The sequence below is a fragment of the Muscardinus avellanarius genome (assembly GCF_963383645.1).
Source record: "Muscardinus avellanarius genome assembly, chromosome: 8".
Taxonomy (NCBI): Eukaryota; Metazoa; Chordata; class Mammalia; order Rodentia; family Gliridae; genus Muscardinus; species Muscardinus avellanarius.
In genome coordinates this window covers 60,108,619-60,180,707 of record NC_137794.1, presented here as the reverse complement: position 1 = coordinate 60,180,707, position 72,089 = coordinate 60,108,619, and positions in this window count along the sequence as shown.

Below are 72,089 nucleotides of genomic sequence, written 5' to 3'. Positions count from 1 at the left end.
CGTCTAATTAAGAATTTAATTTAGAAGCCGGGAGTGGTGGTGCACACTTGTAATCCCAGTATTTGGGAGGCTGAGACTGGAGGATTGTGGTTCGCAGACAGCCTCGGCAACTTAGTGAGGCCCTCTGCAACTCAACGAGACCCTGTTTCAAAATAAAGAATAAAAAAAATTGGGCAGGGGGTATAGCTCAGAGGTCAAATGCCTCTGGGTTCCATTTCCAGACCTGCCCGTGGTTGGGGGGAGGGGTAGAGTTTAATTTAGTATGGAGTAAACTTAAAAAGAAAATTTTAGGACTAACTAATAGATTGATCATGATGTATGTCCTCCATATTTTTCCTATTTCTTAAAAATTAGTTTTCAAGGCAGTCAGAACTACTCAGTCGACTCTATACACACAAAAAGGACCCTGATTCCTTTTTTTTTTTTTTTTTTTTTTTTTTTTTTTTTTTTTTTGCAGTACTGGGGATGAAACCCCGGGGCATTCTACCTCAAGCTACACCCTATTTTTATTCTTTATTTTGAAACAGGGTCTCACTGAGTTGCAAAGCACCTCATACTCTGCGACATCTGATTCATAAATACTTGAGAATAAGCCAGGCATGGTGGCGCACACTTGTAATCCCAGCATTTAATCCAGCATTGGGAGGCTGAGACAAGAGGATCACAGTTCGAGGACGGCCTCAGCTACTTAGGCCCTTTGCAACTCAGTGAGACCCTATTTCAAAATAAAAAGTAAAAAGTAGGGCTGAGGGTATAGCTCGGAGGTAGAATGCCCCTGGGTTCCATCCCCAATACCTAAAAAAAAAAACAACAACAACAAAAAAAACCACCTGAGAATGAGGAGAAAACTTACCTTATGTCTGACATGTTAGCAATTCAGTTCATGCTTTTGTTTTAAAACATGGCTGCTCATTTCTCCATTGCTTGGGGTGGGGGCACAGCAGGAGACAATTATAGACCAGATATAGATTAAGACCAAGAAAACCCTACTCGATGTGAAACCAGCTTCAAATCACGCTAGTTGGGGCCGAGATGCGAAAGACTGGGAGTGCAAATACTTGCTGTACAAGGCAGCCTTTGAAAATCCAAGCACATTATTTCCCCCGGTGCTTTCTTGCCATTTGAAGAATGATCTGGAAAGGAGGTGTTGAGTTCGTTTACATTGACCTCCGCCTGACCTGGAGGTAGGGATTTTAAGAGCTGAGCAGCAGACGCGTCAGGAAGCCCCAGGAGAAACCTAAGGAAAGGACTGCATTTGTGGGGACCCAGAATCACCCCACCGTTCTCACTGCAGATGGAGGGCATCCCCTTCGCCCTTAATGGGAACAGAATCCATCCATCTTCATTTAGCCTTTTTTGGGGGGGGGGGGTTGCCATTTCCTTTGGCTCTTAAAAAACAGAAACCAGCAGCGATTATTCATTTCCCACCCATTGCCCCCCCACCACACCCTTCTACCAGAGAAGAATCAACATTCTCTGAGTCTCTGAGCACATTAACTGTTCTCCTGTTTGGAAACCAACTGCAGCAAGCTGAGCAGCAGCCAGCCAACACCTACCACGCAAAAAGGTGTGTGTGTGTGTGTGTGTGTGTGTGTGCGCGCGCGCGTGCGCGCATGTGTGTGTGTGTGTTGGGAGATGTCGTAAAAGAAGTCTGGGAAGTCATTCACTACTTTTTCCATACTGGATCAACTCCAGTTGGAGCAATTCTCTCTAAAGAACATTCCACTCTCAGAAAGGGTCAAGCGCAGCTCATGTGCTTTCTACACAGCCCGTCACAATTACTTAAGCGAGATCCCGATTTCTTTACTGTCATTGGCAGCTCGGGAAATGCATCTCGCCTTGTTCTGAGGCATAAATCAGTGGGAAGATCGGTTTCAAGATATGAATTTTCATGTGCTGTATTAGCCTCACCGAGGGGTTCTACATTTCCTTTCCTGATGAGAAAGAAAGTGAAGGTTCTCAGTTTTCTATGAAACACAGAAACAGAAATTTACCCCTGGCATTTAGATCTTAAGGAATAAAAAGAATACCACACACAACAGAGATGTGTTTGTATACATACAGTTCTAAGATTTTACAGAAAGTTCCATATTGGAAATGCTAAAAAATTGTAGCCCAAAGGAGTTATAAAAATAAGATGTATAGACGTTGGAGTGTGAGATTTTTAAAAAAACTTAAATAGATAGGTTCCACTTGCTCGCTAATCCTGATGAAGGTATTGGCAACCCCACTGATACCTGTTTTTTCTTTTTCTTTGCCTATTCTGGCATTTTCCATCTGTTTTAATTTTTGCCAATCTGATAAAATGGATGGGAAATGGTAGTTTTGGATTAGAAGAGATCCTCTCTAAACTGTATCTTGTAATTACGCTTCCAAGACTCTACTTCTGGGCTTCCTGGACCGGTCTAACTTAGAAGTTTATTCTCTAAAGTAGAAATTGGTCATGGATGGGTCAGAGCTGAATTTGCCTGGTGGATATCATTAACATCTCCCAGTGTTTCTGAAATCTACCAAGACCTCTGCCCCTAATTAGCTGAAAGCTTTAAGCCCATCACTCAATGTCTCTGAGCCTCAATGTCCTTAATAAGACCTTCAACTCAAAAAAAGAAATAGCAGGTCTTATACCAAAGCACTCATTGTTGAGTTATAAAGGCCAAACTTCTTTGGGAGAGAGGGAAAAGAGGAAGAAATAAATTAGAGGAAATCAGAATCTTACTTCATACTAAAAGTTATATATTTGGAATAACTATGGGCTATGAGACATAATTATCATGCCAAATGCAGATGAATTCAGCCGGAAGGAAAGAGAGGGACATCCTGGCTAGCATAGTAACTACTGAGCCAGGTGTTTAAAAGGAAAGAAGATTGGAAGGACATCCAGTTTAGGTTAGTAGAACCATTTACCTGCTCCGGAAAAAACCCATAGACATTTGGCTAAAAACCTGAAGGAGAGGCAGGCAGCTTGGCACCGGGGTTGGCGTTCTTCTTGTTTATGTGACTGCTTCAAGACCATTTCTTCAACTCCTGCACTAACCCCAAACCCCTTCTCCACCTCTACTTCCTCCTCCTCCAGACTGAACCTAAAGACATTCTACCTCCAAACTACACCCCCAGGCCTATTTTTTATTTTGAAATAGGGTCTTGCTAAGTTGCCGAGGGTCTTGCTAAACTGCCGAGGCTATCCTTGAACCTATAATCCTCCTGTCTCAGCCTCTCAAGAACTGGGATAACAAGTATGTACCACCACACCCGGCTACCCCAGTTCTCTTTAAAGCACATGGTATCAAGTGCTGGTTGTCATTATCCACAGATCATAGTCATCTCCCTTTTGGACTAAAGACTTTTACTCCTTGATGACTGTCTCCTTTTCCACTGGGACCTCTAGTTACCTCTGACATCACCTAACCTTTTCTTCCCTTCCACCCCACCCCAACCATCACTCTTGGTCCACTTAATTGCCATCAGGTCATGAAGTACCATGAAGCATCCTTCCTCCAAAGCCTTCCTCTCTAATCTCCTCCTCTTCAGTCTTCCCAGGATTGTTTACAATTCTTTTTTCTTTTTGTAGTATTGATGATTGAACCCAGGGCCATTCTACCACTGAGCTACACCCCTAGACTTATTTTATCATTTATTTTGAAACAAGGTTTCACTAAGTTGCTGAGAGTCTCACTAAATTGCTGCGGCTGGCTGCGAACCTGCGATCCTCTTGTCTCGGCCTCCCAAGTACTGGGACTACAAATGTGTGCTACCATGTCCAGCTTATTATTTTTATAATTTTGACACTAAAAATTTCTCAAATCATATGAGCTCTTACAACCCCATGACCAACTGCCCTTCTCTTTCATCCTCCAATATTTACCACATGTTCAACTTCTCTTATCACCAGTGTCAAGTCACTGATGCACCCTCCCTTGTATATCGGATCCTATGACACAGCCCCTTCTTTTTTTTTTTTTTTTTTAACCCAGGGACATTCTACCTTCAAGCTTATCCCCCATCCCTATTTTTTATTCTTCATTTTGAAACAGGGTCTCACTGGTTGCAAAGGGTCTCACTAAGTAGCTGGGGCTGTCTGCGAACCTCAATCCTTCTGTCTCAGCTTCCCAAATACTGGGATTACAAGTATGCACCACTATGCCTGCCTCTTCTCCTTTTTTATACTCATCCCAATCATCAGTACTCAAATGAGCTATCTGTGTCTACAGACGCCACTTCTTCTCATTCTTGTCACATCCCAACCATTGCAATCAACCTTTCATTCTCCCAGTTGCACTGAAATCACTCCACATGTTCACCGATGACGTCCACCTTGTCAGATGAACAGGTAATTCTCTGTTTTCAAATTGTTTATCTCTGAGCAGTGCTTGACACATTCCTGCTCTTCTTGGGAAAATTCATTTGATGTGTAACACTATATGCTCTTATTTTCCTCATAGTTCACTGGCCATTCTTCTAGTCTCCTTTACTGGATCTTCGGCTTCCTCCTTATAAAAGCAGAATGACCTGGAGCTCAACTGCTACATCTAATGCTAGAGTTTAAATGCTACTCTATATTTAACACATGCTGTCCACTTCCAATGACGATCTCCAGGGGGAACCTCCCCTGAGCACCAGGTTCCTATACACAGTTCCTTACTTGATATCTCTACTTAGACATTTTGAGCACATCTCAATCCTAACAATCTGAAACAACTGATTCTTCCTTTCCCAAACTGCTATCCTCCCTACCTCCCAATCTCACCAAATCCAAACTTAGGAATTATCAGTCTTTCATAATTCCACCATCTCTCTTTCCCCACCACCCACATCCAATCCATCAGCAAGTTTTACCGGCTTTACCTTCCAAATATAGTTTAAACCTCCCAGCAATATTTTACCACTACTATCATAGCTCAGGACACTATCCTTTGCATGAACTACTGGATCTACTGATTGGCCTTCCTCTTCCCTTCTTGCTCTGTCTGTTCTTCACTTGGCATGCAGAAACGTGAAACAAATCAGATCACATCATCTCAGTGATAAAACTTGCAAAGGGTTTTCCGTCATCCTCTGAATGAAATGAGAACTCCTTATGCACCAGAGTATACAAACGAGACCTTCTGTGTTCTACCTGTCCTTTGGATCCTCTCCTCTCCTCTCCTCTCCCTCTCCTGCTTGTTCTCCAAACTCCAGCCACACTGGTTTTTTGTTTTTTTCTGTTTTTGCAACAGGTAGAGTATTTTCTGCATTGGAATCTGTACCAATCTTCCACTAGATGTTATAGGGATGACTTATTTCATTTATACTTCTACTCAAATGCCATCTCCTCAACAGTCACCCTTGTCTTTCTTTATCTAAAAAAACACACCCAATCTCTTCTTTCTATATCCACCTACAATGTCTTAGTTCCACTATCATCGTCACTATCTTGCATTATTTCTAAAATTATATTAGTTATATTGTTTCTAAAATTATATTAATTAACATGTTTATTGATTTATGTATCACTCCTATTAAGATGTAGTTTCCATTGGTTACACAATACTGCGTGTGTCTAAGGCTATGTGTCTTCAGCATCTAGAGCAATGGTACATGTAGTACTCAAATGTGTGTTGGTGAAATAATTATTGAATGAGCAGATGGACACTTGGAAGACTTATGCATTTGAATTTGGTCCATGAGTGGTTGTTGTGCACAGGAATTTCTTGAACAAGATCTGACAGTTTGAACTTAAAGAAAAATGCTGGCTACATGTGTGAGAATGTCAGTGTCGAAGTGAACAGAGGCCAGACTCATTTACTCTGAACTGCAGTGGATTAAATGTTTATGTTCTCCCCAAATTCATATGTTGAAATCCTGATCCTCAAAGTGAAGATAGTGTGTGGGGAGGGGGACTTTGGGAGGCAATTAGTTAATGACAGTAGGATCTTCATGGATGGAATTAGTAAATTTTTAAAAAGGAACTCCAAACTGGGCATGGTGGCACACACCTGTAATCCCAGGACTTGAGAGGCTGAGACAAGAGGATCTTAGGTTTGAGGCTAGCCTCAGCAATTTAGAGAGATGCTTAGCAACTTAGAGAGACCCTGTTTCAAAATAGAAAAATAAAATAAAAAAAGAGCTGGAGGAGGCCGGGCATGGTGGCACACGCTTGTAATCCCTGCGCTTGGGAGGCGGAGACAGGAGTATGCGCAGGTTCAAAGCCAGCCTCGCTGGCTTAGGAGACCCTGTTTCCAAATAAAAATATAAAATAGGTCTGGGAGTGTAGCCCGGAAGTAGAAGGGCTTCCAGGAACCCCAGTACCACTAAAAACAACAACAACAACAACAACAACAACAACAACAACAAAAAGGAGCTGGAGGTGTAGCTCCGAGGTAGAAAGCCCCTGGGTTTAACATTCAATAACCCAAACAAACAAACAAACAAACAAACAAACAAGACTCCAGAGAACTTTCTCATCTTCTTTCCACCATGTGAGAATACAATAGGAAGGTAGTGATCTACAACCTGGAAGAGAGCCCTCACCAGAACTGGACCATGGTAGACCCTCAACTTGAGTTTCCCATACTGTAAGAAATATGTTTGAGAACTATAAAAAATATGTTTCCATTTATTTATTTATTTATTTATTTATTTATTTATTTATTTGTAATGGGGATGGAACACAGGGGCATTCTAACTCCAAGGTACACCCCCAGCCTTATTTATCATTATTATTATTATTATTATTATTATTATTATTATTATCATTATCATTTGGTGGTACTGGGGTTCCTGGAAGCCCTTCTACCTCCGGGCTACACTCCCAGACCTATTTTTACATTTTTTTAAAATTTGGAAACAGGGTCTCCTAAGCCAGCGCACGTGGCTGGCTTCGAACCTGCACGATCCTCCTGTCTCTGCCTCCCAAGCGCGGGGATTACAAGCGTGCGCCACCACGCCCGGCTTTTTTCTTTATTTTAAAACAGGGCCTCACTGAGTTGCAAAGGGCCTAAGTAACTGAGGCTGGCCGGGAACCGCGATCCTCCCATGCCAGCCTCCTAAATGCTGGGCTTACAAGCGTGAACCACCATGCCCGGCTTGTTTTCATTTATTTAAAAGCCAGGCAATCTATAATACTTTGTAATAGCAGCTCTAACTGACTTAGAAACTGTTTCAAGAATTATTGAGAGTAGAAAAGAACTTTTGCCAAATATTGGTGCAGGGTGGTATATAATGGAAGCAGAGACCAGGGAAGAAACAGTTACAAAAGCATATCAAGAATCTAAAGAACCAGAAAGTGGCCCAAATGGGTGAGTTAGGAGGAACTGGCACAAGAGCAAGAGGGGGAGACTATAGATTAATTTGCATCAAGTTCTACCTACTTTTAATAGCAAAAGTTGAATGATCACTTTCTGAATATACCTCTTCTTATTTTCTGTCTTACCAGTATTTGTATAATTAAGAAGAACAATGGATTTCTTTAAACCTTAAGATTTCAGGCATATTTTCTTAAAGTAAGACAGACACAAGAATAAAAACTGAATTTTATTGGGTTCACTACCCAGCACCCAAAACACCAACCATCCAACCAAACAAAAGAATCTGAGTTTTATATAGAGCAAGAACTGAGTGATTATTATATCCAGTTTCATTTTAGAAGATGATTTATGGTTCTGCTGGGAATCTTCTGTCACTGTAATTGATTTAAAGTGGCTCTTTGACGTGTTTTTCTTTGAAACAGTGAATTTGGCATTCTCTTCACTGACATAGGTAAAGGTGATTTATTAAAAAGAAAAAATCAATATTATGCAAGAAGCTAGTAATTTTTCCTCTAAGTTCAGAAGAAAAAATATATATACACATACACAATCCTCTCAATTTATACTCTATTCATATGTGTCTCAGCTCAAGAACTGTGATGAAAAATTAAGGACTACTGCCTCCTCTCAGGGTCTATAAGCAAAAGCTGCACTTGGCAGGTGTATGAAACAAAAGGCTTTTCTCCTTTCTGTACAAATATAACATGAACAACAGCACTTGAACATGCTTTTCTCTAAACCACTCATAAAAATTCTTGAGGTTCTTAACCTTACTGGAAAAGAAAACCTCAGATGACTATAAAGTAAATACACAGCATATTCTCAATATCATGGCCATCTTCAAGCAATTTCTCACACTTATAATGCATTTATTTTTATATAAAGCAGATGCATGTCTTTGGGGCAAACCATGCCTTTAATTCTTATGTTGTGAAAGTCCCTTCTAATTAAAACAGGAAATACAAATTTCCTTGTCTAGTTCTAAGGATAAATCCTACTTAGCACAAGCAGCTGTCTGCAATTTCTGACGAACACTTTCTGGCTATTCGAAACGTGCCCCGCTGAGTTCTTTCTGGAGCACTTTTGCGTCCACACTCGACGGCCTGCGTGGGAGCCCACCAGGGTACCTTGGCCACTTTCACAAGCTAAGCAACAAACGAAAGCAGTGTTGCCTCTTCAAAAACGTAAAATCAGGAACTGAGGAGGCTGGCTAGTTCTAGAGGAAGCACTAAGTAAAAAGTGTAAAAGAGTAAGTCCTCCAATGAATAGGTGCACGTACACACACACAAAGTCTAGGAGTTGAATGCAGGGGAGAACGTATGTGAATTTCTTTTGAAAGGTCATTCTTCTTTAAATGCTTTGTATTACAGCGCAAATTGCAATTAGAAAGAATCTGGTCCCACCCTTCTAATTAAAAAGCACAAGAAGTTCCTTTACTGACCACAACAAAGGGCAAGCAGATTCAAACCCACTTCCTTCGCAGGAGCTTCTCTCTCTGCTTCTGAGCTGGGTTGTATGCAGTTGATAAAATGGGCTTCTGGGGCTGAAGAAATGGAATCCCAAGGGAGTCGATACACATTGCAGAGTGGGGTGGTTTTTATTAATCGAGCCTCGATAAGCCTTATTGAGGCTCGATTAATATTCCTACTAATTCCATTTTCAGACTGGCCAATTGGTCAAATCGCTCGCATAGGAGGGCGGGTAAGAGGTGGGAAGGCCACCCTTCTCCTTTTCGGAATGGACCTCTGGGTCCCTGGCCACACTCCCAGCTCCTCCATCTCACAGCACGGGGCTCGCTCACTGTGCTCAGGAGCTGGGAGGCCAGAGCCCGGCGTCCTGCTGGGCTATGCAACAAATGCTGGTGGTGGAAGCCTGTGCTTCAATAATGAAATAAAACTGCTTTGTAGTTTCATCTGTAAGGAATTATGATATGGAAATTCTTAACTTGAAAGGATTTTCTTTTAACCTTAAATACCTCAATTTCTACTTTTATATCTGAAACAATGTGTTTTTTTTTTCCCCTTGAGTGAAAAAAGTTGTTTGTTCTTAAGAAAGGAGCCTCTCTCCCAATCCACTCCTATAGTCGACTCTAGTTTGTACTCTCAAGCAACAGTCTTATTACTTTAACCCAAATTTGCAAATTCAACACAGTGACTGACAGTGGTGCCTTGAAATAACAACGGGCACACTGGTTGGTGACTAAAGTCTCAATCCTGACTCCAAGCCCTTGAGAGTCAGGGCCAGGAGCTGTACCCAGGATTCTCCTTACACATGACAAGAAGGTTAATAAACACCAACTTTTTTCAACTGCAGCAATAAACTGTTGAGTTGGCGAAATGTCCACAAGTTCTGCTCAAAACACCATGTGAATTGTTTAATTAGCAAACTATTGCAACACTCAACAAATAGAAGTTGGCAAGTTACGGAGACACAAGGTCCCATAAGTATTAACCGTGCTGATAATCTAATCCGCAGGCTTTCCAAAGGGACACATAACCCATTCTTCTTTTCTTTTCCCTAAGGTGTCCGATACTCAAATGACATACAGTTTCCATTTAAAATGCTCTAACAAGTAAATACAGTAGAAGCATAGACAGCTAGTTATGATACTGAACGAGTGTGCTAATCATACACTAGGACCCAACCAGATTAATAATATGTTTTCTGTGTATAATAATGCAGGACATGTATATATCCTCCCAAGGTAATGATAGCATTTGGTTCATACAAATACAACTAAATCAAAGAAAAAAAATCTCTTAAAAGTCATTTATTTATATTTATTTATTTATTTATTTATTTATTTTTTGCTTTGTTTTGCTTTGCCAAGCTACAAAGTAGGGTATTATTGGATATACATTTAAAAGACCCCGGTCAAAAGAGAAAATTTAAATAATCAGTGATTTTTAGTCACTGAAAATCAATAGCTGAAGGATCTTCAACGTATTTTGAACCAAGAAGTTCTGCATAGGAAAGGGTCATCCCTCACGACTCTGTCTGAAGAGATGCCGGTGTTTAGTGGATAGGGAGCAGTTTGGGTGTGGTGAGCCAAGGTGAATCCCTGAATTGTGGGAAACCAGGAGGTAGAGCAAGGCTTTGGGAGATTCTTCCCTTCCTCAGCTCAGATAGCCCAGGACAGACCATATGGGATAGCGCTCCTTTGCAGGTGAAAACCGGGTCACAGATATGATAAAAGTATGGGTCATTTCAAGACATTCTGTTCCAAGAGTGATCATGATAGTGATGAAGAGAATGTATGGAATGTCAAAACCCTATTCGCACTATCACTCAAAATCTGCATCTGCTCCACCAAAGATCCATAGTATGTTTTTGCTAACATTATGTTCATGAAAGAATACACATACATGCTATTCCCCCAAAAGATCAAGGAAACGTATACCTTGCTTTGGCAAAGAAAACTTTGAAAAGCATTAAGTGAAGATCCTTCTTTCTCCTTAGAAAGTACAGCTGCTGTTCATTTCAGTCATCATAAAATCATTGATTAAGCTAAATAGAGCTATTCTTAGTTTTACCTGAAGTAAAATACCACAGTTCTTATCTTCTTAAACATTATACATTAATCTGACACTGATCTTCTTTGGCTGAAATGTTTATCTTTCACATATTAATTTGTGAAGCACCAAAGAAAACAGTATTGTTTTAGCTAAAGAGCTACGCTTTTTATCCATCAAATAGTCCTAAGTACTTGATGTATTCGTGAAAGAAAATCAAACAAGACTGAAGATACCTCCTGCCCTTCCCCCAGTTCTGAGTTAGTTTTAAGTGAGAGACAGATAGACAGACAGAAGGGGACAAGTAGTAATTTGATTTTTAGCTTTAAGCAGAAGTATATCAGGCATCTGCACAAAAGGCTTTAAAATGTTTTTAGAAAGGTCCATTTACTTCAAAGCCAAAAAACATCTCAAAACCCTTCCATAAAATATCTGAGTTTTGTAACTTCCTTCAGGTTTCTACATAACTCTAAACATTGTTAGATGATGTTTTGTGGTGCAACGCAATGGTGATGACCAGCCCCTGACGCCCTTAGTTTTGGGTTCAACCACTTTACTGAGCTGTAGGCAAACCAATACAGCAAGCACAGAGGCCGAATCCAGGATTTTAGTTTCCGTGGGAGAGAGAGAGAGAGAGAGAGAGAGAGAGACAGACAGACAGACAGACAGACAGACAGACAGACAGACAAACACAATGACTGTGCTCTGCAAGTAAGCCCCAAGGGGCTCTTGTCCTATAACATTTTACCAGTAGTTCATAACCTTTGTACTCAGACACTCATTTGGACTATCTCACACTCTGCAGAGTAGGGTCTGAGGATTTTCCAATGCATGAAGTTTGTTTCTACCCAAAGAGACTATCGTAAACATTTGGGGGAGGCATAGTGCTACTGCTAAAATAAACCATAAAAAAAGAACCTTAGCCAAGACATTTTTATTCAGACATCTCCGTTTAGAGAACTCCACTTTGGCTTCGACCTTATTATTTAAGAACTTGGCTGCCAGTGAGAACAAATAAGTATCCTCAGAGCATTGGCATTTTAAAGTTTATAAACATCCTTAGGCACAAATAGGTAAATTTAAAAGAATTTAAACAATCTGGATAAAATGGGACAGTATTATTTGTGGGTAGGTCTGGGTCTTAGTGAATGAATGAAACACAGGAGAAAAAGCTTACGAAGAGAAGACTGCTACTTGAGAGATTATTATTTTACATTTCTGCTTTATTTTAATTTGATTGTTTTAATTTTAACTGAAATTTGTTTTTGTTTTTGTTTTTTTGCAGTACTGGGGATGGAACTGAGGGGTATTGTACCTTCAAGCTACACCCACATCCCTATTTTTTAGTCTTTTTATTTTTTGAAACAGGGTCTCACTGAGTTGCAAAGGACCTTCTTTTGGCTTCTGATGCAAAGCTCATTGACCATGTGCCTAAAAACTGGAAGAAATAAAAATTACTGGAGCCAGGTGTGGTGGCACGTGCTTGTAATCTCAGTACTTGGGAGGTGAGACAGGATGGAAGGTTTGCAGCCAGCCTCAGCAATTTAGTGAGACTCTTAGAAACCTAGTGAGACTCCATCTTAAAAAAAATAGCCTGGTGTTGTGGCACATGACTTAATCTCAGTACTTGGGAGGCTAAGACAGGAGAATCACAGATTCGAGGAATGTCTTAGCAAATAGTGAGGCTCTCATCAACCTAGTAAGATCCTGTTTCAAAATAAAAATTAAAAAAAATAGGGCTGAGGCTATAGTTTGATGGTAGAATGCCTTTGAGTTTAATCCCCAGAACTAAACAAAACAAAATAAAAAGTCAATAAAATAAAATAAAATAAAATAGAGCTGGAGGTGTAGCTCAGAGGTAGAATGCCACAGTATTCAATCCCCAGTAAAATATACAACACACACACACACACATACACACAATCATTGGGGTGAAGTAGGAAGTGAAATTGAGTCCATTTTGCCTAAACTGAATAAAATAAGTGAATAAATTAATTCTAAAATGAAATTTTAATTAAAGTTTTCTTAAATTACTTTGAATGGTATAATTATGAAAAATAATAGTATTTCAATAAAATTCAGGTTTTAGTAATCTCTATTGAGTAGTTGGGTGTAAATCTACCATCATACCAAGCCAATTATCAAATTTTAACAATCACAAGACAATCTGTCTTCCACCAGAAGATCTAAAGTGATTGTTGAATTTAAAAAGCAGCACTTTATGGCCGGGCGTGGTGGCGCACGCTTGTAATCCCCGCGCTTGGGAGGTGGAGACAGGAGGATCGCGCAGGTCCGAAGCCAGCCGTGCGCGCTGGCTTAGGAGACCCTGTTTCTAAATAAAAAGTATAAAATAGATCTGGGAGTGTAGCCCGGAGGTAGAAGGGCTTCCAGGAACCCCAGTACCACCAAAAAAATAAAAATAAAATAAATAAATAAAAAGCAGCACTTTCACAACAACACAGTCTGATGAGGTAAAACACAAGTTACTAACATTAAGATGATAATTGTTTTTAGTATTGTTAGTTAACTGCATAGTACAGGAAGCATGAAAGACATAAAAGACATCATTAACTAGCAATTCAAGAAGACCTTGCCTTAAAAAAGATGCTGCCCAAACACTTAGTTCAACTAAAAAAAAAATTAAAAATTTGTTATGTTTTCATCATGGTAGTCTCCTTGTCACAGCATCATTTTACACATTTCTTGTGGTATAGCTTATAATAAATATGTCTTCAAACAAAACATATAATAATGTCTATTTATTATGCTAAAATATACATGATGTAAAATTTACCGTTTTAGCAACTTTAACTGTACAGGTCAGTGGAGTTAGGTACGTCCACAGTATTGTGCAAACATCACCACCATCCATCTCCAGAACATTTTTATCACCCTTAAACCTATTAAAAAACAACTCCCTATTCCTTCCTCCCTACCTCTAGTTCCTGGTAACTGCTGTTCTACTTTCTATCTCTATGCATCTGACTATTTCAGATCTTTCATATAAATGGAATTATACAATATTTTTCTTCTTGTGTTGACTTATTTTACATCATATAATGTTAATTAAAAAATTTTAATCTTAAGTATCCAATTGATGTGTGGAAGAAGAAAGAAAACAAATTTGTTACCCAGAAAATTGCAGGCTACCCCCTTCCCCAAACGCAGTATAAACATCATGGGCCACCCACTCACCTTTTTATAAATTGTTTTTGTCTTCTATATGGAAAATTCAGGTTTCAGCCTCATTTCCCCTTTAAGGGCTCATACTTCAGAATCTTCCTAGCCAAGAGATGTTATGGTTTACTTTTTGCCCCCTCTTTCTTCCAGACAGAAAAGAAAGTTATGCCAGCTATCCTAACCGATCCTTTGCTGCACCTCACACCTGTTCAGACAACGGGTCACTTAAACAGGCAAAATAACAGCTGAGAAAGTCAGGTCAGCTACCCTGTGATCTTAAAGACATTTACAGAACCAGTCTCCCTTCTTTGCCTTCTTTATTTGAAAATAGCAGTTTAAGTAACAAGACTCCTTCCCTTCCTGTTTGAAGAGACAGTGAAAGCCCTCCTGCTGAGAGTTCTCTCCCAGGGTCCGGGGAAAAGGCCACCTCAACCTCAAGCTTAGTATCTAAGCCTGGGTCCACAGGGGAGAGAAGATCATCCCGCTGTGGCTGTGTTTGTTTAGGAGCTAGTCCAGCTCAAAGAGTTAACCATTAATAAGGACCGTATTACATCTTACATATGCTTGCTATCATGATTTTCAATCCTAGATATAGTTAAGGAAACTTCTTGGTTTGCTGATCCTTCTTAAATTCTTCTTCAGTTGGGCCCAAATGCCTTAGATGGAAAAGAAAAAAGGGGCTGAGGGTGTAGCACTGGTAGAGTGATGGCTAAGCATGTGCAAGGCCCTGGGTTAGAGCCTCAGCACCACACACACACACACACACACACACACACACACACACACACACCACCACCACCACCACCACCAGCACCACCACCACCAATGACAACGAACTTCAATACTTTATATCCCAAAGTGCCATACATAATAAAAAAAAAAATCCTATTTGTAGTAATTCTCTTTCAGGCTTTCATTCTGCTCTTAGGAATGTTCTTTTTCTGCTCTCTTCAACTCCTACACTTTTACCTTGTCTGTTTTTCTTTGTCTTTATTTTTCTTTTGGTGCTGGAGATTGAACCTGCTCTATCACAGAGCTATACCTCCAGCCTAAATCACACACTTGGAGAATTCTCTATGAAACTATAGATAATGTAGTATAATACAACACCACCTAAACATCTTATCTTAGTAGTAGAATCACCACTGATTATATTTCTTTATTTTTTTGGCTATTAAACTTTCTGAAATCTTAGAGTAGCCCTAACAAATGGAATAGATAAAAGCTGAAGATCCAAAGCCCGAATCTGAGAACCACAGTTCACGGATCCCACCCCTGCATTTTACACAAGTGGAAGCAAAGGCCCAGGAAGAAGGGAAGGCTTTTCCCAATTCATATCACTTCTCATTGGAGCTCGGGCTTCTTATTTAAGCCATCTCTCCAACAAATCTTAATGGTCTGAACATTCAAATAATTTATTATCTTGCATTTGTAGGAAAACTAAAGAAGTGGCCAGCAAATTAACATGGAGGGAAAAGTATTGGTTTGAAATTCTGGATTATCTAAATTCAGGTTCTCAAGGCCAAAAAGACAAGAAATAAAGATAGGCTTGGTAACACACACCTGTAATCCCAGTATTTGGGGGGGATGAGACAGGAGAATCACAGCAATTTAGTGAGACCCCTAAGCAGCTTACCAATAAACTGTTTTGAAATAATAAAAAAAAAAAGGTCTGGGGATATAGCTCAGGAGAAGAATACCCAGTAACCCAGTAACCTCCACCCCCTAAAAAAAAAAAAAAAGATAAATGAAGATACAGGAGAATTAAGGACCCATTCAAATTTTTTTAAAGCAGCCAATGATCATTTTTTCTATATTCATCCGCTCAACAGACAGTTATTACAGGTGCCAGGTACTGAGAAAGACATAGAGATATATTTAACACTGCATGTGGGCACAGCAGTAGGAAGGTATGGTAGATGCCACAAAAATGGTCTAGGAGAGGCAGAGAGAAAAGGAAGAGAGTGAGCAGGGCAGGGTGATGGAGATGTATCGTCTGAGGGGCCCCATGGCATCTCCACAGGAGCACAGGCCATCCCCATCAGCCCTGGACAAGAGGAGGGACTCTTATAGAATTGTTTACCTGGACATGAGACTTTGGAAGTTTGTTAAAGGCATGTATGGAAATCATATCCATATAGACATAAGATGTGCACAATTAGGTCAGCTTATTTGAAGGTTCTTGATAAAAGGAAGTTATAGATTTCAACATTTGTTGCCAACCTCTTCTACAGTAGAAATAACAGAGGGAAGCCTGGGCGTGGTGGTCCACGCTTGTAATCCCAGCATTCGGGAGGAGGAGACTGGAGGATTGCGGTTGGCAGACAGCCTCAGCTAGTGAGGCCCTTAGCAACTCAGTGAGATCCTGTTTCAAAAATAAAAAGATTAAAAAAAAAAAAAAACAGGACTGGGGGTGTAGCTTGGAGATAGAAGCCCCTGGGTTCCATCCCCAGTACCACAAAAAGAAAAAAAAAAAGAAAAGAAAGAAAGAAATTAATAAAGGGATCATAATTAATTCTGTGGGTTGTGACCAATTGGCTTCCTAGTATCAATGTCTACACACACACACACACACACACACACACACACACACACACACACACACCTGCCCACATACTCTCAAAAGGGCTAATACAAAGTTGAAAAGCATTCCCTTCACATGTAGAGGGGGAAAAGTACTAAGGAATAGAAAAGGTTAAATCTGAAGCAAAGACAAAAACACCAACAAGGAAAAAGAAAAGAGCCTTCCCCTGCCTCTCTGGCCTTCAATATTCCATAAAACACATTTCTCTCCTGATAAGACCCTGTGCTGACCAGGCAAGCACCTTTACTGCAGGTTCACTAACTGAACTCAGCTCTCTTTTTCAAGGATATCAATGGAACCAGGAGAGCCATAAAATTGTGAAACTGCAAGAAAAGGGGGCTAAGTCAAACATAGGCTTGGCCTAGCCTGATTGGTGCAGGTGCAGACAGAACTTAGCTGCTGACCTCGTGATAACACAGTGCAGTCAGTTCTACGTGCCTGACCCCCACCCCCCGCCCATGCTTCTTCCAGAGAGGTTGCTTTGTACAGACACAGAGCCCCGGCCCTCATGTGTCGGGAAAGGGAAAGGAATTTTTCCAAACTCTAGTCATTCATACCAAATAAAATATAAGCGAAGACATAACACTTGTTTACAAATTATCATTTCATTTCAAAATTCTTGGCACAAGCTATCTGAGAAGTGCTGAGTCTGAAATTTCACAGCTAAGAAAAGAACCATCCACCAACCTAGAACTGATTCATGGAAATGTTCCAGACTTTAAGAACTGTGCAGTTCTTCCAGCCTACTCTCTGCTTTTACCGGAGAACCAGAGAGTCAGAGAACGGACTCGTTTCTCCCTTGACCAATCAACAGCAAAAATGGGTAACCATTCAGGGTTCCCAAGTTCCAGCTCTCACTCTCTCAGTTACCCAGATGGTCGTCTGATTAGTTTTTAAAGTCGTAGTGAAAGCTCTTATAATTGCAATCACTTTGTGCAATCATTATGACAAATTGTAGAAAAATGTGACTGTGAAGATCCCAACACACATTTTTCCCCTGCTAAGACCCATCAACTTCCGATGACAAACATTTTCCGTCTTACATTCTAATCTTGTGTGATTAGTTAACCATCACAATAAAAAGAAGGTATGTGATCCTCAACTTATAATTTGACCAACTATTCACATTTTTATCTTCCTACAGCCATTTTCACTGAAGATCCATTTAAGACGCTTTTTCAAATGTAGCATGCCAATAAACACAAATTAACCACTTCTTTTGCCGTTCTCAAAAACTAAAGAAATTGCATACACTTAAATTGCTAACCTGTGACTGAATGTGAGAAATATACTACATGTGGTACTTAAATTCAAGAGAAAAGCTGAGATGCCAAATTCTTCCCTCACTTCCACTAACAATTTTTTCCTAGTATTTCTGATACAGATATTAGCAGAAAAATCACAACATTCCTAAAGTATCATAAAGACCCAGGACACTGATTAGTTTTGAAAAATAGGAAAGATCACCTAAGTTTCTTCAAGAAAAGATCACAGAAGTTATTTCAGATGATTATCACCATTCCCCTAAGTGAATGTTGCTTTTTAAACTTTGATATCAGTTTAAAAGTGCTAAATACCTGCATTCCCTTCTTCAAACTTCAGAATAACTTATTAGGAGGAATGCCATTTTGCACCTTTAGGAAAGAATATATACTCACGATGCAATTAGAAGCTCAGAGTATTTCTTAACCCTGCATTGACTCGTCCTTCATCCTTCAGTTTGCCTCTCTCCCATGGTGGGTGAAATACTCACTTTTCCGCTCAGGGAGCCTGGAGTTTCTGCAGGGGTGTCCCTGAGCAGAGCTCTCCCTCTCCCCAGTGCAGAGCCGCCCAGCCCGGGCAGAAGCCACTCACCGCTCTCCTACCCCAGAATGTGGATCTGCGAAGGAGGCCTGTGTCAACAGCCCTATCAGGAAGATCACATGACGCGGCCTTTGTCTCCTTCCTGCGGTGTGTCAGTGGTCATGGTCACTACGACAGGGGATTGCCAGGAGATGAAAAATGCCTCAGCTGTACTCTAGCTGTGAAAGAGGGAGACGAAGACCACCTCTTCCCCTGCCTTCCACCACGGCGCAGAAAGAACCTGCTTCTCCTACCTGAGTGCTTCGGGACATGGAGTACCCAGAGCCACAGGCAACGAGCTCTCCAGCCAGGCCCACTGTCCTTCTTCCATGAAAATGAAAGACAAGTTGCTTCGATCACCTTGGAGACCAACCACCTCCTTCTGAAAGCCAACCCCACCTAGACGGCAGCTGCCTCCCTCCCCCCAGGAGCCACACTCTCCCCGGGCTTGACTATCAGGCTAATCAGTTTGATCTGACAGATTTTAATTACATTAATTAGGGCTTTTCTGAATAGGCCTGATTAGCATCCTACCATGGGCTTTTGTTTTTGTTCTTTTTGTTTTTTTTTCTTCTCTAAAGTAGCTCTGCTGGCATCAGGAAAAATACTTCTTCCCTCTAACACTGGTGACTGTGTGTGCATGTGCATGTGTGTTGCTCCAGGTAAATAGTTATCCATTTTGTAGCACTGGATATGGATTGTATTTTATTTATTATGATAATAATTATTATTATTTATGTGTATGGTATCAGGGATTGAACCTAGGAGCATTCTACCACTGAGTTTTATCACAGTTTTTTTCCTTTTTATTTTGAAACAGGGTCTCACTAAGTTGCCTAGGCTGGCCTCCAACCTAATATACAGCTCTACATCTACTTCAGGAGCCTAGATGAGAGGATTCATTATTTAGAATGTTTTGGTAGAGCATATACATTGGTTTTGTTTAGCCTTTGTCCAGTAATCTCTCTATATTTAGTTTCAGTCTTAAAGATACAACCTCTTCTAAATACGCCCCTATACTTTCATTGAAAATGAAGTGCAGATACTTGCCTCTTAATTATTTTATTCATCCCATTTTAGAAGGAATCAAAGATAGCATCAAGAAAGGCAAAAGAACTGGGTGCAGTGGTGCATGCTGGTAATCCCAGTATTTAGGTGGCTGAAACAAGAGGATTATGGGTTGGGGGCCAGCCTCAGAAATTTAGTAAGCCCCTGTTTAAAAAAAAAAATTAAAGTGGGGCTGCGGTGTAGTTCTGAGTAGAATGCCTCTGGGTTCAACCACTAATATTAAAAAGGGGGGGGGGAGAAATTAAAACAAAAAACCCAAAGAAGGACACCTATAATCCCAGCTACTAAAGAGACTGAGACAGGAGGATCACAAGTTCAAGGCCAGCCTGGACAAATTAACAAGACCCTGTCAAAAAAAGGAAAGAAAGAAAGATGGAAAGAAAGAAAGTCAGAAAGAAGGAAAGTAAGTAAGGGGTATAGCTCAGTGGTGAAGCCCCCTGGGTTCAATCCCCAGTACCAAAAATAAATTTCAAAATGCTGAAGGAAATTGAGCCTTTGTCCTCTTGTTGCTTCTTAGAATAAAGATACCTCGAATGTCAACAAGGGTTTTACTGAAAGTATTCCTTCACTACTTTCAGACACTAATAAAAGAGAACAACATTGATTTCTCAGGTCACTGTACAAAGATTAGCATGGTGCACATTTGGCCTTGTTGATGGTCTGTACTGTAATTACTACCTTGAAATATGCTGTTTTGAGTATACTATAATAAATGAGGGCATAGTTCCAGACACCAGGAAGAAAACCTGCCATTCCTGAGTATGTTTGCTTCTTTTAAACAGTTTAATATGAAACTAATTTTTTTTAACCACATATCTTAAGGAAAGCAGTAAAAATGTGGACTTGCGACTCTTAGCCCAAGTTTGCCTCCTACTAACCTCCATCTCCATGGCAACGGGTGCCACAGCCACTTCTCTGGGGATCGCTGTTCCCACTCACCCCTGCAGGGTCCTACCAGGGAGAGTGTTTTTGGAAGATAGTTCCTGAATTGGGCTGTAGCAACCTTGGAAAGAGAGCTGGTGGTTTACCACCAGAAAGATAATAAAGAAATCACCTAACTATATTCTAATGCCATATTTTCCATTTACACTATCTGCCATCATCTTATCTTTAAAAGTTAACTGAGATTTAACATTTTTAGCCATTTGACTTCCTAGTCACTTCAAAGGGAAAGTGAACTTTCCAAAGGTATTTAAATGCTCACCTTTTTTTGTTGTTGTTGTTTTACCATTTTGAAGGGGGGAAGCCCTCAGTAATAATGACATTCCTTCCCTATTTGTTACCACCTAATTATCACTGGAAATCAGAGTGATCCTCTTTACTTTTGCTTGTCTTATCTAAGTGGATAGGATGTCCTCCTGGAAGGACCCTGGTTTACTGTTGTCCTTTACAACTGCTTCCACCTGGGCTGAACGGTCATAAGAATGGTAAGGATCCATTTCTTCCATGTAACCAAAAGCAGGGATTCAGAACTGATAGGAAGTATTGATAGAAAGACTTGCTAGGAATTGACAGATAGAAGCAGATGATATGATTTGATGCCAAATACCGAGCAGTATTGCTGCCCCCTCCCACCCAAACGTCCACCCTAGATAACATCTATTTTACACATCGAATGATAATTTACTTCTGGCTTCCTCCTGCAAAAGATTACTAAAGGATTTAGTAGACAAATACACAACAAAAAAGCAAGCCCACACATAACCTAGTGCCAAATTTTTCTACTATTCAATTTAATTACTTAATTATAACTTCAAAATCTTCTAAATAGTTAAAGGAAGAGAAACTGACTTAAGAATCTTGATAGGCAAACTTACAAAGAATTAGCAATTAAATTTGATGGTTTAAACAACAACAGCAACAACAAAAGAACAAAAAGGGTGAAAGTGTTGTTGGGATTAAAAAGAATGTAAAAAGCCGGGCGTGGTGCCGCATGCTTGTAGTCCCAGCTTGGGAGGCTGAGACAGGAGGATGGCACAGGTTTGAAGCCAACCTCGGCTACTTAGTGAGGCTCTCAGCAACTTAGTGAGACCCTGTTTCCAAATAAAGTATAAAATAGGTCTGGGAGTATATCCCAGAGGTAGAAAAGCCCCTGGGTTCTAACCCCAGTGCCACCAAAAAAGAAAAAAGAAAAAGAAAAAGAATGTCAAGAGCCAGACATGATGGTACACACTTGTAATCCCAGTACTTGGGAGGCAGAAACAGGAAAATTGCAGGTTTGAGACCAGCCTCAGAAACTTAGTGAGACTTTCAGCAACCTAGTGAGACCCTATTTCAAAACAAAAAATAAAAAAGACTGGGGGGGGGTGTGGCTCAGAGCTAGAATGTGCCTGAATTAAATCCCCAGCACCAAAAAAAAAAAGTAATAATAATAAAAAAAAGTGAAGCTCTTGTTTTCCAACCAAAGTGAGAGCTGTAAAACCAGTAGTAACTTAAAAAAATACAGACAGAGATGCACAAATATACATACCCATATGCATGGTGGGGGCTGAAAAGATAGAGCACAAAACTGACACAAAAGAAAGGTAAATAAAGACAAGCTAATTGGAAAAGGAAGAGTTGTTTAGATTTTAAAGTGCTTAAGTGTGGAAGGAGAGGATCAGAATTTGAGTAAATGAAGACACGCTGATGGCCACTAAACAAGCTCACTGTCACGGTCAGTTTGATTACAAATATTAAAATCTGAACGTAAGATTGTCAAACATACCTGTGTAGTCATGAGGTTTCTGTCTACTTGAGCATGAATGCTCTTGCCCATTCAGTCAGGCAGTCAGACAACCGGTGACTATGTATCCAGCCCTTACTAGGCACAGGCACTCTGCTCCTCAGTGGGGAATCCAGCAAAACTGACATGGTCCTGGCCTCCACCGAGCTCATAGTCAAGTGGGAGACCAAGGATAAAAAAGGTTGATGTCAAAATAAACACCAATTTGAGAAAGTGTTAAAAGAAAGGACAGGGTGATGTGTGAGGAAAAAGGGGAGGAGACGGGAACAGGGTGTTTAGGGAAGATCTCTCTGAGAAGTGACTTCTAAGCTAAGGCCAAAAGGCATCAGCCTTGTAGATGGGGAGGGAGGAGGGGCGGGAAGATGGATGGAGCGAGGAGAGGCATTCCAGTACTTCAAGCCCACGAAGCACTTGGGGAGGTCTAGGGATGAGAGGTCCACAGCGGTGGCTGGGCAGTTTTCAGGAACTGGGATGGCAGAACTTTGTTGCCATGGAAAGAAAAAGATTTTTCTGTGAAGAATGGGTTTTATCCTGAGAACAATTTTAATAGGAACGTAAGTTCCTGAGCAGAATGTAAGTGTTAATTTTGAACAACTTTTTTGTTGTATACTTAATTTTTTTGGGGGGTTGTATGGTACTGGAGACTGAACCCATGGGAAATTTTACCTCTGAGATACAACCTCAGGCCTATTTATTTATTTATTTATTTATTTTTTCAGGTCTCGGGATGGAACCCAGAGGCATTTGACCTCCGAGCCACACACCCTGCCCAATTTTTTATTCTTTATTTTGAAACAGGGTCTCACTGAGTTGCAGAGGGCCTCACTAAGTAGCTGAGGCTGTCCGCGAACCGCGATCCTCCGGTCTCAGCCTCCCGAATGCTGGGATTACAAGCGTGCACCACCACGCCTGGCTCCCTGATGGTTTCGCTTTAATCTTTATTATACTTTTCCCTGGCTCCCAAACTCTCCACAATTAGCATGCATTGCTGTCAGGAAAACCCATAAAGTAATGAAAGTAGCAGAACAACACGATACACAGTAATTCCCCAAAGCAATGGCTTCCCCCCTTAATTATTGTTTGAGATAGATTCTTCAGATAGCTTCCAATTTACAGTCTTCCTTACTTAACTAACTCCTTCTGCCTCTTACCAAAAATACTAAATGTGAACAATGTGAAAATAAAATCCCTAGGGGTAGCACTTGGGGGGAGGCTATATGTTATCCAGAAAATTCTCTCAAAATGAACAGTGGCATGGAGACATACAGTGACATGAATGGCAACGCTACTTCAAAAGACCTAGGAAGGGGAGGAGGACTGAATACAGCATGGGAAATATTCCTGCCAAACGTCAAGAAATTGGTAAGTGGTATTATAACACTTGGATCCAAGCAGTCCAACCTCAGAATCTGTGTGACCTCTCCTAGAATGTGATTTTGTTTACAGCAGGGAACAATAGGACACCAAAGGAATGCCCATTAGCAGGGGATGGCTAAATACACTGGAGTACAGCCATGAAATAAAGTTAGATCCAGAACAGGGGCTTTAGAAGGATCGCCATCATCCCTTCATTGGCAAAAGCAAGATGTGTAACATGATATGATTTTTCAAAAACAGTGACAGAAATGCCACTCATCTTTATGACAGTCACGGTCGTGAAGGATATAAGATATGGTTTTAACAGTGAAAATGTAACTTGTAATTTAACTTTTAACTGCAAATCCATCATTCTTGTAACAAGTAAGAGCTTCTGATCTGCTACAGTCAGGTATGTATTCAGATGACACCTGAGCCCATAGGATACAGGGTCGAGCTGGAAAGTCTGTTTCACACAGAAGCGTGGCTGCTGCTGTCAGGATTTTTAATCACTGAGAAAGTAGAACAGAAACTGGGAATCTATCTCTTAAGCAGACTATCCACAAGCCTATCCAATCCTTTTACAAGAGGCTAAACACACCCTGGCTTGCACGTGGACAGAGGCGGTGTGCTTGTGTTTGTGTGTGTGAACACGTGTGCTCACAGCTAATTCTGATAGGTGCTCACTCTTCATCGCTCTCTTCCTTGGGACCCGTCCTGGGAAGGAGGGGGCAACTAAACCAGCTCAGCAGAGCACTTGGGGCCCCTTTAGGAAATCAGATGGATGTTCTAATTTCTTCATTAATGACAAGAAAAGGAGAACAAGGGATGTCAGCTATGAGATACCTCATGGTTCAAGATAAGAAAGAGTTAAGCAAATGATAATCAGTGCTTTTAGCTGGGTTTCAAACATTTGGCTGGGTATTTACCTATTCCTCACTGGGCAGGTCCACATACAGGGAAGGTTTTGAATGCTGTGGTCTTAGTGATCAGGAAAAGGACAACAGTTTTTAAAAAGGTGTAGAAAGCATAAAAGGAGAGATGGAAAAAGAGAATTTACAGGGTAGACAGGCCAGAGAGACATCGCTGGCAATCCTTGCCGGGAAATGAAGCCATTTCATAATTACCATTTGGGAAATAGGCTAAACACAATCTCCCTAATCCGCTAGAGACTAGCTTACTGATTAAGGCTGAGATGTCAACAAGAAATACTTATTTCTAATATTATATGACAATAGATTTGTGACTAACCCATTTAGTACTATTGTTCTGCAAACTAGCTTATTTCGTTTTAATCATGTTTCACTGAACACATAAGGGGTAAAATTATACACTTGAGTTTAATAATAAGGGAGACAGAAGGAAGCTAATTCCAGGTGGCCTATATCTCAATCCTTATAAAATAAAAATAATTTTTTAAAATAGCCGTGGTTGTTTCCTGAAGTGAGTGGAATTAGGAATAGAAATATGTCTGATTGGTTGGCCCAATATTTCTGAAATATTTGTGAACAAAATAGTAGCTATAGGATAATCTATCTTCCAGTAATCGATGTCATACAGAAATTTAGGAAAATGTAACAGGGTTTACTTCTCTTGGACATGAAAGAAACAAAACTTAAGGCAGAATTTTATGACTACTCATACCAAATATAATTTAAATTTTCGATTTAATAAACTCTATATCCATCCTTTACCTGTCTATTTTCTAGGACATTTCTTCCTCTTTGAGGGAACTTCTCAGCCTCTCTCCATCTTCAATATGGCCTGAGAAGGTAGAGATGACTACAAGAAGTCAAGAAATGGTACATGGCTATATCATAGCTATTTCTGCACTTTCGAGGTTCATGGTCTATCTATAGAATGTGAGCAAAAAGAAGATAAGTTACTTATTTTCAAAATGCTATAAAAATACAGCCAGGTTCAATAGTGCAAGCCTGTAGTCCCAGCAACTAGGGAGGCTGAGGCAGGAGAATGAAAGTTGGAGGCCAGCTTGGGTAATTTAGTGAGATCCTGTCTCAAAATAATAAAAATAAATAAAACGAGCTGGAGACGTAGCTCAGTGGTAGAACCCCTGGATTCAATCCCCACTACTCCCAAAAAGAAACGTTTTGAAAACACATATTTATATATTGTCTCATTTGATCACTACTAGCAATGAACTAAAATGTGTTCATTGGAATTAGCACATTTTATTCAAATCAAAATAAAGTCTCTGAAAATACACATAAGTACGTTAGCTTTCTCATTACTGTGATCAAAATTCCTAATGAGAACATTAAAAGGAGGAAAGGCTCATTGGGACTCGTGGTTTCATAAGTTTCAGTCTTTAGGGCCAGTTCTGAAGCATTAACAGTGGCAGCAGGGCGCACGGGGGAATGCTGCTCTCACATCATGGAGGCCAGAATCAGAGAGAAAGAGACGGGGTGGGGGTGGGGAGATGAGCAAAAATAATCCTCAATGCCAGACTCTCAATTACCCACCACCTCCACCATGTCCAACCCAATAAATCCCTTCAAGTCATTAATTCATCGGTGGAGTTATTAACTGATGAGATCAGAACCCTCGTGATTCAATTATTTTGCCTTTGAACATTTCGCATTGCCAATACATGAGATTTTCCAGGGGGCATTCTACATCCAAACCAAAAATAAGAGAAATATGTGTTGAAAATGGAAATTTGGGACTGGAGATATAGCTCAGAGGTAGAGAGCTTGACTGGTATGTATGAGGCCCAGCACAAGAGGCATGAATCTCATGTGGCAGGGGAGCCCACATATGAAATGGTGTACATTCAACTTAGGGTGAACTTAACTGTTGAGTGGTATACATCAACTTAGGGTGTAACAGCTTTAGGATATTAAATATGATCCTCATGGCTATGAAGAAAATAATTATGTACTATACTTGAAGAAAATTAAAATGTTTCATTATAAAAAAAAACCCACATATGTTACAGAGATAATAATGAAGGAAATAGTGGATAAAAATACAGAAAACCTCTTCATAAAGCAGATGGCAAAAATAATAGAAATCTTTCCTTATCAGTCATTATTTCAAATATAAATGAATTAAATGGAAGTGGATTAATGGATTATAAGAAGGTACAAAGAAATTTAGAGAAGGCACTGATGAAATGTTTATTGTTTTGATTGTGATGATTTCATAGATGTCTGCAAGATGTTAAAACTTATCACATTCTATTTTTTATTTATTTATTTATTTATTTATTTATTTATTTATTTATTTATTTATTTTGCAGGTCTGGAAATGGAACCCAGGGGCATTTGACCTCCGAGCTATACCCCCTGCCCTGTTTTTTTTCTTTATTTTAAAACAGGGTCTCACTAAGTTACAGAAGGCCTAGTTATATAGCTGAGGCTGTCTGTGATCCGCGATCCTCTGGTCTCAGCCTCCCGAATGCTGGGATTACAAGCGTGTGCCACCATGCCCGGCTACATTCTATATTTTAAATGTGGGTAATTTTCCAGGCATATAGGGACATGCCTGTAATCCCAGCATTTGGGAGGCTGAGACAGAAATATTGCAGGTTCAAAGCCAACCTCAGGAATTTAGCAAGACCTTCAGCAATGTAGTGAGACCCTGTTTCACAATAAAATAAATAAAATTAAATAGCTCATGGCTGTGGTTCAGAGGGAGAATGCCCATGAGTCAATCCCCAGTAACAAAAAAAGAAACAAACAACAAAAAAAACCCTAAATATGGATAGTTTCATCTACTTCAATTATACCTCAGTAAAGTGCAAAAAAATAGGATCATACATGAGCATTTTGGGGGGGGGGGGTTCTGGGGATGGAACCCAGGGGCATTTTACCTCCAAGCTACATCATCAGCCTATTTTTATTCTTTATTTTGAAACAGGGTCTCACTGAGTTGCAAGAGCCTCACTAAGAAGTTGAGGCTGTCCATGAACTACGATCATCCTGTCTCAGCCTCCCAAATGCTGAGATTACAAGCATGCAGCACCATGCCCAGCTCATAAGCATTATTTTTAACTTAATATGGTATGAGCACATTTTTATAGTAATGCTTACATTTCTGTACCATATTTTAGTATTTCATTACATGTACATGCTCTTAATTTATTTAACCAAATCTCTGTTAACAAATATTCAAGTTGCTTTCAACTATTCATTGTTAGTAAGTATAGATGATGATACTTTTTTTTTTGGTGGTGGTGGTACTGGGGTTACTGGCAACCCTTCTACCTCTGGGCTACACTCCCAAACCTATTTTATATTTTTATTTGGAAACAGGGTCTCTTAAGCCAGCGAGGCTGACTTCAAACTTGCGCGATCCTCTTGTCTCCACCTCCCAAGCGCAGGGATTACAAGCATGGGCCACTACGTCTGGCAGATGATGATACTTTCATTAAGAGGTCATACAGATTCTCAGTTGCATTTTCTTGGTTAGTTAGAAAGAAAGATCCAATGTGAACATTTGGTCTATAGCCATGTACCTGGACTTTGCCTTAATCTTGACTGCTGCGCTAAACATATGCGTTTTGGGACCAAAAGGCACTGGACCACCTCAAAGTGAGAAAGTATCAGCAGAAATACAGTCCCGCCAAAAAAGAAGTGCATGTGGAAATGGTGGATAAGCTAGGTTATCTCTGAATGCAAAGAGTACTCTTACTCAGTCTTAAAAGAATCCTGAAAAAAAAAAAAAACAAAACAGCCATACTTACAGCAGGTCTTCGGTGTGAATTTGGGGTAGAAGAGAAATATGGAAGGGGTCTCCAAAGAGCGTCAAATGCTCTCGGCTGACCACTGATCTTTCCCTGAGGAAAGGGAATCACGTAGGTGCGTTTGGTATTTGCAAACCCACTCAGAAGCCCCAGGTAGGAATGTCCTGGGACCTTGCAGTGGGAGACAGTGGGCGGCCCACAAAGGAGCCAAAGGACATTTCATGTGGGCTGCAAAGATGACAATTTAATTTTGTCTCCTCAAAAACAGAGGTATTTTTCATTTGGAAGACATACCCAAAGGATGAAATCAAGATCCTTGTTTCAGAATAGACTATACATTATCCAGTCCTTACCTGGTACATTTAAGAAAAGGCAGCCAACTGCTCCACTGGCCCTGCTCCCCTGCCTCTGGGTCCCCCTCCACCTACTTCCCCAACAGTCTGTACTTTACAACTCTCTCTCTCTCCCTGCCGGAGCACACCTCTCCTTCATGCCAAAATTGCCCTTTGAAGTCTGCCCTCCCATTAGGGCTTTGGTGGAGGTATTCAGAAGGATCACACAAGCCCCGCGGAGTTCCCGGACCATCCACGTTCTGTCGTATACAGTTGTTTCATGTGGCTTGTGATTTACAGTCTTAATTAATGCTCAAAAGAAGAAGAGCACATCTTTGGTGGAGTTTTTCCCCCTTCTTTCTACAAAACAGGACTCTTGGGGTTTCTGTGGACATTGTGCAGGATGGCTTGGCCAAATGGAATGAAGCACAGTTAATACTTTTCCTTTATAACCTTTGCCATAAATCAGCTGGCACTCCGTTTGCGCAAGTGCGGCGATTAATGTCCTGCCCCTCCCCCAGGACTTCCCGAATTTTAAACAAAGTCGGAATAAACGGAGGGTGAGCAGAGCCAGCGGGCCCAGTAAATCAGTTTAATGAGATCTCAATAGATCGAGTAGGACATATTGTGGCAGAATAAGGTGGGTGGCGGGATCCGAGTCTCTACAACGTGGGATGGGGGCGGTGAGGGAAAGAAAAGATGGGAGCTGTGGTAGGCGATGCTCAAACTCTGACACATGTCTTTGGCAGAAACAGCACATCTTACATCCTATTTCCCATTTGCTGAAACTCACTGCTGTGACTCGTTTCGATTTAGCACTGTTTCCTGTCTGTGGTTTTGCTGGTCCATGTTTTCCCACAGATGGAGAGAATATTGTTTGCTTCTTATCCGTGGCTGGCCTTGATCTGCATTTGTTCTTAGTTTACAGCACACTCCTTCTACAAATGGACATGTATGTACACAAAAATAACTCCCTACAAAAAGATCCAGAAAATGAAGACTTGCTTTGAAGGGCTGAACCCGGTCAGAAGCTCATTGTTGGCCCGGCCCATTCTACTTGGGCAGCCCGAGGCCGTTCAGCACACACCTTCCCTTGCCCTCACTAATGAGTGTGAAATTTGCACTACTCCATCCCCTCCGCTGCATCGGGGAAAACCGTGTTCAGTTTTTTGCTCTTTAAATCAAAGACACAAATAGGACAACAAGAAAAATGAAAACAATCTTCTTTCAAAGGGGTCTGATTGGGCTGGGTGGGGGGGTAGCTCAGTGATCGAGCAGGAACCTAGCTAGCACGCCCAGGCTGCAAAACAAAACGGTATCTTTTCTTAATGCCATTCACACAGAGAAGTAGACTGTCCTAAGTGCTTCCATTATTAGAGAGTGCTTCTGCTTTATAGCATTTAAGGGAAGATTGTTGAAGGAAATGGGAGAAAACGAAGGCCTTTGTAATGTTTCATTTAATTTGCGAAACACACGAGGTCTGTTTCAAAATTTTGGGGTCTCTTGTATATAAGATTTCCAATGTTTAGTCATGTTTATTATTACTCTTGCTCTTGATGACTAAACACCAGAAGACATTAGTTATTATGTTATAGGGCCAACTAACTTTGTGAGAAAACTAATATGTGACTAAATCTCCCCAAAGTAGCAATCTGATAGTAAGAGGCTGCTAGAGTGTCATGTTACTTTAAATCTTTAGTTTGGAGAGGATATAGATCATAGCTTTTTTTTTTTTTTTTTTTTTTTTTTGGTGGTACTGGGGTTCCTGAAAACCCTTCTACCTCCGGGCTACACTCCCAGACCTATTTTATATTTTTGAAACAGGGTCTCTTAAGCCAGCACGGCTGGGTTCGAACCTGCGCAATCCTCCTATCTCCTCCTCCCAAGCGCAGGGATTACAAGCGTGTGCCACTACGCCTGGCAGTCATAGCCTTTTTTTTTTTAAAGAGAGAAGTAAAAGTTTTCCCTATATTTATCTCTCTTTTCAATCCTGAGTAGACAAATAGACACTTGGTCTTATACTAAAATGCACTTTATTTGAATATTTCTTTTTTTTTTTTTTGGTGGTACTGGGGTTCGTGGAAGCCCTTCTACCTCCGGGCTACACTCCCAGGCCTATTTTTATATTTTTATTTGGAAACAGGGTCTCTTAAGCCAGAGCAAGTGGCTGGCTTCGAACCTGCGCGATCCTCCTGTCTCTGCCTCCCAAGCGCAGCGATTACAAGCGTGTGCCACCACGCCCGGCTTTTATTTGAATATTTCAAATCTTTTTTTTTTTTTTTTTTGCCGTACTGGGGATGAAATCCAGGGACATTCTACCTCTGACCCCAGCCCTATTTATTATGATGATGATGATGATGATGATGATGATGTGTGTGTGTGTGTGTGTGTGTGTGTGTTACTGGGAATTGAACCCAGGGGCATTCTACTTCTGAGCTACATCCAGCCCTATTTTTTCATTCTTTATTTTCAAACAGGGTCTCACTAAACTGCAAAGAGCCTCACTATGTAGCTGAGACTGTCAGAGAACCTCAATCCTCCTGTTTCAGCCTCCCAAATGCTGGGATTACAATTGTGTTCCACCACGCCCAGCTCAAATCTGTGTTTTAACTGAAAAAAAAAATTAAAAAGTGAACCATAGTCCTAAACTTGCATTGCTATAGGAAATATATACTAATAAATTATTTTTAAGCTTGAAAAGTTGTCAGCATACGAAATCAGAGGAATGTAGGTGAGTTGAAAGTTAGGGATCTTCTATGACAAATCAGACCTTGGTGCTCATGGATTATTGTGTACTATGGATATGTCAAGCACATGGCATAAAATTTAATGAGTTCAACAGCACAAAGGGATACAGCTGTGGAGAGCCTAAATTACACAATAACAACTCTGCATTTTAACATTGGGGCCTTTAGTGCCCTTCAAACCTCACATAAGGTCTCCATCCCCACTACTCCTCCCCTTCTCTTCTCCTTTAAAGTGTGAAAAAATTTGATTGATAACATATTTCTATTTCACCAGACAGCTCAGACAAGCATGCTTACTTTAAAAGTCTCAAATGCATTACCTATTTTTAAATAATTATTTTTGCTTTTTATGTATTTAATTTTTTGAAGTCAAAGGTGCTCTGCCTTACAGAGGTAAAGAATTAGGCGAGCCAGGTGTGGTGGTGCACACAGTAATACCAGTACTTGGAAGGCTCAGACAGAAGATCGAGGTTTGCGGCCAGCCTCAGCTACTTAGTGAGGCTCTCCATTGGCAAATTAGTGAGACCCTGTTTCAAAATAAAGAATGAAAAATAGGGCTGGGGTTTAGCTTGAAGGTAGAATGCTCCAGGGTTCTATCCCCAGTACCGCACACACACACAAAAAAAAAAAGAAATAAAGAATTCAGCGGGCAGGAACTATGGATTCATTCCAAAGTGCTAGGTCTCAAAGGATCACCCTCCTCTATACCCAATCGTTTTACTTCTTCTATGTTGTTTTGATGAGCATATTACTTAACATATTCTAACTGCAGATCTCGCTAAGAAGAAAGAGGATTTCACTGTCTCTTGCCAGAGCATGGCAAATAGCCTCCTGTGTATAAAATCAATGTTAAAAGTTGGTGGGGTAGGGGCTGAGAATATACCTCAGCTATCCTGAGATAATCACAAAACCATGCTCCGCAGAGAGAGATACCCCACTAAGCATAATAGAAATCAAACCGGAAAAAAAAGAAAGAAAGAAAGAAAGAAAACTGGCCAGGCGTGGTGGTGCACTCTTGTAATCCCAGCATTTGGGAGCCTGAGACAGGAAGATCATGGTTTGAGGACAGCCTCAGCTACTTAGTGAGGCCCTTTGCAACTCAGTGAGACTCAGTTTCAAAATAAAGAATAAAAAAATAGGAGTGGGTATACTTTAGAGGTAGAATGCCCCTGGTTTCCATTCCCAGTACTGCAGAGAGAGAGAGAGAGAGAGAGAGAGAGAGAGAGAGAGAGAGAGAGAGAGAGAGAGAGAGAGGGACAGGGACAGAGAGACAAGAAAAAAAGAAATATCAAACAGACCTCAGGAATACTTGAATGCACATGTGGGCACTGGCTTGATTTTTCTGAGTCCTTTATCAGAGATGAAAGTAAGGATTTAAGTCCCAGTTGGATATAGCAGAAAACCAACTTGGAGTCAGATATTAACCAGCAGATTCAACCAGTATCAGCACATACCCTGTGATGAGCACTGTGACCCTGCGCAAGTCACTTAAATTGGTCCCAGAGTCCTTGTTGGCAAAGAGGGGGCTGTTGTATACAAAGGGTATCCAGCTCTATTATAAAAGGCTATGTGGCTCCTGCCTTAAGGAAGAGCTGAGAGTCCAGATGATGAGACAAAAAGGTAGCAAAACTTCTACTAACTGAAGAAAAAGTGAACAATCACCATTGCCTAGTTTAGAAAAGCTTCTTAGAAGAGGTTGAACTGAGCAGAACTTGCTACGAATCACTAAAATTTAAATGACTATTAATAACACAACAGGTAATCTTCTTAAAGTGCCATAAACATACAAACACTACGGAAAATACATTGCAGTGGAGGAAAAGAAAGAAAATAAGAATAATGCCCACAGTGTATAATAAACCAAGTAACAAATGGCAAGGTCGACAAAGGTCATGTTCTCAAGTCATGGTCAAACTTACTTTTACGTCAAAGACAATGCTAATGAATTTGTGGTCAGTTTCCCAAGGTACCAGAGTAGAAAATCAGAAAAGGAAATCAGAAAGGATAAAGGAATTCTCTTTAATAGCACAAGAAGGGCAACTAATAGTTGGTTTTCTTCAATAAGAAAAGAACAGAAAATCAACACATGCAATTAAGAGCCCAAAGAGTCACAGCAGCCTGGAGTCATTTGAAATGAAAGGCAAATGAGACAGGAGGATCACAGGTTCACGGCCAGCCTCAGCTACTTAGTGAGGTCCTTGCAGTCTAGTGAGACTCTTTCAAAATAAGGAATAAAAAATAGGGGATGTAGCTCAGAGGTAGAGTGCACTTGGGTTCAATCCCCAGTGCTGCAAAAAAGTAAATAAATAAGTAAACAAATAAATAAATAAACAAATAAATATAAAAATGAAAGACAAGCTGGGCGTGGTGGCGCATGCTTGTAATCCCCGCGCTTGGGAGGCGAAGACAAGAGGATCGTGCAGGTTCAAAGCCAGCCTTGCTGCCTTAAGAGACCCTGTTTCCAAATGAAAACATAAAATAGGTCTGGGAGTGTAGCCCAGAGGTAGAAGGGTTTCCAGGAACCCCAGTACCACACACACACACACAAAAAAAAAATGAAAGCAAACTTCCTAATCAATATTTGCAGTGATGAACTTGAACTTTAAGAAATAGTAAGATGACGTTCAAAATTCCATTTAGTGCTGCATGTGGTGGCCCATACCTGTAATCCCAGTACTTGGGAGACTGAGACAGGAGGCTCACAGGTTCAAGAACAGCTTCAGCATGTAGTGAGACTCTCATCAACCTAGTGAAAACCGGTTTCAAATAAAAAAAATAAAATAATATAGGGCTGGAGGTGTGGCCTGGAAGTAGGATGCCACCATATTCAATCTCCTATACCCCCCACTACTTACACTTTCATTTACTTCTTATAGGTATAATGCCTAGTTATCTAGATTTACAAAAAATCTCATATTTTCAAGTCTTCCAGAAAAGCTTGCTCTTTGAATATAAATACAATTATATTTCTGCAGTATCTTTGAATTTGAAGCTTTCTTTCCTCATTTGACCCTTTCTACCAGTCTTTTTTGGGTGCAAGGATAATTTAACTCTATTTTAAGATACAAAGAAATGGAAATATGATGCATATAATGACTTTTCCAGGATTATCAATCTACCCGATTGTGGTATACACTTGAAAAAAATAAACCTTCCATTTTTGGGGGATGAAGAGAATGTCTATTTAACTGTATGGCTATCATTATCTTTTCCTCTGATAATGCTCAAGAAAGCTTCTCCTGCCAGACATGGTGGTGCATGCGTCACCCAAGTGGTGGCTGAGGCAGGAGAATTGAAAGTTCGAGGCCAACCGCAGCAACTTAGGGAAAGCCTGTCTCAGAATGGAAAATTAAAAGGCCTAAGGGTGTAGTTTCATAGTAGAGCGTTTGCCTAGTGTGTGTAAACCCCAGTACTGGAAGTGGGGGAAGAAAGAAAGAAAGAAAGAAAGAAAGAAAGAAAGAAAGAAAGAAAGAAAGAAAGAAAGAGAAAGCAGTCTTACTGGCAAGGCAAATTTCAATGGGAGAAAGCATATTTCTGCATTGCCGCCCGCCCACCCCGACACACACACGTGCGTGCACGCGTGCACACACACTTTTCCTCTATTTTCTGCATCTTTTGCTAGAATTCAAATGGGAGAAGGGGAAGAAGATGGGAAGGGAAATCTTAAAAATAAAGAAGACATAATCAAATAATTTGCCGTCACTAAGCCTGAAGTCTGTTCGACTTACACTTGGTATCAGACAGATCACACGCGCCTGCCGACTTGACTTAGTGTGCACACTTGTATTTTTCTTCAATAATCAAAAAGCAAATAAACCTATTGCTAATCAGTTGTTATTATTGCGAATGACCTACATTTTATTCTACTTATTAATGCTAGCCTTTGATTAGAACTCGAATCAACACCAACAAAATAAAATTGTCAAAGGAAGTGAAACCAGAAGAGTGTGGAAGCACGGCCCTGGGCTGGGCTGTCGGTGTGCTTGCTGGGGAGGTGCGCGCGCCCGATGACCTGCTCAGTTCTCTTTTTACCCATTTAGAAACTGAAATTCTGGTGTGAAGGGACATGCCAAAGTAACTAATAGGTATCAATGCACTTGTCCAACCAATAAATAGCCAGCACTCATTTTATAAGTTTTACACGTCATGGAAAGGTGGTCTCGTGTGGAATGCCAAAAACATTGTTATTGCATTTATTTTTTTGTTGGTTTGTGTCCCATTACAAATTCAACATGAAGGAAAGGAACAAAAGATAACTGATGGTAACTGGGTACATAATATAGTACAAAAAACAATCAAGAGTTTTGTAGTTATAGACTGGATCCAGATTACTACTCTGGGCAAACTTTTTTTTTTGGTACTGGGGATGGAACCCAGGGGGATTCTCTCTTTGAGCTACACCCCAGCCCTATTTTTTATCCTTTACTTTGAAACAGGGTCTCACTGAGTTGCAAAGGGGATCGATCCCTAAGTAGCTGAGGCTGTCTGCAAACCGCGATCCTCCTGTCTCAGCCTCTCAAATGCTGCGATTACATGTGCGCCACCACGCCCAGCTTTGGGAAAACTGTTTAATCACTCCAAGGGTTGGATTTCTCATCCTAGAAATGGAGAGAACATGCATTGCCACCCTCTACCAATTCTCAAAGTTTTTTTCTCAGATAATACAGATGTAAACTGTTTGGTATACAAGGTGTATTAAGCAAATATTGTTTCTCCCTCTTTAACTATTTATTTATTTGCTACTGTGCTACTGGGGATTGAATCAAGGGGCATTTTTTTTTTTTTTTTGTGGGTCTGGGGATGGAACCCAGAGTCATTTGACCTCCGAGCTACACCCCCTGCCCTATTTTTGATTATTTATTTTGAAACAGGGTCTCACTGAGTTGCAGAGGGCCGCACTAAGTAGCTGAGGCTGTCCACGAACCGCGATCCTCCGGTTGGTCTCAGCCTCCCAAATGCTGGGATTACAAGCATGCGCCACCACGCCCAGCTTTCAAGGGGCATTCTACCTCCAGCATTTATTTTTATTTTTGTTTTTGAAACAGGTTCTTGCTGGGTTGCTGAGACTCTTGTTGAGTTGCCAAGGCTGATCTCCAACCTGTGATTCTCCTATTTCAGCTTCCCAAGTACTGGGATTTATAGGACTGTAACACTACATCTGGTCTTTTGTTTTGTTTTGTTTTTTGATGCTGAGATTTGATTTCAGGATCTTGTGCCTGCTAAGCACACATTTTACTACTTAGCTATACCCTAGCCCCCTCTCCTTGACTTTAATACAATAGGACTTAAGGAAGAGAGAGAAATAAAGAGAGAAAAGAAAAAAGAAAAAGAAAGAAGGAAATTAAGTGAGTTAATAATGACCATAGTATACCACTTACTACTCAGGGACTAGATAACCAATATGTGTGGAATATTCACATTTATTTCTCTAATGACTCAATTCTGGTGAAAGCCTTCCTTTCAAATGAAGATGCAAATTAATAAAGCTTTATTTTTTACTTTATCTTTTTATTTACTTATTTTGAGATGGGGTCTTCCTATGAGTCGAGGCTGGCTCCTAGGCTCAAACAACCCTCCTACCTCAGTGTTTTGAGTAGCTGGGACCATAGGACTGTGCCACCACAATGGTTTCTAATAAAAAAAAATGTGTGGGCAGGAAAAATACTAAAAGCTATAAACGAATTCAGTATTTGTGATTTACCTATATTTTAATTAATTATTTTTTTTTTTGTGTGTGTGTGTGTGTGTGTGGTACTGGGGGTGAAACCCAGGGATATTCTACCTCCGAGCTACACCCCCAGCCCTATTTTTTAATTTATTATTTTGAAACAGGGTCTCACTGAGTTGCAAAGGGCCTCACTAAGTAGATGAGGCTGGATGCAAACCTGATCCTCCTGTCTCGGCCTCCCAAATGCTGGGATTACAAGCGTGTACCCACACCTGGCAATTATTTATGTTATTTTGAGATGCTACTTGGATAAACTTATATGAGTAAATAATATAAAATACATAAAACACATCAAAGATTCTAAGTTCTTCCTAGGATAGTCCCTTAATACCAAGTAGTTTAAGTAGACTATCTACCCTCAAGAAAGAGTAGCATAACTCCCTCTTCCTTCAGCATTGGCTGGACCTGGTGACTGCCTTCCAAAAAGTGTAGTTGGAAGGGTAGGAAAAAAGAACTTCAGAAGCTGGGCGTGATGGCACACGCTTGTAATCCCAGCAATCGGGAGGCTGAGACCCGAGAATCGTGGTTTGCAGCCAGCCTCAGCAACTTAGTGAGGTCCTCTGCAACTCAGTGAGACCCTGTTTCAAAATAAAGAATAAAATTAGGGCAGTGGGTGTAGCTTGGAGGTTGAATGCGAATACCCTGGGTTCCATCCCCAGACCCGCAAAAAAAAAAAAAAAAAAAAAAAAAAGAACTTCAGAGCGAAGAAACCTGACAGACACTGCCAAATCAGCAAAGCTCACGTCGGCCACTGCACATACCATGTTGACAGTGGGTACCCATGACAGGTACTGAACTGACACTTCACCTCTGTGGTCTTTCTCCCCAAGACCTCTCATCTCAGTGTACCCATAAAAAAAAAAAAAAAAAGCTTAATCGGACAAATTCTGGTTGAGGGACATGCTACAAAGTGTCCCTTCAGCTCTCAGGTATTGTGTGTGTGGGGGGGTACTAGGGATGGAACCCAGGGGCATTCTACCTCTGAGCTACACTCCCTGCCCTGTTTTTTATTCTTTATTTTGAAACAGGGTCTCACTGAGTTGCAAAGGGCCTCACTAAGTAGCTGAGGCTGCCCACGAACCGCAATTCTCCTGTGTCATCCTCCCAAATGCTGGGATTACAAGCGTGTGCCACCATGCCCGGTCCATCTCTCAGATATTTTAAGTTAAAATTCCTGACCAGCATTCTTCAAAACTTTCCTGGTCATGAAAAGCAAGAGCAAAGTCAGAAAAGCCATCACAGGGCAGAGGAGCCTGAGGAGACTCGGCCGTGCAGGTAAGGCAGTGTCTGGAGCGATGCTGGAGTAGAAAAGGACATTAGGTAAAAAAGAAGGATACCCGAATAAATGCTGGACTTCGGTTAGTAGGAACGTGTCAATATTGAGAAATTAATTCACTAATGCAAGATGTTAATAAAAGGGAAAACTGAGTATGGGGAAAATGGAAACTCCCGGTACTACCTTCTCATTTTCTGTCAATCTAAGCTGTTCTAAAACCTACAGTCTATTTTTTAAAACACTATAAATCCTTACACTAAATTATTATTATTATTATTATTATTATTATACTGGGGATGGAACCCAGGGGCATTCTACCTCTGAGCTACACCTCCAGCCCTATTTGTATTCTTTATTTTTTGAAACAGGGTGTCACTGAGTTATGAAGGACCTCACTAATAGCTGAGGCTGTCTGAGATCTGCGATCTTCCAGTCTCTGCCTCCCGAATGCTGAGATTACAAGCGTGTGCCACCATGACCGGCCTTCAATTATTTTAATAGCTATATTTCATTACTAAAAACTCATTTTTCCTGAGTCAAATGTCTTTCATATCAGTTGTATTTTAAAAAGAAAAAAAACGGTATTTTGTTGGGGGAATAGCTATCATTGTAAGATGCACGTGTTTCCTGAAGACTAAGCAGTTCAGATGCAAATGTCTTGGTATCTGCTCAACTGCCTACTAGCGGTGTGGCTCTTATAAACCTCCTGAGCAACCTCGTTTGTTAATTTCCTCACCAATAAATCCAAGAGGCTGGATTTATCAATCTGGCTCTTTACAGTTCTCTAGCCCCACCATATTCAATATCATGACCCCAAAAGCCAGAGGCACCTATTCAAAACAGCAGAGACCTTTCCCACCCTCCCTTCCCAGACCACCACAGGCTGCATTTCTCATTCCTAAGTGGGCCTGGCCTTTAATCTGCCCCTGCTCCCACATTGCTGTGATGACTGACAGAGTCAACCGTGAGGGGATGCCACTAAATCAACATCCCTTCGGGGTCCCTTTCTAAAAAGGAAAAACTTCTGGCAGCTGGCCTTGGAGCCAGGAGCACCCAGCTCAGTCAAAGCTGCTGCATCATCCATCACTGAGAGCTGAGGGGACACTTGCCCAGGGTCAGACTGGCCAAGCAACTGTGTGAACTTATCCCCAACCTCGGCGCTGCCTCCCTTGGCCTGCTTCTAAACTTAGTTGCTTTATTCTTAACATGGTGCCCTCCGGCGAGGGTAGAGTAGCGGTGTGAGGGTCACTCTCTTGGGCAGTTCACAATGGAGCCACATGCCCAGACACAGACACACACACAGGGCAGGAGTGTTTCCCATTAGTCCGCGTTCATTAATATTGCTTTCTGACTGCCATGTTGTATTGGGAAATGGCTGCGTTTCAGCTGCTACTTCTTATCATCTGAATGTGCTTTAACTTAAAACTGACTTCAAATAAACAAGATCGTTGCTTCAAAACTGACAGCGTTGAACAGGCACCCTCTGTTTTGTCCTCTATGAAGTAAACTCAGAACTCATTTTCAACGTACGATGATATTAAGAAAGCACTAAGAAATTCTTGGCATTATTCAGAATAAAAAGAGGCAGAATACTAAATGCAAATATATATTAAGGGGAATACTAAAAAGGCAGAAACAGCTCAAATGCTCATCAACAAAGAATAGATAAATAAAATGTGGTAAACACATACAGTGGAATATTATTCAACCATAGAAATGAATAAAGTTCTGCTACATGTGACAGCATGCATTAGCCTTGAAAACATTATGCCTAAGAGAAATAAGCTAGACACAAAAAGACAAATATTGTATGACTCCATTTCCATGGGGTACCTTGTTAGACAGCTGAATTCATATAGACAGAAAGTAGAATTAGGGCCTGGAAAAGGGAGAGAGTTATTACTTAATGTGTATAGATAGAACTTGTATTTGGAACGAAGAGGTAGTTCTGAGAATGGACAGTGGTCATAGTTACACCACATTGTGAATGAATTTAATGCTACTGAATTACATGCATATATATATTTTTTTTTGGGGGGGTGGTACTGGGGTTCCTGGAAACCCTTTTACCTCTGGGCTACACTCCCAGACCTATTTTACATATTTTTTATTTGGAAACAGTCTCTTAAGCCAGCGAGGCTGGCTTTGAACCAGCGTGATCCTCCTGTCTCCTCCTCCCAAGTGCGGGGATTACAAGTGTGCGCCACCACGCCCAGCCCATGCTTTAATTTTTAAAAAATGATTAAAACAGGCCAGGGATGTAACTCATGGGTTGAGCACCTGATCAGCAGTTCAAAGCCCTAGGTTCAATCTCCAAAGCACCAAAAAAAAAAAAAAAAAGAATTAAACTGTGAGTTTTGTTATATATGTATTTGGCTCCTCCCCCCAAAAATAAAGAAAAAGAAAACACCAGAAGACTAAGTGCCAAAGATCAAAATAAGTTTTGGATAAATACTACATTCCCTGATTCAACAGTCAGGCTGATTTTAAAAGGTACAGAGGGAGAAGTCTCACCAGGGCCCTACCCCAGTCAGGCCTTCTAGTCCTCACCTGCCTTCCCACCACTCAGTAAAGAGCATTGTTTCTGCTTTCTTCTTCCAAAATTTTTAAGCAAACAGAAGTAAATGCATTGGTATCCTTATCTTTCTCTCTTTCTTACACAAAAGGTGGCAGACTTATATTCATTGTTTAGCAGCTTGCCTTTCACTTAAATATTGAGAAGTCTGCAAATTTTAAATGCAAACTCAAAGGGGGATAATTTTACACATTTGCAGAAGAAAAGGACATAGACATATTTTCTTTGCCCAAGTAGTACTGTGTAACAAGTGCAAAGAAGTTCACTTCCTACTTCCACTTCATTAACAGAGAGAGAGAGAGAGAGAGAGAGAGAGAGAGAGAGAGAGAAAGAGAAAGAAGAGAGGGAGAGAGAGAGAGAGAGAGAGAGAGAGAGAGAGAGAGAGAGAGGGAGAGAGAGAGAGAGAGAGAGAAATGTTAACTTCAAGAAGTTCGAAGGAGGGCTGACTTGCCCTGGGGGAAAAGTTTACAATGTGCAAAGCTCTTCTTTCAAAGCAGCTTTATTTCCATAGGCTGCTAAGAGATTACCACCTTGTAAAAGAAGGAAGAAAAGCAACCTCCCCACCTTTGAGTTATCCGTCCTAGCCAGGGAACACCTCGGGTTGGGGCTGGCCTCTAGGTGACCACTAATCAGACCACAAGGGCAAGGCTCTCCTTATAAACTGAAGGAAATTCACTGGGCGTCCCGCTGGACGGCTCTTGAGCTCTGGGAACCTAGGATGCCCCTCCGGCCCCATTTCGCATGAGCAAACCAAACAAAAACCCAGCCCCTCAGCTTCCTCAACTATTTTTGTCACAATAATTCACAGCTTTGTCAATTTAAAGAAAGACACCTGTCACCACTAAGCCAATTGCTGTCTTTTCAGATTCTATTTAAAAAAATATTTTCTATTTTCTTAGGCCAAAATAAAAAATTTTAAATGTGATACTATAAACACATTTAATCTATAATTATCCTTTTTAAATTAAAGGTTGAACCCAGAGGCTCTTTTTTGTTCATTTTTATCTTGAACAGTGTTTCACTAAGTTGCTGAGGTTCCTCTGGAACTTGCAGTCCTGTTTCAGCTTCCTGCGTACAGGCATGCGCCACCATGCCCAGCTTAAAATGATCTATTATTATCATTAATATTTACTCCATTGTAATAAATTTATATAGATTGATCTTAAATTTATATTACAGATTTAAGGAAAACATATTAAAATAATCTGGCTTTAATTTTTAAAAGCCCCCACACAAGAGCATTTGCCTTCTTCCAAGTCATCTATTCAATATTTTTGGAGTATCTCTTGTGTGCCCCACACCCTTCCAAACACTAGAGATACAACTGTGAGGGCAGATGAATGAATTCCTGTCCTGATGGAGTTAGCCTTCTGGCTGGACAGACAGATAATGAAGAAGCAAACGGTGCTGGGAGTGTGGCGCAATGGAACAGCGCTTACCTAGCATGTATGAGGCTCCAGGCTGAATCCCCAGCACCACAGAGATGCACACGACAGTTAACAAAGTGATAAATCTATTTAGACAATGGCAAGAGCTATGAAAGAATAAAGCAGGGTGAGGGATGGAGACCAAGGAGCCCTTTTGGATAAGGGCAGCAGGAATGGCATCTGTGAAGAGGTGACCCAACCCAAGAAGGGAGGGAGCCACGCTGAGAAGATGCAGAGGAGCCGGCACCTGCACAGACCCTGGGAAGGGACCGGCACAGGACCATTCACCTAATTATGTCTGGGTCATGTGCTGAGAGTGGGGAGTCTTGCATGCTGCACAGTAAATATAACCATGGGTCGCGTGTGGTATGGTGGGTGTATGTGGTGTATATGTGTGGTATGTGTGCACGTAGTATGTGGTATGATGTGCATCGTATGAAATATGACGTGGGTGTGAAGTCTGTGTGTCTGGTGTTAATAGGCAGTGATGGCGGTGTGTATGTGTGTGTGAGAGATAGAGAGGGAGAGAGAGGCCTTGAGCAGGGGGCTGATTGATAACAGGAAACATTAGCCACTACACTGTTTTCATTTACATTGAACACTGAGAACAGGTTGGGCCACTCCCAGGCCACCCCCTTGGGCAATGCAACTACTGTTGAATATTAGAGATAATATTTGGTACAAATAACTAAGCTGGGAATCTTACTTGACCTTTGTCCTCTACCATAGCAAGCTGCTTTCATTTTTCCCCCCAGTTCAACTTAAGATGAACTGAATAAAATTTAACAATACTTTCATGAAATAAATTGATGAGGTGAGCATAAAACAATATGTAGAAATAAAGTAGATGCCCTAGCTGAAGAACGGCTATAATTGTCATCCATAAGTACAGATTGAACTCAGGGGCATTCTACCTCCAAGTTATGCCCCCAGCCATCTTTACTTATTTCTCAAATGGGGACTCGCTAAGTTGCTAAGGGTCTAAGTTGTTAAATCTGACCTCAAACTTGCAAGCCTTCTCTTGATGTCCCCCAAGTACTGGCATTATGGGGATGCACCATCACAGCCCTGCTCCCATACTTAAAATGATAAATCTTAAAGTGTGTGACTATGCATTGTATTTATATTATCAAGCTAATGTATATATATACACATAGGTATATTTGTACATTTAAATTTGAGATTCTCTGTGTGTGTGTGTGTGTGTGTGTGTGTGTGTGTGTGTGTGTGTATGTGTGTGTGTATGTGTGTGTGTCTGGGGATGGAACCCAGGGTCATTCGACCTCTGAGCTATACCTCCTGCTCTATTTTTTATTCTTTATTTTGAAACAGGATCTCACTAAGTTGCGGAGGGCCTCACTAAGTCACTGAGGCTGTCCGTGAACCACGATCCTCCAGTCAGCCTCCCGAATGCGTGCACCACCATGCCTGACAAATTTGAGATTCTTAGTAGGCTTTTCTTTCAAAAAGTGGGTTCTATTCTTTAAGGGCAAAAAAAAAAAAAAAAAAAAAAGACTAGAACCACTTGTAGGAGAGAACCCTGCAGATCCTTGGGTGTCTCAAGCCATGTGCCTTCATTGCACAAGCTAAATTAGTTTGCAAAGGGTCTACACCAGACTTACCACACTCTGCAGAGAGCCCGATGGGCACATGCTGAGACCCACTGGACTTGTGCTGACTCTGAGCTGCCAGAGAGGTGGTTCAGCTATTCAGGAGAAAAGGATCACATCACACTGGAGCCAGAGCTCTGCAGCTTCCCCCAGTTAGCGCCTTCTTTAGTTTCAGTGCATTCTCTCCTCCAAATGGACCCTGAATTCATTAACTCATTTCTGCTCTCCACCTTACTAGAGCTTTTTCCTCCAAATGTGTACATGCAGCTATATCTCTTGTACCTCTTCCTCTTTTGCTAGATCTCTGAATATTTGTGAACTTTCAAAATGGACAAAATTCCTCAGAAAACAAACACATAATCCATGGAGGAATGATTTGCCTAAAGAATGCTAACTACCTGCCCAAGTAAATTTATAGTGTTTTCTAATTTTTTTCTTCAGCCTAGTGTGATCCAGCTCTAAGACCAGAAGGAAGAGAAAGTATTCCTAAAAGAATTCACATTAATATCTGCTACTTTATAAATTAGAACCAGAACAAATAAACTTTGAAGACTAGGTGTAACATTTTGAAATCTATGATCATAGATACACTTGGTATTTCGTTCATTTGGAATTTGTCCAATTTCCTTGCTTTAGATACCTTATGTCAGTGTTAATTTACTTGATGGGGAAAAGCAAAACCAAGCACTTAACAGCCTCCCTTATGAGTGTTCTTGGAGGACCGTGATTGAGATGGGAGCGGGGGTGGGCAGCACCATATGAGCGAATAACTAATAAAACCCCTGCCCGGGAGGAGTCTGTGCAGCTTCTGTGGTCTTCAGAACCGCAGCTGTGTGGAGAAGGCAGCCGTTGATGGACCTTGTGGGAAGGGTAGGTACCTCCAGGCAGAGTTGAAGGGGCATTGATTCTGTGTGTGGGCTACAGGTGGGCTACAGCAGACAGTGAAGCCAGAGGGGAGAGACTGGGGCAATAGGAGCCACTGCCAGGCGTCATGAGTCTATTTTAAGCAGAGCATCAGGCCAAGTCAATAGAGAAAGTGGGATGAATAAAGATCCGGTCTCCAGTCTTTGCTCTTAGTTCAGGTAAAGGGCACACCACACACCACCAAGCTCTCTCTTACAGTCAGGTGTTACCTGACTCGACCTACCTTTCCTGCTTGCTAATCAGGGCAGGTAGAGAACATTCTAGAAAACTAGAACTGCTTGACTAATCTTGTTTGTGCCAAGTACTTATTAAAGAGCCAATGTCTTCATTAATGTTATAAAAGGGACACTAGGGGCAAAAGAAAGTAGGGATTTGAGCTGAGTTGCTAACCTCAGCAATGGTGGCACACACCTTTAATCCTAGTTCTTGGGGGGCAGAGACAGGAGGATCACAAGTTCGAGGCCAACCTGGGAAACTTAGGAAGCTCTGTCTCAAAAAAAAAAAAAAATACAAAGGGCTGATGAAGATGTAGCTCAGTGATGGAGTGCTCTGGGTTCAACAATCTCCAATCCTGGGGCAGGGGATTGCATAGCGAATTTGAAAGGGTGGAGATTGGTGTTACTTGGCAGCCTAAAAGAAGGAGTCCCCAGCTCCACACATGGGTGACTTGTGAGAAACATTAGGACCATTTCCTTAAAAAGATTTGAAAAAAATGTGGAATTAAGATGAAGTTCAGTTTGTACGTAACGAGACATTAAATCAAAATGGTACGTTTTTCTCCAAACAAACACTGAGCGAACACAAGCAGTGTGATGGGCAGAGGTGGGCTTTGCCCCATAGGACGTCTCACCCCCATAGGACATCCTGTCTAATGGTTGGGAAGCTTAAGCCGGCACCATTGTGGAGAACAGTCTAGCTGAACGGTCTGGAGCAGGAGAGTCATTAGGAGTTGAGTTTAGGAAAACATAAAGACTACTGCAATGCAAAAAGATTGGTTGGCAGGCAGCAGCAGCCATTGCTGACCCTCAAGTGAGGAGCAACGGTAGGAGAGGGCCTTAAGAAACAAAGAGGGAGCCAGACGAGGTGCTGCACACCTGTAATCGCAGTACTTGGGAGGCTGAGATAGGAAGATCACAGGTTCTAAACCAGCCTCAGTAACTTAGTGAGACCCTTACAAAGTAAGATCTTATATCAAAATAAAAAGGACTGGGGTATAGCTCAGAAGTAGAATGTCCCTGGGTTCAGTCCCCAGTACCAAAATAAAGACAAGCAAACAAACAAACAAAACCAAGAATAGAGGAGGGCAAAGTACATATAATGTGGGAAAAATATAACCTACTTTAAACAAATTTTATTTTTTAACATCATCATCATCATCATCATCATCATCATTATTATTATTATTATTATTATTATTATTATTTTACAGAACCGGGAATGGAACCCAGGGGCATTGTACCTCCAATCTACACCCCAGCCCTATGTGTGTATGTGTGTGTGTCAGGGGGTACTGGGGGTGAAACTCAGGGCCCTTCTACCTCCAGACTACACTCCCAGACCTATTTTATATTTTATGTGGAAACAGGGTATCACTAAGTTGTTGAAAGCATCACTAATTAGCTGAGGCTGGCTTCAAACCTGTGCAATCTTCCTGTCTCAGCTTTCCAAGTGCAGGGATTACAAGCGTGTGCCACCACACCTAGCTCCCAGCCTTATTTTTTATGCTTTACTTTGAGCATAAAAGGGTTGCACTGAGTTGCGAATGGCCTCGCTAAATAGCTCAGACTGTTCCCATACCGCGATCCTCCGGTCCCCACGTCCCGAATACTGGAATTACAAGTGTGCGCCACCATGCTTGGCCTATAAACTACTTCAAGACTTAAGATATTAAAAAAATTAAAAGTACCAAGAAAATTACTTCTATATATAACTTCTTCAATGTCAACCCCACCATACTTAGTTGCATATATTTGGAAGATGCAATAGTAGGTTTTGTGGGGAGGGGGCTGGGGATTTGGGGATTGAACCCAGGGGCATTCTAACCCCAGCCCTGTTTTTTATTTTTTACTTCGAAACAGGGTCTCACTAGTTGCAGAGGGCCTCACTAAGTAGCTGAGTCTGGCTGCAAGACTGCAATCCTCCTGTCTCAGCTTCCCAAGAACTCAGAATACCGTCATGAGCCACCACACCTGGCTAGTAGATGGCTTTATATGAATGGTCTGCTCAAGTAGCATTGTAACAAAAATGAGCAATACCTTTGTCTCAAATAAGTTTTGATTCACCAACTTCTAATAAGCATGTGGAATGGCAAGGAAGCAAACTGATAAAAGGAGAGAGAAATCACTCTCAAGTTCAGGAAGCCAGGTCAGGTACACTGGGGACAAGGCAAATCATAAAGAGTAACTTGAGTGCAGTGTGTTACCATTGGCAGTACACCTGCCAAATGACATGCAGTGGCCTAAGCCGCCACTCAGCATGAGAGTCGGAAGAAATTGTAGATGTTGTAAACGTGCTGTTACACCCAGACCAGGACCCGAGAACTCTGCTTTGTTTTCTAAGTAAAGAAGCCATGAGGAGGATTCCTCCCCCCCAGTTTACTACTCTGGCCCACTCTCTGAGCAGGAAGGGGCCAGCTTTCTCTTCTTCCTCTTCCTCTTTTCCTCTTCCTCTTCATCCTTCTCTTTCTCCTCCTTTTCTTCCTTCTCCTCTTCTTCCTCCTTCTCCTCCCCCTTCTCCTCCTTGAACCAGTGATTAAACCCCGGAGCATTCTACCTGTGGGGTACACCCTCAGTCCTTTTTAACTTAAAACAGGGTCTCACAAAGTTCCTGAGGCTGATGTTGAACCTGCGATCCTCCTGTCTCTGAGTCCCAAGTACTAGGATTACAGGTGTGCACCACCACACCTGGGTGGCCAGCAGCAATGAAGAACAGGGCATGGCCAAGACCAGGACACAGCCTTCACTTCCAAAAACTGAAGAAGAAAATACCAGAGTCCTTTTTCCAGTGTGTATGTCATTCCGGATGCTCGGTGATATTTAGTAATGGTATTGTTTTCTTCCTTCTTTTAAACATTTATTTATTTTTGGTGGGGGTGGGGAGAAGGTGGAGAGGAAGAGAAGGTATCTTCTAGGTACAAATGGAGATTATAAAATGGTATCTGAAGTTAAATGATGTTCTAATTGAATCCTGAGTTTTGATATAATCAGAGTTCAGGTTCCTTCCACAAGGCAAGCTTACTAACTTCTTTTAACTGCAAGGTCATTAGGGAGGGGTCCCTGGAGGAAGCAGAGCTGTTTTTTACCCAACATGTTTTTGCCCTTCCTGCAAAAGTAAAGATTTTGCCAAAAGTCATAACTGCCTACTTAGGCGTTATCTAGAGGAGTCATCCCTACTGTCCACGCATGGGAGAAAAGAGGAGACACCCATCAGTCTTGGCTGGTTTGCTAGAGCGGCCCATTAAGTGTTTACTCTCGGCAGGGCAGGTTTGCCTCAACCCAAACAAAGACCTGCTGTCCGGGAATACAGCACTGTCCACGCTGGAGGCTCGAGGGCTCGGCCACGGTCTTTAGAAGGAGGCAGAAGCAGAGCCAAGCGGAGGAAGCAGACCGCAGTTTGGTTGTCAAAAGGTTGTTTTGAATTTCAGAAGCTGAAAGTAGCTCATCTGGGGTCATGAAACCAGTCGGCGACTTACCTCAAGCCTCAGGAGGCTTCAAATGCAAGACACACAATGTTTCTGGAATCTACTGAATAATAGCATCGAATCTAAAGGCTTCCGGTTTCTAATGCTAAAATGATCTAAGAACATGTAGCATAATCATCAAGATTTTGAGCCACAAAGAACGTCTCATTCTAGTGAGGAGAATCGTAGTTGCTTTCCTGTACTACAACTTTTTATCTCCCTTCTTTGACCTCTTCCTACCACTTAAAAACTGGGGCAGGAAATTCTTCAGTTTTATACTTATATTTTCAGCCAAGTGTGGACTACTGTGTGTGTGTGTGTGTGTGTGTGTGTGTGTGTGTGTTACTGTGCATAGAACCCAGGAGTATTTTACCTCTGAGCTAAACCCCCAGCCCTATTTTCTTCTTTTTTATTTTGAAACAGGGTCTCACTAAATTATGGAGGCTGGTAGAGAATATGCAATCCTCTTGTCTCTGCTTACCAAGTACTGGGATTATAAGCATATGCCACCCTGCCCGGCTTGAACTACATAATTTAATAAAAGTTCTCATGAAGTGTGTGAAAAACTGTGTTAGTCCAGCTTTCAAACTCAAAAGTTTGAAATTGAAAGTTGTTTCCCCTCCCTCAGTTTGGAATATTTCTCATAATCCTGGGTGGTGGCTCAGGCTAGTAATCCTAGCACTTGGGGAGGCTGAGACAGGAGGATTACAGGTTCACCTCAGGTACTTAGTGAGGCCTTTGGCAACGTAGTGAGACTCTGTTTCAAAATAAAAAATAAGAAATAGGGCTGGGGGATATCTTGAAGATGCCCATGTACCGGAAAAAATAATTCTCGTATTGATTTCCCCCAAAACTTAGGCCTCAAAGAATGCCTATGAATGAACAGGAAATCCAAACTTTATTGACTTTGCAAGTGATTGGAAGATTTGTACAAAATTGGTTCTCTTGAAATTAAACAACTGGTTTGACAGCTTCCGTAATTACAGTCCACTCTACAGAGGAAGGCCAAGGCCTGTGGCCAAGCAGACAGATTAGCCACAGTTACTCAATAAGACAACTATTAAGTAGAGACAAACCCTGGGAGAGAAACCTAAGAAGTCATGTGCATATCCAAACAGGCGGCCACAGTGTAAAGAAATCCCCTTAAGTCACTTTCGGCTTCATTAGCACATGAAAATGAGGTAATTGAACATTCTTCAGCCTTCCATCAAGTGCCAAAATCAATCATTCATGGAAATTAAGTTTTGATAAGAGGTGTTTAAACACTGTCAAAGACTTCTTGAATGTGTCATTCTTTCGGCCTTAAGAAGATTCCAGCCAGCACTTAACTAACTGTACAAAGGCACTGCAGAATTAAAGGTATCAGTCCTGTTACAAACGTAGATTGTTAGAACCAGGTACCAGATGAAGGAAGAGCAGTTTGTCATTTCCATAAAATTTTTTACTTTGGGGAATGTGCCTCTCCTTTTCACAAAATCTTATTTTTTAACTATTGTTATGGTAAATTTACAAGGATATATTTTAAACTAAACAGAAGTAGTCTTCGGTGGACAAGCTTTTTAACCACAATGCTGTAATACATAAAATGGGGGTAGATGTATTTTTTGATGACCCTAATATAGTAAAATACTTTAATATATTTATGACAGCATTATGTCATAGTATTACCCCCTTCAAAATTTTTTTATCTAGATTTTGTCTCTAAAGATATAAAAACAACCAATAATAGTAGCCCTTAAAAGAACAAAAATAAGATTTATAATAATCTATCACACCCCCCCCACACACCCCCTTTTAGATATGTTATCTTCGGAACTACAGGAAAATCAGAAAATAAGCCACTACAAAAATCACTCAGCTCTTTTGTCGAACTATATTCTTTCCGCTTGTAAATATTTGCAAAGCCTCAAGAAGTTACTCTATTTATGCTTATCTTTGGTGCCACAAATATCAGTCTTTTAAACAATATGAGTCAACAGTTACATTCATTATTGCCAAACAAAAGGATTCTAAACCAAGGGGCTCTGATGAAAGATTAACAATTGGTTTCAATATCTCTGTTAACCTATGTGTTGCTGTTTTTTTTTTTTTTTTTTTTTTAATCTCCAACAGCTCAAAGTTACCATCTGTATACAGACACACACATTCCATCTTAGAAGTCCGGAGGGTCAGTAGTGACAGCTTTCTATCTGCTTGCCTACAAAAGCTCAGTTACAATGAGACAGTGGAGAGGTCAGGGTGTGGAGAGCAACTGGGGGCCCTTTCCCTTTTCAGGTAGTTTAGCCCCCCTGGGAACCTTTGATCTGACTATCAGCAAACACACGCTCCCATATTTTGTACTCTCAGGTATAGATTTCAGAAGGGGGCATTCCACAGACACAAAATGACTCTTTGCTGACCAGTTCATACATTCTGCACAAGGAAAGGCTACCCCTTTCTTTCATCTGTCACCTCCTCCCTGACTCACAACGCACTCTGTTTTTGGAGAAAAACACAAGCCAATTAAATCTACAAAGCAAAAATACAGCACACAAAGAAGCTCTGCTTTGAGATCGGTGGGCACGCCTGTCCCCAAATTAGCCAGCTCCGGGCCTGAGGTGAAAGTTTGTCTTCCTTTCTGCTTCTTTATAATCCAAATAAACCACCTACAAAACCTATAACTTGAGTCTTCAGACAGGAAGAAACACACGTGCTTGGAAGAGACATTCCCAGCAGGCCAAAAGAAATAGTGAAGCAATTTTGCCTAGAGAAAGCCAACTTAACCTAACTATAAAATAAGAAAAATGGTAACAAAGACTACAGCCAGATGTATGCTACCAGCTCAAAAGAAGAGAAATACAAAACTTAAAGGTACTTTTTAAAAACATCTACAGCTAACAGGGAAGCAAGAGAGAGGTATAGTTTCTACAAAAGCGAACCAAGATCGCACGGGAATGAAATGAAACTAGCAGACTGCAGCAGGGCACACTTAGCACCCAATAAACCTGCAGTCCCTGGGTGTTTGTGTTATATTAATAGGTGCAGTGCTTACCTTTCCTTATAATCAACTCTTTCCCTTCCTTTCCCATCCTGAGAGAGTTAACTAATTATTTAAAAGCCTCTTGCCTGTAAGATGCTTTCTACACAGAAGGTAATGCTCTATTACTTGCCAGGGAAGATCCGGGTTTGTGTTCCTCGTTTTGTTATTAAATGTTCCCAATGGACAGTAAATTATATGTCACTTTATTCATAATGCGTATGTATGAGAACAACGGGGTGAGTGAATGAATACCTGCACAACTAATCCTAAGTTCCAACTCTATGTTCCTATGTACATCTGTAAACGATTTCTCTGATTAGAATGCCTTGGTCTTTATTAACTTTGAGTACATCAACTAACATTAAAAGAGAAGGAACAATAAATAAATAAACAAACAAATACCACTGTCTTGAAATAATATAAAATATTGTTAAATGCTACAAAGAAGAGCCAACGCGATTCCTTTTCTCTTAGCTACAGACAGTTATAGTTTAGCCAAGAAAAGTTCAGAACAGAAAAGAATAAGAAATTGAGAAAAATCAGGATTTAAAACCAGGAATCAGTGATTACACTTTCTCTATGAATACACAGAAAGAACTAAGACCAAAGATTGATAAATATAGAATGAATTGTTGGGAGGCTGGGAGGGGAGGATCTCAGGTTCAAGGACAGTGATACTCTCATTAACCTAGTGAAGCCCTGTTTAAAAAAAAATAAGTGTAGAATGAGTTGAATGTCTTAAATATAATTTCTTCTTCCAAACACAAAGACAACAAGAAAAAAAATCACAAAATAGTTATTAAAACAACTGTCATATAATTTCACATTTGATGATGTACAACGTTGTATAAATTTGATAAGCCAGGATACATTTAAAAATCCAATCCCTAGGCAACTTCTTACCTTCTTACATTAAAATTTATTTCCAATACTACATGCCTTAAGGATGAAAGAGTTCAAAATAAATTTCCAATTACATAAAACTAGGAAAATCCCATCTTTAGTCACTTGCCAAAAAGCCATATTATGAAGCACCTTATCATCATCAATAGTCATGATTATCCAGCCATTTCCTGGCAGCATCAGCAAAGTGAAATGTTTCTAAGCAATTCTCTCAGAAGTTAAACATTAAATTAAAAAATTAAAACACCTCTAAGAACCTTGTGATGACCTGAAGGCATTTTAAGAGTGGCAAAGGTTAGAAGGGCAGTTCTCAAATAACACCCATTGTTCTAGCTCTACTTAATTGACAAAAGAAGAAGAGAAAGCCATTACCTGGCCTTACCTCCACATCTCAATTTAAATGCTACTTAGGAAAACAAAAACCTCAGTTTTTGCAACCCAACATTCTTTAGCTTAGGTTAACTTTATTTTTTTTTAAAAAAAGCAAATTAGCTTTTTCCTTTTTTCTTTCTGTCTCATCTCTCTCTCTCTCTCTCTCTCTCTCTCTCTCTCTCTCTCTCTCTCCTCCCTCCCTCCTTCCCTCCCTCCCTCCTTCCCTCCTTCCCCTCCCCCTCCCCCCCCTCTTTGTGACTCTGGGGATTGACCCAGGAGCATTCTACCTTCAAGAGTACACCACAAGTTCTATTTATTTATTTATTTTTTTTGCAGGGCTGGGGATGGAACCGAAGGGATTTTTGACATCTGAGCTACACTTCTTGTTCTATATTTTATTCTTTATTTTGAAACAGGACCTCACTAAGTAGCTGAGGCTATCCAAGATCCTCCAGTCTCAGCCTTCCAAATGCTGGGCTTACAAGTGTGTGCTAGCATGCGTGGCTTCCCAGTTCTATTTTTAATTCATTATTTTGAAACAGGGTCTCACTAAGTTGTAGAGGGGCTTGAACCTATTATTAATAATAATATAATAATAACATGATAATATTATTAGTAGTATATGATATAATAATATATTATATATAATATAATAATTATAATAATGATAGTAGTAGTAATGCTGGGGCATTCTACCTCCAAGCTACACCCCCAGCCTTTTTTTTTTTTTATTCTTTATTTTGAAACAGGGTCTCACTAAGTTGCAGAGGCCTCACTAAGTAGCTGAGGCTGGTTGTGAACCTGCGATCCTCCTGTCTCAGCCTCTCAAGTACTGGGATTACAAGTGTGCGCTACCACGCCCACCTCAAATAAACTTTTTCGATTTTATTCATGCATCAAAATTCGGGACAGTCAAACTTAACCTCAGAATTGTATGTGAGTTTAGTATCAACTACATACTCTGTTTTGATGAAAATCCAAAAACTGAATAAGAAAATATTAAATGACTCTATCTAGCTTAAAGTCCTATGGAAAGTTATTTGTGGATATTAGCAGCCAAAAAAGTAATTTTGTAATGTTTTCTCTGTCTTGTAAAAAGTTTATATACTCACCCTAAAATCCATATGAAAGAGCCAAAGACCAAAAAGAATCAGGAAGAGCCGGGGGTGGAGCTCATTGACAGAGTGCTTGCCTGGCCTAGGCCCCTGAGCTAGATGCCCAGCACCACAATTAATAGTAACAATAATGATATACTTACAATAATAATGATGACAATTTTGAAGACACAGTTCTATCAGATGTTAAGACATAAAGCAATTTACTCCAATGTGGCGAAACAAGGATGGGTAAACCAATGAAAAGAAAAGGGACGTACACAAATATATTTGAAACTGAAATATGATGGAGGTGGCATTTTATTTTACTGTTTATTTATTTTTTGTGGTTCTGAGGATTGAACCCAGGAGCACTCTACCTCTGAGCTACATCCCCAGTCCTATCTTATTTTTACTTTGATACAGGGTCTAAGATGCAGAGGGGCCTTCCTAGATTGCCAAAGCTGGCCTTGGTACTGAAATCCTCCTGTCTCAGCCTCCAAAGCGCTGGGGTTACAGGCATGAGCCAACACACCTAGCTAAAGCCTACATTTCTTAAAGACATCGCAAACAATGTAAAGCTGAGCCACAGATTAAGAAAAAATATATAGCAAACATGTCAATAAGGATTTAGAATCCAGGATAGACACACAATTGTAAACCAGTAGTAAAAACGAATCTTCCAACATAAAAGGCAAACAAAAGACAAGAACAAGCGATTCACAGCAGAAAAAAAATCCAGATGTCCAGCACACAGAGAAGAGAATCAATCTTACTAGTAATCAGGAAGAATAAAACTTAAAACAACAATTTATGCCCACTTCATATCCACCTGAACTGGGAAAACATTTGAACGTCACCTTATCAAGTGTTAGTGACAATATACTTGTAACAGTAATATACATACTGCTAGTAGCACTGTAAATTGGTGCAACTACTCTGAAAAGTGAATTTGGTGATATTTATCAAAGTTGTAAATATACATATATTCTATGACCCCACAACTCGATTTCCATGTGGTACCTTAAAGAGATAATTATTCCAGGAGACACATATGAGAACCTCACAGCAGCCCTTTGATACAGCAAGCATTGCAAAATAGGCGGATGATGACATGTCCATCAGTGGAATATTAGTGCACCAAAGCCACGTGTATCATTGTAGACAAATGTCAGAGAAATACACCGTTTGGTTAAAAGGAACACATGTACATAGTTTGGTGCTATTTGCGCATTTTTTAAGTAAGCCTGACAAATACTGTGAATACATGTAAATATAACAAAAGTTCTAAAAACCATGTGTGGAGATAACTTTGGTACGAAAGGAAGGGGAAAAGAGATGGAAAGAGTGTATAGGAGACTTTGACATAAAACGTACATATATATTTTTACAATTTGAGGCAAAAAAGCTTTGATGTGACTTGGGGATGGGTACATTAGTGGTAAGGGTATTAGAGATAGGTGCTTGTAGTTTTGTTTACACTTTTTGGTATAGTAGAAATATATTGGTAAAGGAAGATCGCATATTTTGCCCTACTGTAGGCCGGGCTTGGTGATGAGGTATGACTGTAATCTCAGTTCTTGGGAGGCTGAAGCAGGAGGATCACAGGTTTGAGGCCGCTCTGGGCATCTTAGTGAGATTCTGTCTCAGAATAAAAAGGGCTGGATTATAGCTCCAACATAGAGTGTGCTTGGGTCCAATCCCCTACACAGGGGTTAGAGAGTGGGAGGACAGCTCGGTGTAGAGTGGCTTGCCTAGCCTTTGTGAGCCCTGAGAGTTGACTAAAGGGAGTTCTAAGGCTTAAAAAGAACAGATGCTAGAAAAAGGATTAAGATATTTAGAAAACTGGAAATTAATGTCATTTTATTTTAAACTACGGGGAATGGCTTTCCTAGGTCTGAAACAGGAAAAAATTATTTATTTTATTTATTTATTTTTTTTGTGTGTGTGTGTGGTACTGGGGATGGAACCAGGGGCATTCTACCTCTGAGCTATACCCCAGCCCTATTTTTTTATTCTTTATTTTGGAACAAGGTTTCATTGAGTTACAAAGGACCTCACTAAGTAGTAGCTGAGGCTGTCTGCGAACCACAATCCTCCGGTCTCAGCCTCCCAAGTGTTGGGAATACAAGGGTGCACCACCACACCTGGCTCTGGAAGAAATCATTTTACACTGGCAATCCTAGGAGAGGTTAAAAATTTTAATAAAGTAAAAGTACCTGTCAAATCTATAAAAGAAACCCAAGTGTATCCATTTGACCAAAGGAATCTATTCACAATCTAGATTTCCTATTAAGCAAAATGTTGTACCTTTTAGAGTAACTTATATTAGGGACAAAATATATTTTATCAAATAAAGAGTGTCTAACAAATACCCCCACCACCCTGCCAGTATGTATCTTATACTTAAAATATATTTTTGGTGGGGGGTGCACGTTTGTAATCCTAGTATTCGGGAGGCTGAGACCAGAGGATTGCCATTGGCGGACTGCCTCAGCTACTTAGTGAGGCCCTTTGCAACTCAATGAGACCCGGTTTCAAAATAAAGAATAAAAAAATAGGGTAGGGGGTGTAGCTCAGAGGTCAAATGCCCCTGGGTTCCATCCCCAGACCTGCAAAATAAAAAATAATAAATAAATAAATAAATAAATAAATAAATATAAATAAATATGGCTGGGGGTGTAGCTCAGAGGTAGAATGCCCCTGGGTTGGCTCCCCAATACCAAAGAAATAAACAAAAACCACAGAAGTGTTCTTTCATCTAAAAAAAAAAAAATGGGGAAAAAGAAGTAATATTTAGCAACAAACTTCTACCTCGATACACCTAGGATACAAACATAGCTATCTTAAGTGTGAAGTGTTTTGAGAAGCAGCAATGTTAATCTGTAAGAACAAACTTGTTAGAAAGCCACAAGAAGCGAGCTGAATTTGTAATAAAGACACTTAAAATTCATGTATTCAACCTCCTTCCACTTTGTTATTACACACATTAATGTAAAATAGAAACCAACAAAACACACAGCTTCCTAAGAGAGTATTTCTAAACTCTGTAACCACCAGTTTGCTTTCTTAATTCTGCTTGAGCATGCAATGTCATTTTACCATGTGAATTAGTTGCAAAGCACTGACTCTCGGTTGTCAGATGTGAATAAATACTACATGCAGTGGGCTTTTTCTTTCAAGCAGTGATCCTCATCATTACTAGAGTTTAAAGTTTTCAAGTCAGAAGAAACAAAATATTTTTTCTGCAATGGTAATGTTTAACACACATGCTTTTGTTCATATATTATCCACAGATTGTATTAGAATTCATAGAACCATATTTAAAGTTTCATTAGGGAAAACCCTCCACATATTTTATTCAGGCAACTGTTGAAAGACATTCTGCTTGGTGTACAAAGCCTTCCATTGCTTACACAAGCAACTCTGTTTATAGAACTCTTTAAAAGTTAGGAGCAAATGTGACTAAAGTCTTGAGAGAAAAAATTGCCTTCAAACTGAGGGGTGTGTGTGTGTGTGTATGTGTGTGTGTGTGTGTGTGTGTGTGTGTGTGTGTGTGTGTGTTTCCCCTTTTTGTGGTGCTGGAGATTAATCTCAGGGCCTTGCGTATAACTTGGCAAGCACCCTACCTACCATTGAGCTATATCTCTAGTTTAAAATTAAGGCATGTTTTTGAAGGACAAGAAACCCACATACTAAAATTTAACAATAAAATACTACTTAAATAAAAGGGATAGGTACCTCCCCCCCCCAATATATACTTTAGAAGCTCTTACCCAAATGCCAAGGACAAAGGCCAGAGCCTCCCACCCCATAATTTTTACTAATTTATAATGGCTCCAATAATTGTATAATTTCCAATAGGTAAAGAAATACTTTAAAATCCATTGAGAAAATACAAGTCTTCTGAGACAACTTTCTTAGAAAAAGTTTAGAAATGCACTGATAGAAAAACACAGGAAACCTTGACCTTGGCATCCCCAACTACTTAGGGAGATAAGATTGGATTGGTTCCAGTCAAGTATAAATGATCGAGAACTGTCATTGAAGAATGAAGAAATGATTTTATTTAGCAATAAAACTCTTCTACCAATTAAGCAAATGTCTTAAAATGTCTTATTAGAAAGAGAGAGAGAGAGAGAGAAAGAAAAGAGAGAACAGAGAGAGATGATGTTTTGAACATTACATCGCAGGCCTAGGTTTCCATGCCTCCTATGATACATACATAAAGAAGCTCAGGGACAATTTACACAGCTAGGATAAGCATCTTACTTAGTACAAAATGAAGAGTACTGCTATTAAAATAATTTTCAGGAAAAGTAACAGGACCAATTCCAGTGCTTTATAAAGTTGTGGGCTGAGACCATTTCATTAGCGAATGCTAACTTTTTTGTCTTCTACTTTTTACCCCATTCTTTATAGTATATGCTCAACACACACACACTTGTCATTTAAATTATATTGTTCATTGAAGATATTTTTTTATTGCTCAGAATTCCAGAAACCTTTCAGTGTATGTTGCAGGGCAGATAAGTTAAGGAATCTGGGGGCCCTGATATAAACTGTAGGATTTGTAAGGCCAGCATTTGTTTTCTTGTTTATTTAAATGTGGTAAACCAAATCGTGGTGATGTGACTCCAAGCCAGGAGAAACATTTGATTTGTTTAAGAAATATATGATCTAGTCCACCTCTGTCAAAAGAAGGTATAATAATAACCTATGTGTCCCTCAGAGATATTACCACTAGAAAATGAAAAAGTACTTATGAACCTGAAAACTCAAAGGAAGATCTCAGACTCCAAGAAGATAGAGACCTCACTTTGTAATATTTTCTAGGCATTTACATTAGGAGAACAATATTTAAGTAAGACATAACAATCTGCAAAAGGATGATAGGTTATTCCTGCATAGAGGCTAAACTTTGCTCAAAATCAAAAAGATTTTAAAATATGCCATAACAGTAAAATACAAACCATAAGGATTTCTGGTAGGGGAGGAGTTGCATGCTATAGAAAACATGTTACCTCTTCTCCATGTGTAGAACAGACATCTGTCATTTGCAATGACAGATCTTTAACATACAACATAGAGTTAAAATACATGTTACAGTAAAAAATTAAGAACTGGATGTATGAGGGTATCACATTTTGTCTTAATGTTATATTATTTATATTCAATTTAGAAAAGCCCAATTGTCAGTTAACATTTACTGCACCAAGAAGAACCAGTGGTTGTCATATTTTTCTGACAATTATTATAGAGAAATTGATTGTCATACTAATACAGGGTCCTAGGAATTGCTGAAGTATATTCTTTATGACACTCAAGTTATGTCCCCTGATCAGGTCCATGTTATATTTTAAGAACTTCACCAGATCTTGCTGACTTCTTAAAATCAGGAAACATTTTAAAACCAGAATTTCTTAAGATCAGAAAGAAATCAGGTTTGAAGAAGTAGGAGGTAGTGGAGTGTGAGAGAGAGGCTATGTTCAACTGAAAGCTTTTCTAACACAGAGCAAGGAAATGGTGGCACTACAAAACTGGAACAAATGTTTCCTTGTGTTTTTGTACCGCAATGTTTAAACACATCATATTTTAATTTCAGGACTTAAACACTAAAGATGTCCCCCCAAATTAATTACACTTATTATTTTGGATCAGAGTTTGTGGCTGACAACATCTGTTAGAAACTACATTGTTCCTCCTAATTAAAGAATCAAGCCCAGTTGATTGATGAAAAAAAAAGTAATTCAAAGAGAGATGTAACACTGTGAAAATAACCACATATTTTTTTCTCCACAAATATTCTCCCTGGGAGAAAGACTCTCTCAGTGGGAACAGAGCATCCCGGCTGTCTGCATCACGCATCTACTGTATGAACATTTTATTATCTTTCTCACTTACTGTGTTTGCTGTTACGTTACAGCTGAAGGTTTTATTTAAGCGATTGTGTTCAGAAATATATTCTGTCCTGCGCTGCTTTATTTCAGCGATGACGGCTAAGTAAAACATCTTCAATTGAAAGAGAGAGAGAGAGAGAGAGAGAGAGAGAGAGAGAGAGAGAGAGAGAGAAGTAAAATAAAACAGAAACCATCCCCTGGGCTCCCTCCCGGTGAGGCCGAGTCCCCTGTGTCCAGCCCGGTTCATGAAAGTGAGGTAATCGGCGGTTCCTTGACCCCAAGGCGAACGCGACAATGCCAGGTAGGTGCCCAGAGCTGGCACTTACTCAGATCCTTTCCCCAAGTCTAAAATACACACTGTCCAGGAGCCGAGGACCTAGGGGAAGGCGGCGCGGTGGAGGGGTGTGTGTGTGCACGAGGCTGGTCCTGAGGCTCAGATGGCCATTCCTAGTTTTGTATTTGACTCAGCTCTCTGGCTTTCCAAACGCGGCTGCTACGAGGTTAGGCGGTGCTCTGGGCAGGGGGAAGCGCGTGTTCTAATCCTCTCCACCAAAAGCCCTCCTCTCTAGGCTACAAATCCCCCCAGCCCTCTGCGTGTCGGATGCTCAGGGATCTGCGAAGGCCCCCGCGCAGCGCCCGCCGACACGCTCGGGGCTGGCCGGGCGCGGGGTCCCGGCGCTTCCCGCTCGCAGCCGGACCGCGCACGGCGCGGTTATTTATTTCAGTTCGTAAACGCAGCTATCCAGGCGGGGGGGACGTGCTCCGAGACTGAGCCGCACCTACGGGGTTACCCGCAGGACTAAGGCTCGCGACGGCCCGAGGACCCGGGCACGGACTCTCTGGAGGTCCGCCTCGCGTCGCCGATTTCTCCCGGAGCCCCGCTGGAGTCAAAATGATGCGCTCTGAACCGGCCCTCTCAGCCCAAACCAGGAGCCCTCATTCTTCACTTCCAGCCCGAACGAACACATCTGGCTGGGCACTTCTCACCCCTCCCCCTCTTTACGACAGACTTTAAAGAAAGGGGCGCGAGCTCTGGGAGAAAGGTGCGGAGCAGAGGTGTCCCCGCTGGCGCGCGCCTCCTCGCTGGTCGGGAGCGCGAGCATCGCTGCGGGGTCCTGCTGGCTTTAAAAATTACGCAATTTAGAGTAAAGTGGTGCAAGCCCGAGCCGCTAGTTACGTCTACGAGGAGCTCAGTAGAATTCACGGTGGAAGTTGCTTCTTTAGCAACGACCCTGGCGGGAGGGCCCGTCCGGAGCCCGACCCCCTCCAGCACCTTACCTCGCCCCCTCGCATCCCAGGACGTCTCAGGTAGACCACCTACTCCTAACGGAGCCCCCAACGCGACGGTCCGGAGTCCCAGCCCCAGAGCACCCCCCCCCCCGCCTTCGTCTTCTTTGCCACATCCCAGCGCCTTCCAAAATTTTGGGCGCAGCTTTTACGTGACTGACGGGGAATAACTGTTTCTGTCCTGGTTCAAGCCTCGACATTCTCTCTCTCCTTCACATTTCACAAATTCGAAAAAAGATAGAAGTTTGCATTCCAGAACAGGGCGTAACCGACTCTGCGTTGCATGGACCCTTACCAGTTGGTGACAAGGAATTCTATTCTTCGAACAAATCGTAATGATCAATCCCTAACGTCTCTTTCTACCCCGTTTTAAAATACTGAATAATGAATGCCAGAGAAAGGATATCTACACCGCCAATGTTTTTCGAGTAAGCAATAGCGGAGACCCAGATCACCACGCATTTACTATCCCTAACTCTGGGAGTTATTCTCCTTACTGAAATACACCCCAAATATCCCCCCACCCCGAAATCCTGATCTTTGAAAATCGATTTCCTACAACAGCAAAAGTAACGTTTTAAAGACCTTCCAAAGACCCGCTTCTCATGCAGTCACAAGCGGCACACCTGCGCAGCTCAGCCCGCTCCCGAAGACGCGGAGGAGGACCGCCAGCAGTCTTCCAAGTGACACCTTCTCTGCCCGCCTCGATAAACTTAGAAAACCAGCATCTTCAATGAACGCAAACTAAGCTTTCTTGGGAGGAAAGTCGAAGCAGCTACAATGGGTCTCTGATTACACAAACATTGCTAGGGGCAGGTTGCAGTGTGTGGAGGGCCCTGGGGGGTGGGGGTTGCCTATCCCGGGGTGGCTTAAACCAGTTCTATTGTTAGTTTAGGAAAAGTAGCTTTTATTTCAAGGCGGATATTGCAGCTCAACGCCAAGATGTCACGGTTAAGCCTCAGAAGTCTTTGAAAGGGCAAAGCCTAACCTGAAGTTAGGACTTCAGTCCTTTCAAGATAAGACTTAAAGTTAAGCATAAAGACTCCAGGAGAAAAGACTCCGAGTCATTTAAAGATGTTGTTAAAGAAGGGCTGACGTCTGCATCTATCGTTTCTGTTTTGCGGGAGCTCAGTTCCACTCCCAGGCCGCCCCTCTGCCTAATTGGGAAAAGCAGCGACAGCGAGACTCCTGTGGTGGAGTCTTAGGGATCAAAGGTTTCAGACTCCCTCCAACCATCACTTGCACTTCAGCTTTGGAGGTCGCAGGCATACAGTCCTAGCACCGTCCCCAGGAAACAAAACCAAAATAAGCAGAGGCCCATTCTTCCTAGGGCCACTCGGAGACCCACATTTAAAAAGAAACGCTGTCCTGCCTAAGGAGGTAGCAACTGATGAAAGCGATTGTGCACAGTGCCCGAAGTCCTCGGATTTGGGGTTTCCGACTTCCAAAGTATAGGTCTGGGGGACCTCAAACGCAAGGAGAGGAATAGTCCCCAGCGCAGGGCGCTCGGGCGGTTCCGGGCGCCAAGACAGCTTTCATTGAGAAGCTGCGCTTCCCGGGCAGGCGGCGCGCGGAGCGGGGCCTCAGCGATTGGGCGGCGCGCGGAGCGGGGTCTCAGCGATTGGGCGGCTCGCGGAGCGGGGGCTCAGCGATTGGGCGGCGCGCGTCACGTGACCCGCGCACTCTCCTGGGGCTCCGCCCCCTGCCGCGCACCCACTTTCACTTTCTGCTCTAGGTGGGGATTCACACCGGAGCGATAAAGATTTTTAGGTTACTGGTACAAAAGGGGCGTGTTCTAAAGGAGAATTCCACACGTTTCTGGTGGAGAGCTGATTCGGCCCCGTTCTATGGAAAGACCGGGAAATGAGTGTTCCCTTTGTTTCAAGGGTTGAGCTGAGCTTGCGGGTCCCCAAAGTGGCCTAGGAAGTCACATGGACCTCCAGGATGGCCCCCCCAGAATGGAAAGCCGTCGGGATCTCACCCTCAGAGCGCTGATTTAGTCGTGTGTGTGTTTGTGGGGGGGGGCGGTTCTGGGGGATGGAACCCAGTGGCTTTCTACCTCCAGGCTATACTCCGAGACCGATTTTATATTTTATTTGGAATAGGATCCCACTAAGTTGCTGAGATCATGAACAGCTGATGCTGGTTTGGAACCTGCGTGATCCTCCAGTCTCAGCCTCCTAAATACTGGGATTACAACCCTGCGCCACCACACCCGCTTTAGTCCTTGTTTTTAAGGAGGAAAGACCTCTGGGTAGTTTATTAGATTAGCATCAGGACCACTGGAGCTGTCTAAGAGTGTTAACCAGCCTAAGATACAGTGCTTGTTTGAAAAACAGATGGTCGCAGGCTTCCACCCTACCACCGAGGCCCTGGGTGACTGAACTGGAATTAGTTCCTCAAAAGTGCCAGGAGTGGGCTATATGCGGTCTCTGGGATGTGTAGTGAGGTGATGAATCCCAGGCCCTGCTAGTAATCCAAAAGGTGTGCCTAAGCATGTACCTATTGACGTATGTTCTATTATTGCAGCTAGTTACTGTCTAAAACATTCTTCCATAGTTCTAAATAATTTAACTTCTAGTAAGAAAATATTCCTGATCACTAACATGGGCTTAACCCATTTACTCCAATGGTTATACAACAAAGTTACTTTACCTTTTATGAACTTTTCAGTGTGTCTGATCTGCAGAAATTCTGGGGCATTGTAGCAGCCTGTGAACCTTTGCATAAGTGACCTCATGGTGTCCCTCTGTAACAGGTTAGGGTAAGTTTGCAGAAAATGATTGGATCTTGGAAAGGAAAAAGAATAATTTTTACTTGATAGCAAGATGACCTTTAGCAAATTGCTCAACTGTCTCGACCCTGTTTTTAAATTTTGTTTTTGTTGTTCATTTTTCTAGTGTGTACAATTGCCTAGCACACGTCTGGCACAAAGTAAATACTTCCAACAAATTATTATTGTTGGAGTTATATGTTAAAGTTCCTCCTACTTGTAGTTTTAACTGGTAGTATAGTATTGTCCCTTCTTCTTTGCTTTATTTTTATAGAGAGATTTGATTAAGGATAAAGAAAAGCTTATAAAGCAATTTGCTTCAATCATATGCTGTGATAGTACCTTCCACTAACTAATTACATGTCATTTTGAAAGTATTTCCTCAAATTTGTTTTGAATATATAATATTCCCTTTGAAATTCTTTAACTTCTTCCATATACTTTTACAAAATGAAAGGGTATGGTCTTATACCACTAGTTATTTCACAACCAAATATGGTAACTCTTTGGGGGGAAGGGATTCTTATTTTCTCTAGGCAGTTAGCTGAAATTCTACCATAAAGTGAAGTCTAGAATAAGACTAATTATTTTAAAAATTGCATTCGCTTTTCTATCTGGGAAAAATCATACAGAAGAGATATACAAAAATCTTGATTAAAAACATAGCTGTATTTTAATCCCTGATTTTGGAAGCAAATTTGAATGTTTGAAATGAAAGTTGTTTTCTCTTTAAAATTAGTATAATTGCTTTTTGGTAGAAAGAATATTTCAACCAGATGCTGTGGCACACGCCTGTAATCCAGTACTTGGGAGGCAGAGATAAGAGGATTGCAGGTTCAAGGCCAGCCTCAGCAACTTAGATCCTTTTTCAAAATAAAAAATAAAATAGGACTGGGGATGTAGCTTAGCTCAGAGCTAGAAATGCCTGGAGTTCAATCCCTACTACCACACAAAATAAATAAATTACCTAATTAAAAAGGAGACTATCTCGGCTGTAAACTTCTCTTCTGAGCTCCATATCCTCTCTTCCACAAATGACACTGGAACCACTTGGATATACATACAAGTTAATTCCTCATTTCCCCTGCTCTCCTCCATACCCCATTCTAGAGAGCCCTTGGTTCAACCTCCTAGACATCTGTACTGCAGACCTGGGAGTTATCCTTGAATCTTTCTCTGTCCCTCCACTTTATCAGTTATGAAGCCCTGCCCAGAAACCCCGTGCCTCTTCCTATTCCCCAACACCCTCTCCCATATTGGGAATTGGGGTGTTTTCTACTGAGCTATATCTCTGGTTCTTTTTAAATGTTTGTGTGTAGCCAGGCGAGGTGGCACACACTTGTAATCCCCACGCTTGGAAGGCGGAGACAGGAGGAGCCGCTCTGGCTTAAGAGATCCTGTTTCCAAATAAAAATATAAAAAATAGGTCTGGGAGTAAAGCCCGGAGGCAGAAGGGCTTCCAGAAACTCCAGTACCACCAAAAAAAAAAAAAAAAAAAAAAAGTTTGTGTTTATGTGGTACTGGGATTGAACCTAGGGCCTTGTACCTAGAAGGTGAACACTACCACTGAGCTACATCCAAGCCCTTTTATTTTCTGTTTTGAGGCAGGATCTTGCTGAATTGCCCAGGTTGGCCTTGAACTTGAGAGCCTCCTGCTTCAGCCTTCTGAGCAACCGAGTAGCTGGGATTACAGGCTTTTGCTTGACTTGTGTGTGTGTGTATGTGTGTGGTACTAGGAACTGAACCTAGGGGCATCCTCACTCTGAGTTACACCTTCAGCCCTATTGTTTATCTTTATTTTTGAAATAGGGTCTCACTACTTGCTGAGGCTGTCCTCGAACCTGTTACCCTCCTGTCTCAGCCTCCCAACTCTTGAGATTACAGCCATACACCATCATGCCTGGCTTTGCTTGATTTTTTAGACCAAATTTGACTCAGATAAATACTTTCCCTCAGTTCTTGTCAGGATCTTCCTTGTCTTGTTTCACTGTTCTGTCCTTATCCCTGTCAAATCCTTTCCTTGAGTGATCTATCCTTAAGGCAGATCTGAACATGCCACTCACCTTTAAAGGTTTCTCATTACTCACCAGATAAAAATCTAAGCTCCTCACCACATAATTCGAAGCCTCTGTATCTCTCTTCAGGTTCACCTCTCTCTCTTCCTGTCCTGACTTGACATTCCAGCCATACTTCATTTATTCATTCTGCATTACTGTCTGCCACTGTCCTCGGCCCTAGGGAGACTTTGGGGAGCAAAACTAAAATCTGTGCCTTAGTGGCGCTTCTACTGGGGGGGGGGTGTATGTCAGTAAACAATAAACATAATAAGCAAGCGCAGGACATAAAAAGATACTTTTAGATGGTAGGATCAGGACTGACTTTATGGAAGAGGTGACATTTGAGCAAAGACACCAAGGGAGGTGAGACACTGAGTTAGGGGGATAAAGGGAGGACGAACATGTAAGCTAGGAACAGCCAGTGCAGAGCCCCAAGACGGGCGTGCGCTTTCCACATCACCGAGAGGAGAGGAGGGAGGGAGAGTTTGAGCATCTGTAATCCCCAAATCCCAAATCCGAAATACGTCAACATCCAAAACTTGTAAAGCATCTATAGATGAAGCCACAAACGGAAAATCTCACACTCGACCTCATGGGAGCCACACTGACAATATCAATACAATTACAGGCCTTATGAGTAAGGTGTATACGAGATACAGATGAATTTTGCCTTTAGACTTTGTTCCTATTCCTAAAACATTTCATTATGTCTATGCAAATATGACCCCAAAATTCAAAATCCAAAAACACTTTGGCCCTAAACATTTCAGATAAAGGCTACTCAACCGATGGTAGGAGATGAGGGCAAGGAGAAAGCAAGGTCTGAGCGTGCCCTTGGACAGGCTCTCACCGGCCACTGTAATGTCGGAGCTTGCTTGGTATTAAGTGGGAATCAGGCACTTGTGCTCACACTCTCCCCCACAAGCCATCCTGTTCTTCCCTTGTGCCTTTAATCACATGCTGCCTTTGTTTCAATTGTACCCCTTTGTACAGCTGAGTTTCTGCTTTGCGACTCCTTGTGATTTTCTCTGTTTCTGTATTTGCCATATTTCCTAAGAGACCTAGGCCTTGAGGAAGGGTTGTGGTTTATTCATCATTGTATCACCGGTACTCACAGCAGGCACTCTGTGAATGAATGATAACAATGCTCATTTGTAAAACACCTACATGTGTCAGATGATGCACATGCTTATTAATTCCTAAAACAACCCCACAGAGGGTTTTTATTGTACCTATTTTACAGAAAAGGAAACGAGATTCAGTGAGGTTAAGTAACCTATCGGAAGTAACACAGCTTAGTATGCATCTGAACTGGATTTCAAATGGAGGTGTGTGCTGCTCTGCATGCGGCACTCTTGAAGCTTCCTTACTGAATTGAATGGACGAGGCGGAGGATATTACTCCTTGCACTTTGTTTCTTTGTGCCCAAAACAAATAAAAAGCAATCATCCCACATATCAGTTCGACTAAACCTGTTTATTAATTCATTAAATACTTAATAAGTATCTGTTGTATGCCAGGTACTTAGAATATAATGCTGAGCAAAACAACGATGGTCTCTTTCTTCCCTCCTGGAATTTATACCACAGCAAGGAAGATCCACAGTTGTGTAAGTGCAGTAATGTGCAGCCCTTGCTCTGTTGATGGACGCGTGCAGCACGGAGGAGGGACCTGCAGCCATAGCTCCTAATCCAGCTTGAGAAGCCAACTGGTAACAGCTTGTTTCTTGGAAGAAGATATTTCCAAATCGAATGTACCACGGACCCTGTGATGTTGAGATTTAAAAAATGAAGGGATATAGCTAACCGTGACTCTATAAACTTGTATAACATATTAGGTATTATATAAAAAATCAAAAGATTATTGGAATATTTTTATTTATTTTTTTAAACTTTGGCTAGCATTCATACCTTTTATCCCAATTCTGATCACAGTCTTTTTGTATAAAATCTCAAGCATAATCTTTTTTCAACCTCTATTTTTACATGTTTACTTGATAAGTTACCTGACTTTTCATTTGGAGAGTTAATGCGATGTGTCTTTAGGAATCAGTAAATTCTAAAACTATCTGAAAGTTTATTTAAGTTATTTTGTTTTATTGGAAATTGGTGGTGTATTGTGTTATGGCTAGAGTTTGGTTACTTTTTCTAAAATGTCCTTTTTTTTTTTTGCAGTTCTGAGGATTGAACACAGGACCTTGTACATGTTAGACACGGCCTCTAACCACTGGAGATGTGAAGCCACATCTTCAGCCTACAGTTTTTTTTTTATGCTGACATAAATAAAATTTAATGTCATTTGCTCACTTTTAATTACTGTTCAATGAAAGAAATAGCCCAGGAAACCATGAACGGTGGTGTGACTGAGACAGGAAGAAGTCAGGCTGGGAAACCAGAGACCCATATTCAGAAAGTAGCATTTTAGTGCTTTCTAGTTGGTGGAAAATTAATAGGTTATTCTCTACAGATTTCCCCTGTTTTTCAAGTGAGGATATTGTATTTGCCACCATAATAACTCTAATATATGACTTGATTTACAAAATTAAAAATTTAAGGATGAAAATAGTTACTCAGACAACTTGAAACTGGTGGTGGTGGTGGCAACAGAGCAGTTGTTTTTAATAAGAAAATGACGGGGAAGATCAAAGAAGAGCAGGGATCAGGATGTGGGAGTGAGTTCTCTTTATTGTAAACTGCTTTGGAGGGAGGTGAGAGATGGAGATTAGAGATGATGAAGACCTTCCCTTTTGGTTTCTCTGATCTAGCCATGGATGATGAGAGTCCCTCTGGATGAGCGTCAAAGAAAAGACATGGTTAAATGGGTAATAAAAAAAATCAATGGCCCATAAATACTGTGTTTTAAGTTTAAAATTTCCCTCACCCCCCTACCCTCCCCCCCAAAAAAAAAAGGTTTAGCTATTGCAGTTATTTACAGCTTGTAAAACACAAGTTTCCCTAATGGAGCAAGTCCAGCAAGTCTTAGTTGCAAAGAGAGATAGGAATACAGTATTTTGGGAATTCAAAGACTCCTGGCTTTAAGGTTTTAAAAAGTGTCCCAGAGGAGGAGAAAATACGCTTGAAAAAAAATAGCCATAAAATACTATTTTATGTTAAGAACAAAAAGTCAGGAAATGTTTTTTTTTTCTTCCCTGAATATTGTCGCATTTTCTCCATCTGGTGAAATAAAATAAGGCAGACATGTTATCCTGCACTGTTACACAAAACACCAGCAGCAGGCCAGGGAGATGCTGGAGAGCTGCAGCCTCTGGAGCAGCAGGTAAAGCCTTGCTGCCCTCCCTCCCCTTCCTGGCCCTCCTCAACAGCCCCTGTGCTGCTTCTCTGAGGCTTTTAACATGAATTTTTTTTGTTGTTGTTGTTCATGGAATTACAAAATTACAGAACTGTCATCATTACGTCTAAGGTAACCTTTCCCATTTGCTAACTTCCTTCCAAACCTTTTGTGCCCTAATTACGTTTTTGTTGGTGGTTTGGAGAGGCCAGGGCAACCTAAGGGGGCGATTTCATCTTAATTGCATCTTTCCTTTCCCAGAAGGTCTGTGTCCTTTCATATTCAGCAAACTCACTGGATGCCCCCCCCCTTAACTGTTGTCCATTGTTATGGAGAGGAGAAAAGGAAAAAAAAAAAAAAAAAAACACCCAAAGAAGCCTTGTAAAAGTGACTCCCGTTTTGTTTTTGTTTTGCTTTGTATTTAGGTGCTTGCGAATGCTTTCACTCTGGCACTGGTTCTTATCCAAGGCTCCAGGTGTGATAGGGGAAAGTGTGTGTGTGTGTGTGTGTGTGTGTGTGTGTGTGTGTGTGTGTGTGTGTTGGGGGTGGTGGTGAAGGGTGTTCCTGGAACTCCAGACAGGTATCCTAAAGCACCATGAGTCTTTGGGGTTAGAATCCACCCCTTCATCCAATTTTGAAGAGACTGGCATCCAGAAAGCCAACAACTTCATGCAGGTTAATTCCTGTATAATTTTGAGACCCTACGTTCTCCTAGGCTGCTGGACTGTACTGAGGATTCTGCCTCCTGAATTCCTGCAGTCCAGCACTGACCTGGGGTGTCTGTCCGGAGACCCGGGTGGCTGGGGGCGACACGGTTCTTACGGGCACTCTCCAGTGGTTTCTGGGTTTCTGTAGGAGCAACTGCAGGAAAAGACCCTGCGCGGTCTTCTGTGGATGGCAGAGACCTCGGGCTCCTTTTCCCCTTAGGACGGCAGGTTTTGTTTTGTTTTTGTTTTTGTTTTTCAGTACTGGGGTTGGGTTACACCCCCAGCTCTATTTTTCTATTCTTTATTTTGAAACAGGGTCTCACTGAGTTGCAAAGGGGCCTCACCTAGTGGAATGGCAGTTTTTTTTTTTTTTTTTTTTTTTTTTTTTTTTACGTGACTGAAGACAGGACGCGTTTCAGGATGAGAGAGAGGGCGGCGCGGCAGCCAGGAGAGCCCGTTGCGAGGGCTGGACCTGGTCGGCCTCGCAGCCCGGCGGGAGCACGCGCGGGGAGGCCGGGGTCGCGGAGAGCTCTCCAGGCTCCACCGGACCCGGGGTCCCCGCACCCAGGCCCTGATCTCCATCTCTCGTTCTCTCGCAGTCCCCAGCACCTGCGGCCTCTGCCTGAACTTCCCTAAACGACCTTTACTTTTGTTTTTTCAACTGTCTACTTGGTATCTATCTCCACTTACATGTCTCAGAGACTCTCACATTAAATTGCATGAAGCTCTGCTCCTCGGTCTGCAGCGAGGACCACCCTTTAGTATCTCAGGAGATGGTCAGGCCAAGAACCCCGGAGCAGTTCTGGACTCCTTGCCACCTGGACTGACACTGGAAAAGAGAACCTTCATGGACATCCCGAGGCCGGCCACTCCTGTGACTTCTGCTGTTAACACCCGTGCACAGCGCCCTCCTCTCTAGCCTAGGTGGTCCTGGCTGCATCTTAAGAGGTCTCCGAGCTTCTTCCTTGCCCCCTTCCGGTGTGTTCCCAGCCACGTAGCCAACGCCCTAGTGAGGGAGCCTGGGAAGCCCTAGTGACTCTCCAGTCCCTCAGTCTCTGACCTCTTCTACTGTTTTCTTGGTAACTCTCCACTCGGATGTTTCAAAGACCTCCGAAAACGAGGTTGACGCCTTGTCCAGTCCCACTCCCCTCTTCCCACATAACTTCCCTGCGTTTGTTCCCTGCCTTAGGGTCCTGGATCTTTGCACCTGCCATTCTCGCTGGCTGCTGAGAGCACCACAAACAACCCAGACAGACCCAGTTTGCTTTATTCTTTGTTGAAATCATGGCGTCTTTTAGATGGAGGTTTTTTTTTTTTTTTTGTGGTACTGGGATTCCTGGAAGCCCTTCAACCTCCGGGCTACACTCCCACACTCCCAGACCTATTTTATATCTTTTATTTGGAAACAGGGTCTCTTTTTATCTGATTTATTTATTTTATTTATTTTTACATTTTTATTGGTGCATTATATTCATACATCATATTGGGGTAAAAAAAACAAACATGGGTATACATACATGTACACATCACCGATTTAACCCCGACTCAGTTTCTACCCCATTCCCTCCCCATCCCTCCTTCCCTTGCTTGGCTTAGTGGTTGACTTCAATATGTTTAAGTACTTTGTGTGTTTTAGAGAGTTTCCTTCTCCCCCCCCTTCCCCTCACTTAGGTTGTCTTGTTTGCTCCTCTATAGGATTTCCTTTTTCATCTAGAGTTCCTCCTATGACCCATTTCTCCTTAGCTCTCACATATTTGGGAAAGCATCTGATTTCTTATTTTTTGTGACTGACTAATCTCACTTAGCAAAATGTCCTCCAGTTCCATCCATTTCCCTGAAAATGATGTAATTGAGTTTATTTTAATGGCGGAGTAAAATTTCATTGTGTACATATCCCACGGTTTTGTAATCCATTCATCTGTTGATGGACATCTTGGCTGGTTCAATTCACCATAGCCAATCTATGGAAACAGGGTCTCTTAAGCCAGCTGACTTCAAACCTGTGTGATCCTCCTGTCTCCACCTCCCAAGCCTGGAATTTGCCTTTTCCCTCCCTTATTGTTTCTAGTCCTCCAAAGTTTAAATAATCCATGAGGACAGAGTTTTTTCTTCCTCCTCCTCCTCCTCCTCCTCCTC